Here is a 72,089-nt window from a genome sequence, read left to right as displayed (position 1 = left end):
TTGATGTTCATTATTGTCCAGAGATAAGTATAGGGGTGTTTGATCACTAGAAGTCAGACATTCGTCACGATTCATTTGTTTGGGTCGTGACATGGCTATTCTGAGGAATTGTGGGAAACTTGCCAGACGTGTGTTTAGGTGATTCACCATAGGCTATGATTCGACTATTTGATCATCTGTGACTTGAGTGGATATTTTGTGCCTGTCTGTTTATCTTGGTTGGTTTTGTACTTATATGCTTGAACTAATCTTAGTCCGCCTATGATGCTTAACAGTACGTGTGTGTACTGATACTACTTTGGTGAACATTTTCTGAGTGCAAATTGTGAGGCAAGACCTTCTTTAAGACCCCAGTTCTAACCTTAAAGCTATAACTTTTAGGATCCTGAGGATGAGTTAGCTTCCTACCATGCAGCCCTGGAGATTTCTTCTATTGTCTACTGTTATTCCTTTAGATAGTTTCCTTGTATTTTAGACTTATGTATTATTCTAGGCAGTGTTTGTTAGTGTTCATGTACGGTGACTTCATTTCTAGGATTGTATTTGGACTAGTATCTTCCACACTTATTATTTATATTATTGACTTAGACTTATTCGTATTTGAGCATATTATTTATGTCTTTCATAATTGAATACGTAGAAGGAATTAAAAGGATGGTTCGCCCATTAGGGGGGTTGGTGAGGATGCCATTACAATGGTATTTTAGGTCATGACAAGTTGGTATTAGGGCCCTAGGTTCATTGATCCCATCTGTACAAGAACATGTCTAGTAGAATCTTGCGGGTTGCTACGGAGACGTCTTTACTTATCTTCGAGAGGCTATAGGACACTAGGAAGATTCCAATTCTTTCTTTCCTTTCGTGCTACTTGATTCAAATTGGTGCGTAGTTGGTTGAAATTGGTATCCAATTTATACTTCTATTCTCTCGCAGATGGTGAGGACTCATGCTAGATCAGTAGTTGATGAGGCATTAGTGCCGGCTGCTAGGGCCACAACACATGGTAGGGGTCAGGCTAGTGGGCGTAGGCATGGCAGAGGCTGAAGGCAGCACCGACTAAGGGAAGGGCACCCGTGGCTGGTCAGGTCCGTGATAGATTAGTGTCTCTTGAGCCACTGACTGGTAATAATAAAGAGGAGGCAGAGTTAGGACCAGCACCAGCTCAGCCTAATATTATAGCTTTTCTAGTGTTGTCTGATGCTTTGGTTCATGTACTGAACCTGCTTGAGGGTTTTACTCAGGCAGGCTTGTTACCGGCTACACCAGATGGTCAGGGGAGGGGGAGATTAGCTGAGCAGATTCCTGAGAGGTTCTGTGCTCTAGGGGCACTACCTACTACGGTTGTGGATCCATATATGGATGAGATTTCGGGATCAGATATTATCCCTAGACCAATGGCAAGCCCTGTGATCACCGGTGAAGAGCATGATCTGTTTTGGAGGCTCACCAAGTTGCAGCCTCCCTTATTCTACGGCACCCCGCAGGAGGATGCCAATGAGTTTATCATCTACTTTCATGAGATGCTCCATAAGATGGGGGCAGCAAACAGCCATGGGTTTGAGTTTGTGACCTTTTCATTATTGGGTGATGCCAAGTTATGGGGGACAGTGTGTATTGAGTGTAGACAAACTGGGTTGCCTCCATTGACATGGACACAGTTTTATTAGATCTTTTTGGAAAAGTACGGTCCGCGTACTTTGAGATATAGAAGGTGTGATGAATTTAGTCACAGTGAGCCGAGAGGTTCATCCGTTGCCGAGAATGAGGTCCGTTTTCACTCCTTGTCAAAATGTGCTCTAAAGTTGCTACTTATAGAGGCAGAGAGAGTGGGGAGATTCGTCAAGGGGTTGAACACTCCCTTTGAAGTTGTCAGCTCTTCAGTTAGTCACTGCAGGGTCTTCGTTCCATAATGTTATGGATCATGTCACTACAGTTGAGTCAATCAGACAGGATATCTTTGGTAAGGGTGATGATAAGAGGGCCTACAAGGGCGACAACTTTAGTGGTTCATTCTCCAGAGGGCAGGGCCATTATGAACAGAGTTCCAAGATTTATTCTGATCGCCCGATTCAGTCGGCTATGCAGACATCTGTTGGAGGATCTTCAGGGCCCAGTCATTATTGTTCAGGGTAGCCAGTGGTTTCCTATTCCAGATTCTCTCTAATCATGGTGGGCACTCGAGTACTTCAGAATCTATCCAGCGGCCCGCGTTAGACCAGGGGTGTTTCGAGTGTAGAGAGCTCAGCCATTTCAAGAGGTACTGTCCCCGACTCAGACAGAATGGTCAAAGTACTCAGTGTCAGACTCTTGGGGCTCTAATTTCTTCTGCTAGAGGGTGTGGATCATATAGTAGAGGCAGTACACAGCCTGGGCAGGGTGGCAACACATCTGGTAGAGGTGGCACCCAACCTTTAGAGGAGGATCTCAGTATGGCACCGGTGGACATCAGTCCGGTACGGCGGAACTCAGTCGGGTCAGAGTGGTCATGGAAGATTGCAGGCTAGTGGCAGATGGGTTCATTGAGGCTGTGGCTCTAAGAATATGTCTACGGGCAGAGCCTGCTGCAACTGTGGCTCCACATATGGATGTGATTCTCGAACCAGATGCTTTCCCTAGACTAATGGCAAGGCCGATGAGGAGCATGATCTGTTTTGAAGGTTCACCGAGTTGAATCATCCTGTCTTCTATGGCACCCCGCAGAAGGATGCCTATTAGTTTATTATTGACTGTCATAAGAGGCTCCACTAGATGGGGGTGGTAAAGAGCCACGGGGTTGAGTTTGTGACCGGTCAGTTATTGGGTGATGCCAAGTTATGGTGAAGAAAGTATGTTGAGTGCAGACAAGCTGGGTTGCCTCCATTGACACAGACTCAGTTTTATCAGATCTTTTTGGCGAAGTACGTTCCGCGCACTTTGAGAGATATGAGGAGTGATGAGTTTAGTCACATTGAGCAGAGAGGTTCATCAGTTACCTAGTATAAGGCTCGTTTTCACTCTTAGTCAAGATATGCTCTAGAGTTGCTACCTACAGAGGTAGATAGAGTAAGGAGATTCGTCAAGGGTTTGAGTACTCTTTTGAAGTTGACAGCTCTTCACTTAGTCACTACAGGGTCTTTGTTCCAGTATGTTGTGGATCATGTTACTACAGTTGAGTCAGTGAGACAGTATAGCTTTGGTAAGGGTGATAATAAGAGGGCCCACAAGGGCGGAAGCTTTAGTGGTTCATTCTCCAGAGGGCAGGGTTAGTATGGGCAGAGTTCCCAGATTTATTTCGGTGCCCGATTTAGTCGGCTACGCAGACATCTGTTGGAGGGTCTTCAAGGCCCATAAATTGTTCTTCAGGGCAGCCAGTGGGTTCCTATTCCAGATTCTCTGATCGTGGAGGGTACTCGGGTTTTTCAACTTCTGTCCAGCGGCCCATACTGGACCAGGGATATTTTAAGTGTGGAAAGCCAGGGCATTTCAAGAGGTACTGTCCCCGACTCAGATAGAGTGGTAAAAGTACTCAGTATCAGACTCCCAGGGTTCCAGTTTCTTCTGCTAGAGGGGGTGGATCATATGGTAGAGGCAGTGCACAGCCTGGGCGGGGTGTCCACGCATCTTGTAGAGGTGGATCCCAGCCTAATAGATAAGGATCTCAATCAAGCAGGGGTGTACATCAGCCGGGTAGGGGCGAAGCTCATTCGGGGTAGCGTGGTAGTAGAGGTTCACAGGCTAGTGGCGGATGGGTTCATTGCTATGCTTTACTAGAAGACTAGAGGTGTTACACCTTGGAAATCCCTTGTATATGTACAGTGAATAGGCTAACAAAGGACATAGCGCAGACTATGTTTTGATGAGTAAGAAATAGTATTTGATGACTATCGATGAGATTCCAAAGACATGTAATGCAAGGAAAGATAGTTGCCAAGGAAAGTGAACCATATGTGGTGTATCAGATAAGAATTTCGAGCAACGAGCCTCTGATGGCACAATGATGTCTTGGAGACAAGTAATAGCGTCCCTTATATTGGTATTGAGATGTTAAACAAGTGCCAAGAAGGTTCCATAAGGATCGGAGATCAAACGAGACAACGAGAACGAAAACGGAACCCTACGGACCGTATAAATTGTACCAGCCGTATGTTGGACCGTATAATTGTCCAAGGATGCCACCAGCTACTGGACAAAATATACGTCCATACATACGGTCCGTATAAATAGTACGGACCGTATGTTGGTCCGTTTAAAGATGGTCGGCCAGATTTCTAATTTAAGTATAAGGGGCCTCTTTCATTTCATTTCCATTCTAATTTCACTCTACACTTCAAGAAACATCTAGAACCCTCTCTACTCTTTAACTACAAGAGAAATCAAAGGGGAACCAAGATCAACAATACATAATCTATGAATCAAAGTGTATGAAACCCAAGTAAAGTTCATCTTCCTTAAACAAAACCAAAAGAGAGGAGATAGGGTTTTGGTGCTAGAGGAGAAACAACACTCAAGGCTTGTTCAACCATCATCTAAGGTAGGTTTTATGACTAAAACATGTTGTTTAAGGTATTGAAAGGTTGAGATACTTGAATAGTAGCAAGGCATAGGAAATGGGTCATTAATGGGTGAATAGTGCCATATTTGGATGGTAGTTGAATTAAATCATAAATGTTGGGGAGTTGTGAGTATGAACACGTCATAAATGACATGTAGACCATGAAATACGTATTATATACGAGAAAATATGATAGTAAGCTAAAACCATGAATGTGGAGAAATGAAGAGAAATGGTGGATTATGGTCATTGTATATGAATGATGATTGTTGATTGCTATATTATGATTGTTGTTGTGAGTGTTGGGAGTTGATATAGAATATGGGAAAAGTAGTATAAACAGAGGAAGTGCTGTCCAATTTTCCCTAGCTTTAGAAAGCCCGTTCTTACAATTGATTAGCTAATGATGCTATAAATTCTCTTGAAGGTAGAACGTGTGCATTAAAGGAGAACACGCAAGCGATAGCTTAGCTAAACGTCAAAGGTATGTGAGGCTTATATTTTCTTTCAAAAGGCATGAATCCTTCAAGTCTTATATAATCCTTCTACAAAATGAAGCCTACGAGCCCTTCAATATATATATTGAATTACATATGAATATGATGGTGATGATAATGAGCTGGAGTATAGCGATTCAAGAAATTGTGGCATGATGTTCCTATAAGGATAATGATGTTATCTTTGTTAACACTCGTCTTATGCTATATTTTCTTCAAGGCGAGGCACGATACTCATAAACGTTCATAATATAATCGGGGGTTCACGACCCTACGTCACCCCGACATAGTGTGGTTTCCCTTAAAGCTTAATGTATGCTCTTAATGCTAATACATGTTATGTCTCTAAGATGATTAACAATGTTAGTTTCTAATACGATGATGACATTTATAAGATACCAAGAAATGATAAGATGATGCTATGTTATGATATGTGTAATAGTGATGTATTATGATTGATTTTGTGATGATGAGATTCCACCGTGCCTAGATGGCCGGGCATGTCACCGCTAAGGTGGGCTGCATATGGTTCCACCGTGCCTAGATGGCCGGGCATGTCACCACTAAGGTGGGCTGCGATGTTTACACCGAGCCTAGAGGGACGGGCATGATCACCACTAGTGGGCGGCATATGAAGGTTACCCGAACGCGGGATAACGATGAGATATGTTATGTGATGTGATGAGATATGTGATGTGAAGAGACATGTGATGTCACGAGATATGTGATGTGATGACTTACGTACCATGATTATGTAAAATGTAATATATGTACGAAATGTAATTACTTGTGACACTTATGCAGGTTATATCCTTCTCTCAAGGCTCACGTTCCTCCTAATATATTTATTTCATTCTTGCCTTACATACACAGTACAATGTTCGTACTGACATCTGTTTTCATTGGACGGTGTGTTCATGCCCACAGGTAGACAGGGAGAAGAGCTTGAGCTAGAGTCGTAGGAACTGTTAGCCGATTGAAAGCAGTCCTTTGTTCCGGAGGTGCTTGATTATCCTTTTGTGTACATTTGTATATGTTGGGCTCGACGGGGTTGTTATATCCCGTAATTTGCACATTCGGATAATTTGAGATAATTGTGAGTAGTAAGAGATAAGGAAATATTTTGATCTTACTTAATATATAAGTTGTTCATGAAAAATATTGATGCGGAAATATTGAGGAAGGTTAAGGGAAAAATTGGAATTTTGAAAAATAGTTTCATGAATTACAAAAATATTAGTTATAAGTAATTGGGCTTGGAAAAATCAAAAAAAAAAAAAAAAAAAAAAAAGGCCCAAAGAGTGGCCGGCCATAGGGGGGCTTAGGCCAAGGCCCATGTAGAATTAAATCCAAGTATTAAAAGAGAGAGGGCCACTATTATTCATTACATTTTAAGAACTTTCAAGAAAAAAGAAGAAGAGAGCAAAGAGGGACAAGGGTTCGGCCAAGGAGAAAAAAAGGAAAGAAAAAAATTGAAGCCATCAATCTTTGATCCAAAAATTAATTCTCCGAGTATTCTTACAAATTCAAGGGTCCTCTTCAATGTGGTATAATTATTAGAGCAAGAAAACTACTTTTGTGGCAAGTCCAAAAATTCTATTCAAGTGGAGAATTGAGGAAAAAGGTAAGAATTTCTCTTCTTTTATATGTTATAGAAGGTTTATGTATGTTGTAGTATGTAGAAATGAATTCAAAGCATGAAAATAGTGTGTTGTGGGTGTGGCCGTGTGGGTGTGTGTGAATGTGTGTGGCCGTGTGGTGTTGTATAGTGGAGGAAGGATGAATTAATTTTATTTAGCATGTTAGTTGTGTTGTTGTGGCCTTTATGATGCAAATGAAGGTTTAATGGTTCAAGTCGGCATTGAAATTTGTTGTGGGTTGTTGTAGGAAGTTAATGTGATTTTAATATGGTTTTATGTAATTTTGGAAATGGAGTTGCTAAAGTGTGCATTGTTGTGATAGTTATGAATTTGAAAGAAGAAAATGCGACGTTGTAGTTTTGTTGCATTTGTAGAGATTTCGGGTGGAGTATGGTGTGTTGGTGGAATTGTTTGAATATTGTATAGATTGATTGAAATGTTCTTGAATTGTTTTTGAATGATCTCGGATTAGTAATGAATATGTGAGCGTTGATATTGGCATGAATGTACGTAGTTGAATTGAATGTGATGAGCTACGTAAAGAAGAAGGTTACTAATGTTAGATTGCGTTTTAAATTGATTGTTGATGTTATTAGTATGGTTGTTGATAAATTTTGCCGAGTTAAATTCTCGGGGATGTTGAATTTACAGGGGAGATGCTGCCGAAATTTCTGTAGACAAGTACTAGTTAGAATTGAATTTCTAAGTACTTGTAGCTAACGTTTGGTAATTAATAACGTTATCGTAGATATTGGGGAGCCCGAGACTTGAGTCGGGATTTTTTTAGCGAGCGATCGAGGTATGAAAAGCCTAACTTTTCTTTCTTTTGGCATGGTCTTTATGAAATGAGCATTCAACGTATATGTATAATTTCACGAAAATCCTATTCTTAGAGCCACTAGGATGGCCAATGTCTTTGACTTCCATAAGCTATTCCACATGGTTTGATACGTAATTATGATGTTCCAAGATTCTAGTTGATATGACTAAAGTCGTGGATATATATTTTGATACGTACATATGGTCCTAAAGGCTCTATTTGATTTGATCCGTACGGATATTTGAAAGTTGTCCAATATGATTGTTACTTGAATTTCCAAAAATAGTTTCTGAAATGCTTTTAGAAGACTCTTTACTTAAAAAGTTCGTAACTTTTGTATACTAATTCCGATTGACCCGAAACTTGTTTCTGAGCCTTCGAATGTCGGTAAATATATTTGTTCATCGAGTCTTAGCATTTATTTATTTACTTATATGCATATGGTTTCTCACTACTCTACTCGTGCATTCTACTACGATATCGTTCGCCGAGTCCCGGGCCGTTTTGTCATCGTGCACACTATGTTATAATCGGCAGTATGATGTGTTACGGTTCCCGAGTCCCTCGCCATAGGGCCGGGTACCGCTTATATACGGCGTTATGATGTGATATGGCATATGATGTGTTCTGATGTTGTGATATGTTATGATGGTACGATATGTTCGGGGCTTGTATGGAGATTTGAATCCTTCTGGAGTATGATGTGTTGTGGCGCTAGCGTCGGAGTGGCGACCACATTCCTGAGCCCTATGCATGACTCTTATATTTGCATTTTTTTTGTGTCTTAAAAACGAGCTCTCGGTATATTGATTTTATTCTTAGTTTCCATACTCCATATTTTCGTTATGACTTTCGATAGTATATTTCATACTTTATATACTCAGTACCTATTTCGTACTGACCCCCTTTTTTCGGGGGCTGCGTTTCATGCCCGCAGGTGCAGACGTTCGTTCTGGTGATCCGCCAGTGTAGGATACATATTCTGCTACTTTGAGTGCTCCTTTGACTCGGAGCCCACACTTTTGGTACAGATCTTTCATTGTATATGTTTCTGTATATATGTATGACTATTTGGGCTACGGCGAGGCCCTGTCCCGTCATATGTTCTGTTGTTGTTTGTAGAGGTCTGTAGACATATATGTGGGTCATGGGTCATTATTGTCTAGTTCTGTCTGTGATCGGTGTCTTAAGCGGTCCCATTTACTGTGATGGCCGAAACGGCCCATATGTGTGTGTATGGATGTGTATATTTGGGCGATGTAGTTCCCGCCAGCCTTGCCGGCTTCGGTATGCTATTTGCTATATATGACCGCTTAAGGCGATATCTGACTTCAGTATCTGTACAACCTAATGTATGATAAATATGGATAAGTCCTAGATATATCGATTTGGTAAGTAAGTGTGTATGGGTGTCCAGCTCGGGCACCAGTCGCGGCCCACGGGGTTGGGTCGTGACAAAAGTGGTATCAGAGCGGTTTGTCCTCGGAATGTCTACAGGCCGTGTCTAGTATAGTCTTGTTTATCGGTGTGTTGTGCACCACATCTATAAACAGGAGGCTACAAGACATTTAGGGTGTTACCTTTCTTTCGATCTTAGATCGTGCGATAGAGCTGTACTGTTAGTATGATTTCCTTCTGACCGATTGTTATGTTTACAGTGATGCCTCTGAAGAAGGCGACGGCGGCCCAGAAGGGCAAGGCAGTGACAGGAGAGACCAATCAGATACAGAGAGTCACTCGGGCTCGGGCTCAGACTATACCCGATATTGCACCCCAGTCAGCGGGTTCTACTACACCGCCATCATTAGAGGAGCCTGGAGCAGCAGCCGCTACCTCCACGGATCAGGGGGCGGCTCCACCATTAGCTCCGGAGGCCCTAGCGCCTGAGCCTCCAGCTCCTCAGCCAGGGGCGGAGGACAGGGCGATGAGAGATGCGGTACAGTTATTGACGAGATTAGTAGCAGGACAGGCTCGCAGACGCGGGCTAGGGGGTGATGATGTGGACAGACGTGACAGTTTGAGGGTTCGTGATATCTTGACCTGTAATCCCCAGAGTTCTTCGGGTCTAAGCCCGAGGAGGACCCCAGGATTTCATTCGACAGATGCAGCGTACTCTGAGACTAGTCAGGGCTTCTGAGACTGAGTCTGTCGAGCTGGCTTCACATACACTGCGGGACGTAGCGATTAATTGGTACGAGTCTTGGGAGCTGTCCAGAGGTGAGGATGCTCCTCCCGTTGTGTGGGATGAGTTTACAGCAGCTTTTCTCAGCCACATTTTGCCTCCAGAGTTGCGACGAGTGAGAGTTGACAGATTTTTACAGCTGAGGCAGAGAGGCAGGAGCGTCCGAGAGTACAGCTTAGAGTTTGATTCTCTGGCCAGATATGCGCCCACCATTGTAGTTGATATGGCCGACAGGATGCACCGGTCCGTGATGGGTTTGGACCATTACTTGGTTGATAGCTGTATGGCGATGGCATCGCAGACCGGTATGGACATTGCCCGGTTACAGGAATATGCGCAAGGAATGGAGGACTGGCACTGTGGGCGTCAGCCCGATAGAGACCGTGACAGGAGGCAGCCCAAGAGGGCTAGGTCAGCTGGTTATTCTGGGAGTCTCGAGGCGGGCAGCCTCAGCAGCAGTATAGCAGATATCCTCCTCAGTCAGGCCGGAGTACACATCCACAGTCTACAGGTAGACGATTTGATGGTGCAGGGCACTCAAGAGCGGGCCAGAGCTCCAGGGCTTCAGGTTCGCAGGTGAGCAGAGGTTCCAGCCAGGCGAGGCCACCTATGCCCGGAGTGTGTTATCGAGCTACGGGTGCCTGTTATTCTTGTGGCCGCCAGGGCCATATTATGAGAGATTGTCTGTTGGCAGGTGGTTCCGGTAGTGCAGCTCAGCCCACGGGATTAGCTGCTGGTTCGTCCTCCACTTCTGTTGCTATACGCCCAATGGAGCGGGGTATGCCAGCACCAGCAGGCCGCGGTAGAGGTCGTGGCGGAGTTTCTGATTCTAGCGGTCCCTCGAACCGCATATATGCTTTGGCCAGCCGACAGGATCAGGAGGCGTCGCCAAATGTAGTTACAGGTACATTATTGGTCTTCTCTCGAGTTTTATATGCATTGATCGACCCAGGTTGTACCTTATCATATATTTCTCCCCTTGTCACTAGTAAAATTGGGATAACACCTGAACCGATAGAACCGTTCGAGGTAGCTAAACCGGTCGGGGATTTTATTATAGCGAGGTAGGTATATAAGGATTGTTCAATAATTATATGTGTCTGTTGTACCAAGGCCGATTTGGTAGAATTAGATATGACAGAGTTCGATGTTATTATGGGCATGGATTGGTTAGCCTCTTGTTATGCTAACGTTGACTGTCAGAAAAAGGTTGTCCGTTTCCAATTTCCGGGGGAACCAGGTATAGAACTGGCAGGAAATACAACATCGCCGAGGGGTAAGTTTATTTCATACCTCAAGGCCAGGAAGATGATTCAGAAAGGGTATATTTATCATCTGATTCGTGTGCATGATATTAAGGCGGAGACACCTACTCTCCAGTCAGTCCCGGTTGTTAATGAATTTCCAGATGTATTTCCGGACGAGCTTCCAGGTCTTCCACCTGAACGGGTGATAAAGTTCACGATAGATGTGCTTCCAGATACTCAGCCTATATCTATTCCTCCTTACAAAATAGTACCTGCACAATTGAAGGAATTAAAGGAGCAGCTGAAAGATTTATTAGAAAAAGGCCTCATCAGGCCCAATACGTCACCTTGGGGAGCACCGGTATTGTTTGTAAGGAAGAAAGACGAATCGCTGCGGATGTGTATTGATTACAGACAGCTGAATAAGGTGACTATAAAGAATAAATATCTCCTCCCCCGGATTGATGATTTATTTGACCATTTGCAGGGTGCTAAATATTTTTCGAAGATAGATTTGTGCTCGGGTTATCATCAGGTGCGGGTACGAGAGGCAGATATTCCAAAGACTGCTTTCAGGACCCGATAGGGGCATTATGAGTTCAAGGTGATGTCTTTCGGGTTGACCAACGCCCCAGCAGTGTTTATGGATTTGATGAATCGGGTATTCAGGTTGTTTCTATACATGTTTGTGATCGTGTTTATTGATGATATTCTGGTTTATTCACGATCAGCAGAGGAGCATTCAGACCATCTGAGGACAATACTTGGCACACTCCGGCAACAGAAATTATATGCTAAGTTCTCCAAATGTGAATTCTGGTTGACTTCAGTTGCATTCTTGGGGCATATCGTCGGAGCTGATGGTATTCGGGTTGATACACAGAAGATTGAAGCTGTAAAGAATTGGCCTAGGCCTACGACACCGACTGAGGTACGCAGTTTTCTGGGATTAGCAGGATATTACAGGAGATTTGTGGAGAATTTTTCTTCGATTGCAGCACCATTAACGAAGCTAACTCAGAAGGCAGCAAAGTTTCAGTGGACCGATGCTTGTGAACGCAGCTTCCAGTTGCTGAAGGAAAAGTTGATTACAGCTCCGGTTCTAACTCTTCCCGAGGGGCCAGATGGGTATGTTATCTATTGTGATGCTTCCGGTATTGGGATAGGTTGTGTATTGATGCAGCATGGTCTAGTTATAGCCTATGCCTCCCGACAGCTCAGACCGCACGAGAGAAATTATCCTACTCATGATCTGGAACTAGCCGCGGTAATTCATGCTTTGAAGATATGGAGGCATTACTTATATGGGGTTCATGTTGATATTTATACGGATCACAAAAGCCTCCAATATATTTTTAAGCAAAAGGAGCTGAATTTGCGGCAAAGGAGATGGCTCGAGTTGTTGAAAGATTATGATGTTGACATTTTGTATCATCCTAGAAAAGCCAACGTTGTAGCCGATGCACTTAGCCGCAAGTCCATTGGCAGTTTGACCGACGTGCAGCCAGAAAGGAAAGAATTAGTTCGTGAAATTCATCAGCTAGCCAGTCTTGGAGTCCGTTTGGCCGATTCTGGAAATATTGGGGTTTTTGTCCGAGAAGTTGCTGAATCGTCTATTATGGAAGAAGTAAAACGACGACAGTACGAGGATCCTTTTCTGGTACAGTACAGAGATGCGGCCCTTGATAAGGAGAAGACCCAGTTCGAGATTTCACCTGACGGAGTATTATTATATAGAGACAGGTTATGTGTACCTGACGTTGCAGGGCTACGGCGACAGATTATGGGAGAGGCACATTATGCTCGGTATTCTGTTCATCCGGGATCCACAAAAATGTACCATGATCTTAGATGTTTATATTGGTGGGATGGTATGAAAAGAGACATTGCATAGTTCGTTGCTCAGTGCCCAAATTGCCAACAAGTTAAGATCGAGAATGAAAATCCCGGTGGATTGCTACAGGAAATGGAAATTCCAGCTTGGAAATGGGAAATAATTAATATGGATTTCATTACAGGTTTACCGCGCACTCCACGAAGGTATGATTCTATATGGGTTATTGTTGACAGGTTGACAAAATCAGCCCATTTTCTTCCGGTCAGGACCACCTATTCGGCTGAGGATTATGCCCAGTTGTATATTAAAGAAATAGTAAGGCTTCACGGAGTTCCTACATCTATTATATCCGACAGAGGTGCATAGTTTACAGCTAACTTCTGGAGGTTGTTTCAGGAAGGATTAGGGACTCAGGTGAGTCTTAGCACAGCGTTCCATCCTCAGTCTGACGGACAGGCTGAGCGTACTATTCAAACACTAGAAGATATGCTACGGGCCAGTGTTATTGATTTCAGAGGTAGCTGGGATGATCATTTGCCGCTTATTGAATTTGCTTATGATAATAGCTATCATTCCAGCATTCAGATGGCGCCGTATAAAGCCCTATATGGTAGGAAATGCAGATCTCCGATTGGTTGGTTCGATGTGGGTGAAACTAAATTGATTGGTCCAGATATTATCCAGCAAGCAGTCGATAAGATGAAACTCAGTCGGGAGCGGTTATTAGCAGCCCAGAGTCGACAGAAATCATATGCAGATAGACGACGTCGACCTTTAGAATTCCATATTGGCGATTGGGTATTTCTGAAAGTGTCAACTATGAAAGGTGTAATGAGATTCGGCAGAAAAGGAAAGCTCAGTCCGAGATATATTGGGCCTTATCAGATTGTTTGAAAGATAGGAAAGGTCCCCTACGAGTTAGACTTACCATCCGATCTGGAAGCAGTACATCCGGTATTTCATGTATCAATGCTCCGCAAATGTATTGGTGATCCTTCCAGAATATTCCCTATAGAAGATATCCAAGTAACAGAGGAGCTGTCCTACGATGAATAGTCTGTAGCAATCTTGGATCATCAGGTGAGGAGACTGCGTACCAAAGATGTGCCTTCTGTTAAGGTCTTGTAGCGGAACAATAACCGAGAGGAAATGACCTGGGAAGCTGAAGAAGAAATAAAGAAGAAGTATCCTCACTTGTTTCCTATGCCTACAGGTAATCTAAATTCCTTAATTGGTTATACTGATTGGTGAATGAATTATATGTGCTGTCCATAAAAAGAAACTCCCCCGAAATGCTTGTAAGACCCTGTAAGACGAGTCTAACATTTGAGGACGAATGTTCTAAAGGGGGGGGGGGGAGGATGTTATATCCCGTATTTTGCACATTCGGATAATTTGAGATAATTGTGAGTAGTAACAGATAAGGCAATAGTTTGATCTTACTTAATATATAAGTTGTTCATGAAAAATATTGATGCGGAAATATTGAGGATGGCTAAGGGCAAAATTGGAATTTTGGAAAATAGTTTCATGAATTACAAAAATATTAGTTATAAGTAATTGGGCTTGGAAAAATAATAATAAAAAAAGGCCCAAAGAGTGGCCGGCCATAGGGGGGCTTGGGCCAAGGCCCATGTAGAATTAAATCCAAGTATTAAAAGGGAGAGGGCCACTATTATTCATCACATCGTAAGAACTTTCAAGAAAAAACAAGAAGAGAGCAAAGAGGGACAAGTGTTCGGCCAAGGAGAAAAAACGGAAAGAAAAAAATTAAAGCCATCAATCTTTGATCCAAAAATTAATTCTCCAAGTATTCTTACTAATTCAAGTGTCCTCTTCAACGTGGTATAATTATTAGAGCAAGAAAACTACTTTTGTGGCAAGTCCAAAAATTCTATTCAAGTGGAAAATTGAGGAAAAAGGTAAGAATTTCTCTTCTTTTATATGTTATAGAAGGTTTATGTACGTTGTAGTATGTAGAAATGAATTAAAAGCATGAAAATAGTGTGTTGTGGGTGTGGCCGTGTGGGTGTGTGTGAGTGTGTGTGTCCGTGTGGTGTTGTATAGTGGAGGAAGGATGAATTGATTTTATTTAGCATGTTAGTTGTGTTGTTCTGGCCTTTATGATGTAAATGAAGGTTTAATGGTTCAAGTCGGCATTGAAATTTGTTGTGGGTTGTTGTAGGAAATTAATGTGATTTTAATATGGTTTTATGTAATTGTGGAAAATGAGTTGCTAAAGTGTGCATTGTTGTGATAGTTCTGAATTTGAAAGAAGAAAATGTAACGTTGTAGTTTTGTTGCATTTGTAGAGATTTCGGGTGGAGTATGGTGTGTTGGTGGAATTGTTTGAATATTGTATAGATTGTTTGAACTGTTCTTGAATTGTGTCTGAATGATCTCAGATTAGTAATGAATATGTCAGCGTTGATATTGGCTTGAATGTATGTAGTTGAATTGAATGTGATGAGCTACGTAGAGAAGAAGGTTACTAATGTTAGAATGCGTTTTTAATTGATTGTTGATGTTATTAGTATGGTTGTTGGTATTGTTGGTATGGTTGTTGATAAATTTGGCCAAGTTAAATTCTCGGGGATGTTGAATTTACAGGGGAGATGCTACCGAAATTTCTGTAGACAAGTACTAGTTAGAATTGAATTTTTAAGTACTTGTAGCTAACGTTTGGTAATTAATAACGTTATTGTAGATATTGGGGAGCCCGAGACTTGCGTCGGGATTTGTTTAGTGAGCGATAGAGGTATGTAAAGCCTAACCTTTCTTTCTTTTGGCATGGTCTTTACGAAATACGCATTCGACGTATATGTATAATTTCACGAAAATCCTATTCTTAGAGCCACTAGGATGGCCAATGTCTTTGACTTCCATAAGCTATTCCACATGGTTTGATACGTAATTATGATGTTCCAAGATTCTAGTTGATTTGACTAAAGTCGTGGATATATATTTTGATACGTACATATGGTCCTAAAGGCTCTATTTGATTTGATCCGAACGGATATTTGAAAGTTGTCCCATATGATTGTTACTTGAATTTCCAAAAATAGTTTCTGAAACGCTTTTAGAAGACTCTGTACTTAAAAAGTTCGTAACTTTCGTATACTAATTTCGATTGACCCGAAACTTGTTTCTGAGCCTTCAAATGTTGGTAAATATTTTTGTTCATCGAGTCTTGGAATTTATTTATTTACTTATATGCATATGGTTTCTCACTACTCTACTCGTGCATACTACTACGATATCGTTCTCCGAGTCCCGGGCCGGTTTTGTCATCGTGCGCACTATCTTATATTCAGCAGTATGATGTGTTACGGTTCCCGAGTCCCTCGCCATAGGGTCGGGTACCGCTTATGTACGGCTTTATGATGTGATATGGCATATGATGTGTTCTGATGTTGTGATATGCTATGATGATACGATATGTTCGGGGATTGTACGGAGATTTTAAACCTTCTGGAGTATGATGTATTGCGGCGCCAGCGTCGGAGTGGCGACCACGTTCCTGAGCCCTATGCATGACTCTTATATTTGCATTTTTTTTTGTGTCTTAAAAACGAGCTCTCGGTATATTGATTTTATTCTTATTTTCCATACTCCATATTTCCGTTATGACTTTGGATAGTATATTTCATACTTTACATACTCAGTACCTATTTCGTACTGACCCCTTTTCTTTGGGGGCTGCGTTTCATGCCCGCAGGTGCAGACGTTCGTTCTGGTGATCCGCCAGTGTAGGATACATATTCCGCTACTTTGGAGTGCTCATTTTTCTCGGAGCCCACACTTTTGGTACAGATCTTTCATTGTATATGTTTCTGTATATATGTATGACTATTTGGGGTACGGCGGGGCCCTGTCCCGTCATATTTTCTGTTGTTGTTTGTAGAGGTCTGTAGACATATATGTGGGTCATGGGTCATTATTGTCCGGTTCTGTCTGTGATCGGTGTCTTAAGCGGTCCCGTTTACTGTGATGGCCGAAACGACCCATATGTGTGTGTATGGATGTGTATATTTGGGCGATGTAGTTCCCGCCAGCCTTGCCGGCTTCGGTATGATATTTGCTATATATGATCGCTTAAGGTGATATCTGACTTCAGTATCTGTACGACCTAATGTATGATAAATATGGATAAGTCCTAGATATATCGATTTGGTAAGTAAGTGTGTATGGGTGTCCAGCTCGGGCACCAGTCGCGGCCCACGGGGTTAGGTCGTGACAGGGGTCCTGTCCCGTCTATGCGTTTTGTACTTCCTTAGAGGCTCATAGATGCTCAATGTGGGTTATGCGGTCGGATAAAGTCACTATGGTATAATTGTATATACATTATTTTTGATAGCCTAAAGGGCTTATGTATATGAAACTATTTATGTTTATGAATGAAACATGACTTTCTTATGATTTGAGTATTAAAATCGATAAAATAGTAGTAGAATGAGCAGTGCCCGGTGGTTAGCCCCGAGTACCCATCGCGGCCCCTAGCTGGGTCATGAAAAAAGTGGTATCAGAGCAGTTCTATCCTAGAAAGTGCCTACGAGCCGTGTCTAGTAGAGTCTTGTTTATGGTGTGTTGCGCGCCACATCAATGAACAAGAGGTTACAGGGAATTTAGGAAAAATGACCATCTTTCTTTTCATGAGATCGTGCGATAGAGCCGTGTATAAGGTTTTATCCTCCCTAATAGTGTGTTATGATTTTAGAATGCCGCCAAAGGGAAAGGCTACAGCCGCCCAGAAGGGCAAGGCTACGACAAAGAGGCGGGTAGAAAGAGAGCCTCCAATGAATATAGAAGAAGGCGAATCACATAATCAGGCCTTGTCTAATACTTCATCTACCCCACCTAATGTGGAAGAACAAGGAGTAGCCCCAGCTCCAATTCCCCCACCGGTTGCTTCGGGTCAATAAATGACCGATGCTATCCAGTTATTGAAACAATTGGTTGCCGCTCAGGCACAACGACAAAATGTGGGTTCAAGCGATCTAGCAGCAAGTACCAAGGCTCGTGATTTCATGAGTCTAAATCCTCTAGAATTTTTCGGGTCAAAGCCGGATGATGATCCGCAAAGTTTCGTAGATGAGATGTTGAGGACGTTGAAGATTGTGCATGCCTCCGAAACTGAATCTGTGGAGTTGGCATCTTATAGACTCTGGGATGTGGCAGTTTTATGGTACAACAACTGGGTATTATCAAGAGAAGAAAATGCACCTCCACCGGTTTGGCAAGAATTCGTGGATGCATTTATTCGTCACTATTTGCCACCCGAGGTCCGCCGAGCTAGAGCGGATAGATTTCTACATTTAAGGCAAGGAAATATGAGTGCCCGGGGAGTATAACATGCAATTTAACTCCTTGGCGAGATATTCCCCAACAATGGTGGCCGACATGGGAGATCGTGTAAACCAATTTGTTAGTGGCTTGGGGCCACATTTGTTTAAGGACTGCTTGATGGCCTCTTTGCAAGAAGGGATGGATATTTCTCGAATACAAGCCCATGCCCAGAACTTAGAGGTACGACAACAATCTCAAAGAGGAGATCGCGACAGTGATAGAAGACAGAGTAAAAAGGCTAGATCTATGGGCACAGGCAGTGATTATACAGGGGGATCGAGATAGACCTATTCCCGACATTCAGGTCAGTCAGCGACTAGTGCGCCTCCACGATTCGCGGATAGGGGATTTGATCTCTCTTTTCCTTCAGGGCATGGTCAGAGTTGGAGAGCTTCGGGTTCTCAGTTTGGGGGTGATTACAGTTAGAGGAGACCACCAGTTCCACGATGTAGCCAGTGCCAGAAGTTACACTCAGGGCCATGTCGCCTGGACACCGATTCTTGTTATGTTTATGGACAGACTGGGCATTTGATGCGAGATTGTCCCTCCCGGTATGGTAGAGGTAGGGTTCTGCCCACAGGCTCAGCAGCTGGTTCTTCATCAGTACGCCCGACAGTACAGACTCCCCAGATGACAGCAGGCCGAGGCAGAGGTAGAAAGGCTGCATCTGCTTCAGGTGCCACTCCGCCACGTGTTTATGCTTTAGCGGGACGACAGGATCTCGAGTCTTCTCCGAATGTGGTTACAGGTATATTGTCTATATTCTCCCGTGATTTGTATGCATTGATAGATACGGGTTCTACATTCTCTTATATTACTCTATATGTTGCTGGTTGTATTGGGGTGAGACCTGAGCCAATCAAACCTTTTGAGGTATCTACTCCGGTTGGTGATCCCGTGATAGCAAAGCAAGTGTACAAAAATTATGTAGTTGTGATATGCGATCGCCAGACCACGACGGATTTGATTGAGTTAAAAATGTTAGATTTTGATGTAATTATGGGCATGGATTGGTTGGCCTCGTGCTATGCTAATGTTGATTGCCGATTGAAAGTAGTTCGATTTCAATTTCTGGGAGAGCCCGTGCTTGAATGGAAGGGTAATGCAGCATCACCAAAAGGTAGGTTTAATTCTTTTCTCAAGGCAAGGAAGATGATAGCCAAGGGTTATATTTATCACTTAGTTAGGGTTCATGACACCGAGGAAAAGTCGCCAACTTTCCAATCCGTTCTGGTAGTGAATGAATTCCCAGATGTATTTCCTGATGAGCTTCCAGGACTTCCTCCAGAAAGAGAGATTGACATCGCTATTGATGTGTTGTCGTACACCAAGCCTATTTCTATTCCTCCTTATCGAATGGCTCCAGCAGAGTTGAAAGAGTTAAAGGCACAGTTGAAAGATTTGCTTGAAAAGGGGTTTATTTGACCCAGTTCATCACCGTGGGGAGCACCGGTCTTGTTCGTGAGGAAGAAAGACAGTTCTCTACGAATGTGTATCGATTATAGGCAATTGAACAAAGTAATGGTAAAGAACAAATATCCTCTTCCAAGGATTAATGACTTATTCGATCAATTGCAAGGTGCCAAGTGGTTTTCAAAAATAGGCTTGAGGTCGGGTTATCATCAAGTAAGAGTTAGAGAAGAAGATATTCCCAAAACAGTCTTCAGAACGAGATATAGTCATTATGAATTTAGAGTGATGTCATTTGGGTTGACTAATGCTCCGGCCGTGTTTATGAATTTGATGAACAATGTATTCAGGCCTCTTTTGGATCTATTTGTGATAGTATTCATTGATGATATTCTGGTATATTCTCGCACGGAATCCGATCATGCAGATCATTTGCGAATTGTTCTTGGCATTCTTTGGGCCCGGGAGTTATATGCAAAATTTTCAAAGTGCGAGTTTTGGCTAAATTCTGTGACATTTCTGGGCCATGTTATTTCAGATGATGGCATTCGAGTCGACACTCAGAAGATTGAAGCATTGAGGACTTGTCCAAGGCCTACGATGCCTACAGAAGTTCATAGTTTTCTGGGTTTGGCAGGCTATTATAGAAGATTCGTAGAGGGCTTCTCATCTATTTCAGCCCCATTGACGAAGCTAACCCAGAAGTCAGCCAAATTTCAATGGAATGATGCTTGTGAACATAGCTTCCAGGAGCTGAAAGGCAAATTGACCTCAACCCTGGTCTTAACACTTCCAGAAGGGTCAGATGGCTACGTGGTATATTGTGATGCTTCGGGTGTCGGATTAGGATGCGTATTGATGCAGCATGGGAAGGTTATTGCATATGCTTCTAGACAATTATGGAAACATGAAAAGAATTACCCAACTCATGATCTCGAATTGGTTGCGGTTATTCATGCCTTAAAAATATGGAGGCATTATTTGTATAGCGTGCATGTTGATATTTATACAGATCACAAAAGTCTTCAGTATATCTTCAAGCAGAAGGAGTTGAACCTGCGGCAGAGGCGGTGGTTGGAACTATTAAAAGATTATGATGTGGACATCTTGTACCACCCCGGAAAAGCGAATGTAGTAGCCGATGCGCTTAGTCGCCGATCGAGGGGCAGTTTATGTGAAATCCCTCCGGAAAAGAAAGAGATGGTTCATGAGCTCCGCCAATTAGCTAGTCTTGGGGTACGTGTAATAGATTCGGGTAATGTGGGGATTAGTATCAATGATCCCACAACTTCGTCCTTGGACATGGAAGTGAGAGAACGACAATATAAAGATACTCAATTATGTCGTTATAGAGACACATCTTATGGGAAAGAGAAATCTTCATTTGAAGTTTCTATGGATGGGACTCTTAGATACCGAGGCAGGCTATGTGTGCCGAATAAGGCAGAATTGCACCGATGAATTTTACAAGAGGCACATTGTTCTCGATATTCTATTCATCCGGGCGCAACCAAAATGTATCATGATCTCAAGTTAATATATTGGTGGGATGGCATGAAGAGAGATATAGCAGAATTTGTAGCGCAGTGCCCAAATTGCCATCAAGTAAAAGTTGAACATCAGAAGCCAGGAGGCTTATTTCAAGCAATAGAAATTCCTACTTGGAAATGGGAAGTGATCAACATGGATTTCATCGTGGGGTTACCTCGTTCTCGAGGCAGGTATGATTCTATATGGGTGATCCTGGACAGATTAACAAAGGCAGCTCATTTTCTTCCAGTCAGAACTACCTACTCAGCAGAAGACTGTGCGAGGTTGTACCTAAAAGAAAATGTGTGACTCCATGGTATACCATTATCTATTATTACAGATAGAGGGGCACAGTTTACAGCCAAGTTTTGGAAGTATTTTCAAGAAGGTTTAGGCACTCAAGTAAAGCTTAGCACGACATTTCATCCGCAGACTGACGGACAAGCTGAGCGTACTATTCAAACCTTGGAAGATATGCTACGAGCATGTGTGCTGGATTTCGGTGGAAGTTGGGATGATCATTTACCGCTAATCGAATTTGTATATAATAATAACTATCATTCAAGCATTCAAATGGCTCCATATGAAGCTTTGTATGGAAGGAAGTGTAGATCCCCAATCAGATGGTTCGAAGTAGGGGAAACACAGCTAGTAGGCCCCGAATTGATTCAGCAAGCGGTAGAAAAAGTCAAGGTCCGAGATCGATTGTTGACAGCCCAAAGTCACCAAAAGTCTTAAGCAGACAACCGCCGACGAGACTTGGAATTCCAGGTTTATGATTGGGTATTTTTTAAAGTATCGCCAATGAAAGGGGTGATGAGATTTGGCAAAAGAGGGAAGCTAAGTCCTAGATATGTTGGACCCTATAGAATTATTTACACGGTGGGTCGTGTAGCCTATGAATTGGACCTACCCTCGGAGATTGAATCAGTCCATCCAGTTTTCCATGTTTCGATGCTCCACAAGTGTGTTGGAGATCCCACAAATATTATCCCGATAGATGATGTGCAAGTGACAGAAAGGCTAACCTATGAAGAGGTGCTTATTGCTATTTTAGACAGGCAAGAGCGAAGACTTCGAAATAAAGAGGTAGCTTTAGTCAAAGTCTTATGGCGAAACAATAATCGGGAAGAAATAACTTGGGAGGCAGAAGAGAAGATGAAGTCCGAGTACCCGCACTTATTTCAACCCCCAGAGGAGATCCAAGATGAAACGACAACAATGTAAGGTATGTATGATTTATCCTTATGCTTTTGGTTGTGTGTGGCCATAGATATGTTGATATTGTGATGTAGCCCTGCGAGGCGATGATATTTTGGGTTTTGTGACAGGTTGGTAAAGCCAAATTACAGGGGAAACTCTAGCGAAATTTCCATAGCATCCCGAGTGTTTAACATTCGAGGACGAATGTTCCAAAAAGGGGAAAGAATGTTACACCTTGGAAATCCCTTGTATATGCACAGTGAATAGGCTAACAAAGTACATAGCGTAAGCGATGTTTTGATGAGTAAGAAATAGTATTTGATGACCCTCGACGAGATTCCAAAGGCATGTAATGCAAGGAAAGAAAGTTGCCAAGGAAAGTGAACCATATATGGTGTATCCGATAAGAATTTCGAGCAACGAGCCTATGATGGCACAATGATGTCTTGGAGACAAGTAATAACGTCCCTTCGATTGGTATTGAGATGTTAAACAAGTGCCAAGAAGGTTCCATAAGGATCAGAGATCAAACGAGACAACAAGAACGAAAACGGAACCACTGGGCATTATACGGCCCAACCTACGGACCGTATAAATTGTACCAGCCATATGTTGGACCGTATAATTGGGGAAGGATGCCACCAGCTACTGGACCAAATATACGTCCATACATACGGTCCGTATAAATAGTACGGACCGTATGTTGGTCCGTTTAAAGATGGTCGGCCAGATTTCTAATTTAAGTATAAGGGGCCTCTTTCATTTCATTTCCATTCTACTTTCACTCTACACTTCAAGAAACATCTAGAACCCTCTCTACTATTTAACTACAAGAGAAATAAAAGGGGAACCAAGATCAACAATACATAATCCAGGAATCAAAGTGTATGAAACCCAAGTAAAGTTCATCTTCCTTAAAGAAAACCAAAAGAAAGGAGATAGGGTTTTGGTGCTAGAGGAGAAACTCCACTCAAGGCTTGTTCAACCATCATCTAAGGTAAGTTTCATGACTAAACCATGTTGTTTAAGGTATTGAAAGGGTGAGATACTTGAATAGTAGCAAGGCATAGGAAATGGATCATTAATGGGTGAATACTACCATGTTTGGATGGTAGATGGATTAAATCATAAATGTTGGGGAGTTGTGAGTATGAACACGTCATAAATGACATGTATACCATGAAATACGTATTATATACAAGAAAACGTGATAGTAAGCTAAAACCATGAATATGGAGAAATGAAGAGAAATGGTGGATTATGGTCATTGTATATGAATGATGATTGTTGATTGCTATATTATGATTGTTGTTGTGAGTGTTGGGAGTTGATATAGAATATGGGAAAAGTAGTATAAACAAAGGAAGTGTTGTCCCATTTTCCCTAGCTTTAGAAAGCCCGTTCTTACAATTGCTTAGCTAATGATGCTATAAATTCTTTTGAAGGTAGAACGTGTGCATTAAAAGAGAACACACAAGTGATATCTTAGCTAAACGTCAAAGGTATGTGAAGCTTATCTTTTATTTCAAAAGGCATGAATCCTTCAAGTCATATAATCCTTCTACAAAACGAAGCCTACGAGCCCCTCAATATATATATTGAATTACATATGAATATGATGGTGATGATAATGAGCTAGAGTATAGTGATTCAAGAAATTGTGGCATGATGTTCCTATAAGGCTAATGATGTTATCTTTGTTAACACTCGCCTTATTCTATATTTCCTTCAAGGCGAGGCACGATACTCATAAACGTTCATCATATAATCGGGTGTTCACGACCTTACGTCACCCTGACATAGTGTGGTTTCCCTCAAAACTTAATGTATGCTCTTAATGCTAACACATGTTATGTCTCTAAGATGATTAACAATGTTAGTTTCTAATACGATGATGACATGTATAAGATACCAAGAACTAATAAGATGATGCTATGTTATGATATGTGTAATAGTGATGTATTATGATTGATTTTGTGATGATGAGATTCCACCGTGCCTTGATGGCCGGACATGTCACCGCTAAGGCGGGCTGCATATGGTTCCAGCGTGCCTAGATGGCCTGGCATGTCACCGCTAAGGCGGTCTGTGATGTTTACACTGAGCCTAGAGGGCCAGACATGATCACCACTAGTGGGCGGCATATGAAGGTTACCCGAACGCGGGATAATGATGAGATATGTTATGTGATGTGATTAGATATGTGATGTGATGAGACATGTGATGTGACGAGATATGTGATGTGATGACTTACGTACCATGATTATGTAAAATGTAATATATGTACGAAATGTAATTACTTGTGACACTTTTGCAGGTTATATCCTTCTCTCATGGCTCACGATCCTCGTATTATATTTATTTCATTCTTGCCTTACATACTCAGTACAATGTTCATACTGACGTCTGTTTTCTTTGGATGTTGTGTTCATGCCCACAGGTAGACAGAGAGAAGAGCTTGAGCCAGAGTCGTAGGAGTTGTTAGCTGATTGAAAGCACTCCTTTGTTCCGGAGGTGCTTGATTATACTTTTGTGTACATTTGTATATGTTGTTCTCGATGGGGTCCTGTCCCGTCTATGCGTTTTGTACTTCCTTAGAGGCTCGTAGATGCTCAATATGGGTTATGTGGTCGGATAAAGTCACTATGGTATAATTGTATATACATTATTTTTGATAGCCTAAAGGGCTTATGTATATGAAACTATTTATGTTTACGAATTAAATATGACTCTTATGATTTGAGTAGAAAAATCGATAAAAGAGTAGTAGAACGAGCGGTGCCCGGTGGTTAGCCCCGAGTACCCATCGCGGCCCCTAGCTGGGTCGTGATAAGAGGATGGGGCATCCGATGCAGTTATGGAAAGTAATAAATTAGTCCTTCACCGGGGTAGCTTTACTGATATTCAACCCTGGTTCTACTTTCTCTTATGTGTCTACATATTTCTCTATGGGTTCGGATATGATTTGCGATCTACTTGACGTGCTATACATGTATCTACTCTGGTCGCAGATTTTGTTGGGCTAGATCGAGTCTATCAATCTTGTACGGTTACGTTCATGTGTTATTGCACGTAGGTAGACTTGGTGATTCTGGATATGGTTGATTTTGATGTTATATTGGGTATGAGTCGGTTGTCCCCTCATTATGCGATCTTGGGCTGTCATGCCAAGACAGTCACAGTAGCTACACCGGCTATTCCTAGACTTGAGTTGAAGGGTCCTCCTAGTTCCTCCCCGAAGAAGATTATTTCACTCCTTTGAGCCAGGAAGCTGGTGGATAGAGGATGTTTGGCCTACTTGGCCCATATTCGTGATACCAGCGCTGACACTCCGTCACTTGAGTCTGTTCCTATTGTGAGAGAGTTCATGGAGGTGTTTCCCATGGACTTTCCATGTATGCCACCCGATCGTGATATCGATTTCTATATTTTTTAGGAGCCAAGGAATCGTCCTATTTCTATTCTACCCTATTGGATGGAACCGACCGAGTTGAGAGAGTTGAATGAGCAGTTGTAGGATCTTCTTAGCAAGGGATTTATTACACCGATCATCTCCCCTTAGGGCACTCCGGTGCTTTTTTCTGAAGAAGAAAGATGGGTCGATAAGGATGTGTATTTATTACCGCCAGTTGAACAAGGTCACCATTCGAAATAAATATGCTTCCCTGCATTGATGATCTTTTGACTAGCTTCAGGGAGCTTTCGTGTTTTCCAAGATTTATTTGAGGTCGAGTTATCACCAGTTAAAGATCAAGGCCAAGGATATTCCCAAAACGGCCTTTAGGACTCGTTATGGTCATTACGGGTTCCTTGTTATGCCTTTCGGGCTTACGAATGCCCCAATAGCTTTTATGGACTTGATGAATTACATTAAGCCATACTTGGATTCCTTCGTCATAGTCTTTATTTATGACATTTTGATGTATTCGCGCAACAAGGAAAATCATGAGAAGCACTTGAGGATTATACATAGATTGTTGAAGGAAAAAGAGCTTTATGCTAAGTTTTCTTAGTGTGAGTTTTGGCTCGATTCAGTAGCATTCTTGGGACATTTTGTTTCTAAGAATGGGATTACGGTGGATCCCAAGAAGATTGAGGCAGTCCTAGATTGGGCTAGGCCCACTTTAGTGACCGAGATCCTAAGTTTTGTGGGTCTTGCCAGTTATTACCATCGGTTTGTGAAGGGTTTTTCTTCGATAGCATCTCATTTGACTCATCTTACTCAGAAGAATATGCCCTTTCAGTGGTCCGATGAGTGTAAAGACAGCTTCCAAAAGCTCAAGACCTTGTTGATTTCAGCTCATATTCTATCTCTACCAATTGAGGGGAAGGATTTCATCCTGTATTGTGGTCCTTCACGTATAGGCTTGGGTTGTGTTCTGATGCTGGATGGTAAGGTTATTGCCTATGCTTTAAGGGAATTGAAGGTTCATGAGAAGAACTACCCCACCTATGACTTGGAGTTGGCGGTTGTAGTTTTTGATTTCAAGATTTGGAGGCACTACTTGCATGGGGTCCATTGTGAGATTTTCACTGATCACCATAGTCTTCAGCATGTGTTCAATCAGAGGAATTTGAACTCCAGATAGAGCAGATTGATGGAGTTTTTTAAGGACTATGATTTAACCATTTTCTATCATTCGCGCAAGGACAATGTGGTGACGGATGCCTTGAGCCGAAAGGTGGTGAGTATGGGTAGTTTGGCCCAATCGGCATCTGAGGAGAGGCCTTTGGCTAGGGATATTTAGACTTTGGCTAATAGGTTGGTGAGATTTGATATTTCATATTTAGGTACAATTTTTGCTTGTGTTGAGGTGAGGTCGTCACTTTTGGATACGATTAAGGCAGAGCAGTTCGAGGATTCTAAGTTGTGCAAGATTTGTGATAAAGTGTTGAGTGGAGAGGCCAAGAAGGCAATTCTGGATAGCGATGGGGTTTTGAGGATTAAGGGTCATGTTTGTATTCCTCGAGTTGGTGGCTTGAACAAGTTGATTTTAGAGGAGGCTCACAATTCTAGATATTTTATTCATCTTGGTGCTACAAAAATGTATCATGATTTGAGACAACAGTATTAGTGGGGAAGGACGAAGCGTGATATTGGTGAGTTCGTATTTGAATTGCCAGCCGGTTAAGTGTGAGCACCAGAGACCGGGGCGTACGCTTCAGAGGATGCCCATTCCAGAGTGGAAATGGGAGAGGATAGCCATGGATTTTATTGTTGGTCTTCCGAAGACCTTGGGCAAGTTCGATTCCATTTGGGTTATTGTTGATAGGGTTACTAAGTCTACGCATTTCATGGGCAAGTTCGATTCCATTTGGGTTATTGTTGATAGGGTTACTAAGTCTACGCATTTCATTCCAGTTTAGATGACCTACAATGCAGAGAAATTAGCCAAGATCTATATCCGTGAGATTATTCGATTGCATGGAGTGCCCATTTCTATTATCTCTGACAGAGGCACTCAGTTCACATCCTATTTCTAGAGGACTTTGTAGGCCGAGACGGGGACTTGGTTGGATCTCAGTACAACCTTTCACCCTCAGACATATGGTCAATGTGAGTGGGCGATTCAAGTTTTAGAGGATAGGTTTTGAGCTTGTGTTATCGACTTTGGTGGTCATTGCGACCAATTCTTACCCTTGGCAGAGTTTGGCTACAACAACTTATATGATTCAAGTATCGACATGGCTCCATTGTAGACGTTGAGATTCCATCCAGAGCATGTGGGTACAGGTTGAGTTACTGGCTATTGCATTACATTGACATCCATCAAATTGCATTGCATATATCATCGTATCATTTTACGTCTATTGATCGGATTTGTTGGCTGTACTTTTGTGGTTGGATTCGTGTTCTAATGCATAATCCGTATTTGAATAGACTTTGTTCATTCGAGACTATGTGGAACGGCAACGGTCTTCGTGATTCAAAATTCGGCAACTCTAGGCATGTTGAGACCTTGAAGTGTTTCTAGAATGTGTGTGTTAGCTAAAATGAACCTAATAAGAGGGAATTGGGGTGAATTAAGGGGGTTCCAATACTCGTGAGGTGACGAGCACCAGTATCGGATGCCTGTCATCATGTTATAGTTATTTGTGCAATTTCAATTGTATAGTTGGGGTCCGATGCCCATACTTTATGTCTCTTATTGTTATTGCCTGTCTTGTCTGTTTGTATGCATATCACTTATATATCTTCGTTAAAGTAAAAGGGAAGTTAAAAGGTGAAGCCTTTATGATTTTGTAAACATGAGGATGGATTCCATGCTTATATACATGTTCTTGATTTGATATATGCCATATGCATACGTTATATGTATTCATGCATACGATTTGAGGATATGATTATGAGTTCGATGGGATCTTGTTCTGGACGAGTGATAATACTTTAGCACATTGACAAATGGGTCCGGTCGGCTAAGTGACGGGTACTTCCGAGAAATTATGGGAAACTTGGCAAACTTGTGTTTAGGTGCTTCACCATAAGCTATGATTCGACTATTTGATCATCTGTGATTTGAGTGGATATCTTTTGCCTATCTGTTTATCTTGATAGATTTTGTGCTTACAAGCGTGAACTAATCTTAGTCGGCCTATGATGCTTACAGTATGTGTGTGTACTGATACTACCAAGCGACACCATTTCTGAGTGCAGATTGTAAGGCAGGACATTCTTCCCAACCTGATTCTAGCCTTGAGGCTATTACTTTCAGGATCCCGAGGGGGAGCCACCTTCCTGCCATGCATCCCCGAAGATTCCTTCTATTGTCTACTGTTATTCCTTTATACATTTTCCTTGTATTTCAAACTTATGTATTATTCTGGACAATGTTGGTTAGTGTTTTTGTACGGTGACTTCATTTCTGGGGTTGTAATTTGACAAGTATCTTCCGCACATATTATTTCTAGTGTTTGTTATTTGAGCATGTTATTTGAGTTGTTCGTAATTGAATAAATTGATGGAATTAAGGGAATGGTTCGCCCATGTCCCGACCCAACTAGGGGCCATGACGGGTACCCGGAGCTGACTATCGAGCACTACTTATCCTGCTGACTATCATAATCAACCTGGGCATATAACATTCTCAACACAACTTATTATGAAATAATCCCCAAACATCTCCCAAAAAATATATAAGCATAGGCCCACAAGGATACAAAAATGATGTGCAAAGTCTACAATGAAGGGGTTACATAGCACCTACAACCCACACGTATGCATCTAAGAGCCTCTAACTGGAGTACTGAAATCAGAGTGACGGGACAGGACCCCGCCATGCCCCATATCTGTGCATAAAAGAATATACCAATAGGCTGCACCTCCGGAGTAGTGGGGTGCTCCTGTAATCTGCTGACTAAGCTCCTAAGCGTCTGTGCCATCTCCCTGTCTACCTGTGGGCATGAACATAGCATTCAAAAAAAGAAAGGACATCAGTACGAACAATGTGCTGAGTATGTTAAGCATATATGATAACATAATAAGGAAATATAGAAGGCATAGAAAGAAAAGATAACTGTAACTGCTTGTCTCTTGAGGGGGAATCATGCATCTCACTTTTACCTTTAAACACATCACACATACAAACATAAATTGTCTAAATCAATAATATCATTAGCCTGCATCCGGGGTAATCATCTCACGCTGCCCACTAGTGGTATCTACCCATGCCATATAGACATGGTGTAGTAAGCAGCCCGCCTTAGCAGTACTGCCCGACCATCTAGGCACAGTGTAATCATCATTATATACTTATCATGGCGCATGCACAAGAGCTCAATTAAAAGTTGTATTCTATCGGAGTGACGTAAGGTCGGTAACCTCCGATTACATTATGAAGTAATTATGAGCATCATATCTCACCTTGGAGAAATTAGTATTATAAGGTGAGACTAGCAACAATGAATAATGTCAAAGAATCTATACAACAAGATCATTATTCTCATAAGAATCATATCATAAGGTTTAAAATCTCTTGACATAGTATCATCATTATCATAATACACCTCTTATCTTCATCTCATGAGAAGCTTTTAGTAATCATAGACTTATAATTTTGTGAAGGTAAGAAAGTCATGGAAAGGTAGAGAAAATCATGCCATAGGAATCATGTCTTAGAAGAGAAAGGGCTAGCCTTACATACCTTTATGTCTTCTTAACGACAAAGCGTTCTCCTTCCAAGCTCACAAAAATACATTCAAGAGAAGTCGTACGAGATTAGATGATCGAAAACATACTTAAGCTTAAGCTAAAGTGGCTAAGAGGTAATGGGAAGGGGGCAGCACATCCTTCGTTTCGGCGACGTTGCCCGTATAATAACAACTCCCAAGACATCATAATCGATAAAATTCTTCAAGTTAAACATTATCCAATTCTTACATTGCTCCTCCACTGTCACCCATAACCATAACTATGACATAACGCCCTATTCATTCTCATACAATTCTCCTTTAACATCATTTGTATTACTCACCACAAGATTGTACTCATAACATGTCAAGAACTATAAATCCAGTCAAGTTATTATTCAAGAATATCACTATTTCCATATTTGCACTCCATACTATTCTTCCCTCCATAATCCAAGTCTTTCGACCTCTCAATATTCTTAATAACATGAATTGAACATAAAACTCACCTTTGATGATGTAGGAATGGACTTTGGATGAAAGTACTTCACTTGGAGAAAATCCCACTTCAATACAAAAGGACTTCTTGATCTCTACAAACCCTAGTGAGTATCCATACACTTGGTTTTTGCTAATTCTTGGTGTTTAATCCTTGATTTCCCTTGGGTATGTGATAATATGGTGTGAGGAATATTCTAGATCTTCCAAGACTTAGCAAGAAAGTGAAATCTAAAAATTATGGACCAGGGTCGTCTATTTATAACTGAAACCAGAAAATTCCAGAGAGGCGGGTCAACGACCTGTCGACGTATCGACGGTCCGTCGACTTGCTTCATCGACTTACGCCTAAAAATCCCTGATTGCAGGAACGTGTTGACGGTTGGGTCGACTGTCCGATCGACTTGTTGACGGTCTGTCGACTTGACCCGTCGAATTGTGGTTGCAGATCTCAGTCTGCAGTAACATGTTGACAGTGCATAGTGATGGTCCGTCGACATGTTGACGGCCCGTCAACAGTGACTGGTGTCTGCAGAATTTTCCTGATTCAGTTCAGATTTCGCCGATTTGATTCGTTCAACTTATAATCCTGCAATTTACCAGGAGCACTTGCTGGTAAATTTGTACACGGGGTAAGACACTCCCTACCTTAACTTTCTCCAACAAGCTTTCTTCTCTCTCCACAAATGTCTTTGGAATCTTAATTGCAATCATTAAGTATCCCTTATTACTTGTAGGGACACCATAAACACCTTAACTTGCATTAGTCCATTTACCGTGCAACAACCTGAAATTTTGAGGTGTAACATTCTTCCCCGCTTAAGAACATTCGTCCTCGAATGTTATGTTCTCGGGGGATTCTATAGAAATTTTGCCAGAGTTTCCCCTGTAATAAGGCACTACCATCCTATCACAACACCCCAAAATAACATCACCTCATAGGGCCACAATAATAATAGCAAGAAAACATGGCCACACGACCCAAAGCATTAAAAGAATATATTACATACCTTACGACGATGGCGTCTTGTCTCGAACCTCTTCTGGGGGTTGAAACAAATGTGAATATTTGGACTTCATATCTTCTTCTGCTTCCCAAGTCATTTCCTCTCGGTTATTGTTTCTCACAAGATCTTCACTAAGGCTACCTCTTTGTTTCTGAGCCTTCGCACTTGCCTATCTAGTATGGCAATGGGTACCTCTTCATAAGCCAACTTTTCAGTAACTTCAACATCATTCAGCGGCACAATCCTAGAAGGGTCTCCAACACATTTGCGGAGCAGTGACACATCAAAAACTGGGTGTACTAATTCGAACTCTGGAGGTAAATCTAGCTCATAAGCCACTTGGCCCACCTTGCGTACAATCTTATAAGGCCCAATATACCGGGGACTGAACTTTCCCTTCTTGCAGAATCTCATTCTGCCTTTCATCGGCGACATTTTTAAGAACACCCAGTCATTGATTTGGAATTCCAAGTCCCGTCGGCGGTTGTCCGCATAAGATTTTTGGCGACTTTGGGCTGTTAACAATAGGTCTTTGATAAGCTTAATATTTTCCATCGCTTGTTGTACAAATTCTGGACATATTAGTTGTGTCTCTCTGACTTCAAACCATCCAATTGCAGATCAACATTTCCTTCCATACAGAGCTTCATACGGAGCCATCTGGATGCTAGAATGATAACTGTTGTCGTAGGCAAATTCAATAAGTGGCAAATGATCATCCCAATTGCCTCTGAAATCCAATACACATGCCATCAAGATATCTTCCAACGTCTGAATAGTGTGTTCAGCTTGTCCATCAGTCTGTGGATGAAATGTTGTGCTAAGTCTCAGTTGAGTTCCCAAGCCTTCTTAAAAAGACTTCCAGAATTTAGCTGCAAATTGTGCTCCTCTATCTGTGATAATAGACACTGGGACACCATGAAGTCGCACTATTTCTTTAAGATATAGCCTTGCATAATCTTTTACTGAATATGTAGTTCTGACTAGAAGAAATGGGTCGATTTCTTAAGTCTATCCACGATCACCCATATGGAGTCATACTTGCGCCAGGAGCGAGGCAAACCTACAATGAAATCCATATTGATCACTTCCCATTTCCAGGTTGGAATTTCCATAGCTTGTAACAATTCTCCAGGTTTTTTATGCTCAATTTTCACTTGTTGGCAATTTGGACATTGAGCTACAAATTCTGCTATATCTTGTTTTACTCCATCCCACCAATACATTAACTTAAGATCATGGTACATCTTGGTTCTCCTGGGTGAGTAGAATAACTGGAGTAATGAGCTTCTTCCTAAATCTGACGACGTAGTCCTGCAATATCTGGAACACATAGCCTGCCTCAGTACCTGAGAATCCCATCTGCAAAAATCTCAAATGGTGACTTTTCCTTATGGGGAAGTGTATCTCTGTAGTGACTCAACTGGGGATCTTCATATTAGCATTTTTTCATTTCCATATCAAAGGATGAAACAGATGGGTTGTGAATGTCAACTCCCACCTTGCCTGAATCGGTTAAATGAACTCTGAGGCTAGCTAGCTAGTGAAGCTCACGAACTAATTCTTTCTTCTCCGACTGAACATCACATAGACTGCCCATGGATTTGCGTCTAAGAGCATCAACCACCACATTTGTTTTTCCTGGATGGTATAGTATACTCACATGATAGTCCTTCAATAGCTCTAACCACCGCCTCTGCTGTAAATTCAACTCCTTCCGCTTGAAAATATATTGAAGACTCTTGTGATCTGCATAGACATCAACATGAACACCATACAAATAATGTCTTCATATCTTTAGGGCATGAATAACCGCAGCTAATTCAAGATTGTGGGTTGGGTAGTTCTACTCATATTTTCGCAACTGCCTAGAAGCGTAGGCTATAACCTTCCCGTGCTGCATCAACACACAGCCCAGTAACATAACCTTCTGATCTTTCTGGAAGTGTCAGGACTAGGCCTGAAGTCAATCTGCCTTTCAATTCTTGGAAGCTATGCTCACAAGGATCGGTCCATTGAATTTTTTTTGATTTCTGAGTTAGCTTTGTTAATGGTGATGAAATAGAAGAACACCCATTCCACAAATCCCCTGTAATATCCTGCTAATCCTAAAAAGCAACGGACCTCTGTAGGTGTTATAGGCTTTGGCCAAGTCTTCACAACCTCAATCTTTTAAGTATCTACGCGAATACCATCAGCTAAGATAATATGGCCCAGAAAAGTTACAGAATTCAGCCAAAACTCAAATTTCAAAAATTTAGCATATAGCTCACGAGTCCGAAGAATTCCAAGGACAGTACGTAGGTAATCTGCATGCTCTGCTTCTGACCGTGAATATACTAGAATATCATCGATGAACACGATCACAAATAAATCTAGAAAAGGCCTGAATACATTGTTCATCAAATTCATAAACACTGTCGGAGCATTAGTCAAGCCAAACGACATAACCCGAAATTCATAATGGTCATATATGGTTCTGAAAGCCGTTTTCGGAATATCTTCTTCTCTAACTCTCACTTGATGATACCCCGATCTCAGATCAATCTTGGAAAACCACTTAGCACCCTGCAGTTGATCAAACAAATCGTCGATTCTCAGAAGAGGATATTTATTCTTTATCGTCACCTTATTCAACTGCCTATAGTCGATGCACATCCGCAAGGAGCCATCCTTATTTCTTAAGAATAGGACTAGTGCTCCCACTGGCGATTAGCTAGGTCTAACAAATCCATTCTCAAGAAACTCCTTCAGTTGTGCCTTTGGCTCTTTCGGTTCTGCAGGAGCCAACCTATAAGTAGGAATAGATATAGGTTTGGTGTCCGGCAACACATCAATAGTAAAGTCAACTTCTCATTCCGGTCGAATTCCTCGAAGTTCATCCGAAAATACATCTGGGAACTCATTTACTACCGGGACAGATTGAAGAGTTGGCAGCTTTGCTTTGGTGTCATGAACCCAGACTAGATGATAAATGTAGCCTTTAGCGATCATCTTCCTTGCCTTAAGATAGAAAATAAACCTACCTCTAGGAGTCACTGTGTTGCCCTTCCATTCAAGCACTTGTTCTCCTGGAAATTTGAATTGAACCATTTTTGTTGTGCAATCCACATTAGTGTAATAAGAGGCCATCCAGTCCATGCCCATAGCACATCAAAATCTAATATTTCAAGCTCAATCAAATCAGCTTTAGTTTGAGGATCACATACCACAATCACACAATTCCTATATACTTGACTAGCTATTACCGGGTCATCAATAGGATTGGATACCTCAAAAAGTTTTATTGGTTTGGGTTTCACCTCGATACGACCATCAACATAGGGAGTAACATATGAAAAGGTAGAACCTGGATCAATCAATGCATAGACATCATAAGAGAATATGGTCAATATAACTGTAACCACATCAGGGGAGGACTCAAGATCCTCGCGTCCGGTTAAAGCATAAATACGGGGCTGCTGAGGGCCACTCGAATTGGGAACTCCCCCTCGGCCCCTGCCATGGCATGTTGAAGCCTGGGGAGTCTGCCCGACAGGGTGCACGAACGAAGAAGAGTTGGCTACTGATCCTGCGGGCTGAACCCCACCTCTATCGCGCATCGAGAGGCACCCAGGCATCATATGCCCAACCTAACCATAGGCATAGCATGCATCTGAGCCCTGGCGACACGGAACCAAATGTAACCTTCGACACTGACTGGATCATGGGACCGGTGGTCTCCTCGGACTAGGATCTCCTCCAAACTACTAACTCGAAACTCTCGAGCTCTGAACCTGTCCTGAATAAATAGGGCAATCAAATCTCTTGCCCGCAAATTGAAGAGGTGCACTAGTCGCACACTTTCTTGAATATCTGGAATATGACTGCCTCTGACCCCCTCTATACTCGCTACTAGCACCAACAGATCTGGCCCTCTTACTCTGCCCTTTGTATACATCACGCTCACCTCGGTGCAGTTGCTGCTGCTCTTCTAAATTTTGGGCATGGAACTGGATACGGGAGATTTCTATCCCCTCCTGGAGTGAAGTTGTCAAACAATCTTTGAACAAATATGGCCCTAAGCCACTCACAAATCTATATACTCTATCTCCCATATCAACTACCTTAGTGGGAGCATATCTGGCCAATGAGTTAAAATGGAGACTATACTCCCGAGCACTCATATTTCCTTGCTTTAGATTCAGAAACCTATCAGCTCGGGCCCTTCAAACATCAGGTGGTAAATAGTGACGAAGGAAAGCATCTATGAATTCCTGCCAAACCGGGGGAGGTGCATTTTCCTTCCATGAAGCTATCCAATTATTAAACCACAGAACGGCGATATCCCGCAATCTGTAAGACGCTAACTCCACATACTCAGTATCGGAAGCATGTATAATCCCCAGCGTCCTCAACATCTTGTCTATGAAACCCTGCGGGTCTTCATCCGGCTTTGACCCAAAAAATTCCGACGGGTTCAAACACATAAAATCACGGTCTCTGGCACTAGTGGCTCTATCACCTGGACCCGTACTCTGCCGCTGGGCCTGAGCAACAACTAGCAGGGTCAATAGCCGAATAGCCTCGGTCATCTACTGACCGGAACCACCCTGTGGAGGAACTGGAGCTGGGACTTAGGCCCCTTCATGCTCCTCTAATATGGGTGGAGTGTGAGATGTATGATATGGAGCCTCATTATGGGACTCACCCTCCTCTATATGCACCGGTGGCTCCTATTCAACCCACTTTCCTGCCGCAGCCTTGCCCTTCTTGGTGGTTGTTGCTTTTCTCTTTACTGGTATCGCTGAAATCATAACACACAGTTAGGGGAAAGGAATTCTTATAACGTAGCTCTATCGCGCGATCTATGGAGTAGAAAGACGATCATTATTCCTAAATGCCCCGCAGCCTCTTGTTTATAAGTATGGCGCGCTTCACACCCCTAAACAAGACTCTACTGGACACGACGCATAGACACACCCTAGGACGGAACTACTCTGATACCACTTTTGTCACGACCCAACTAGGGGCCATGATGGGTACTCGGAGCTGACTATCGAGCACCACATATCCTGCTGACTATCATACTCAACCTGGGCATATAACATTTTCCACACAACTCATCATAAAATAATCCCTAAACATCTCCCAAAACATATATAAGCATAGGCCCATAAGGCTACAAAAATGATGTGCAAAGTCTACAAAGAAGGGGTCACATAGCACCTACAACCCACAAGTATGCATCGACGAGCCTCTAACTTGAGTACTGAAATCATAGTGACGGGACAGTACCCCGCCATGCCCCACATCTATACACAAAAGAATATACTAATAGGACGCACCTCTGAAGTAGTGGGGTCCTCCTGTGATCTGCAAACTAAGCTCCCAAGCATCTGTGTCGTCTTCCTGTCTACTTGTGGGCATGAAGACAGCGTCCAAAAAAAGAAAGGAGGTCAGTACGAACAATGTACGGAGTATGTAAGGCATCTATGATAACATAATAAGGAAATATAGAAGGCATAGAAAGAAAAGATCACTGTAACTACTTGCCTCTTGAGGCGGAATCATGCATCTCACTTTTACCTTTAAACACATCACACATATATACATACACTGTCTGAATCAATAATATCATTAGCCTGCGTCTGGGGTAATCATCTCACGCCGCCCACTTGTGGTGTCTGCCCATGCCATATAGACATGGTGTAGTAAGCCGCGCGCCTTAGCGGTGTTGCTCGGCCATCTAGGCACGGTGTAATCATCATTATATACTTATCATGGAGCATGCACAAGAGCTCAATTAAAATCTGTACTCTATCGGAATGACGTAAGGTCGGTAACCTCCAATTACATTATGGAGTAATCATAAGCATTATGTCTCACCTTGGAGGAACAAGCATTATAAAGTGAGACTAGCAACAATGAATAATATCAAAGAATCTATACGACAAGATCATTTTTCTCATAAGCATCATATCATAAGCTTTAAAATCTCTGGACATAGAATCATCATTATCATAATACACCTCTTATCTTCATCTCATGATAAGCTTTTAGTAATCCTAGACTTATAATTTCTTGAAGATAAGAAAGTCATGGAAAGTTAAAGAAAATCATGCCATAGGAATCATTCCTTAGAAGAGAACGGGCTGGCCTTACATACCTTTTTGTCTTCATAACGACTAAGCGTTCTCCTTCCAAGCTCACAACACTACATTCAAGAGAAGTCGTAGAAGATTAGATGATCGAAAACATACTTAAGCTTAAGCTAAAGTGGCGAAAGGGTAATGGGAAGTGGGCAGCATATCTTTCGGTTAAGCGACATTCCCCGCATAATAACAACTCCCAAGACATCATAATCAATAAACTTCTTCAAGTTAAACATTATCCAATTCTTACATTGCCCCTCCAATGTCACCCATAACCATAACTATATACAATACTCCTTTAACATCATTTGTATTACTCACCACAAGACTGTACTCATAACATGTCAAGAACTATAATTCAAGTCAAGTTGTTATTCAAGAATATCACTATTTCCATATTTGCGCTCCATACTATTCTTCCCTCCATAATCCAAGTTTTCAACCACTTAATGTTCTTAATAACATGAATTGAACATAAAACTCACCTTTGATGATGTAGGAATGAACTTTGGATGAAAGTACTTCACTTGGAGAAAATCCCACTTCAATACAAAAGGACTTCTTGATCTCTACAAACCCTAGTGAGTATCCATACACTTGATGTTTACTAATCCTTGTTGTTTATTCCTCATTTCCCTAGGGTATATGATAATGTGGTGTGAGGAATATTCTAGAGCTTCCAAGACTTAGAGAGAAAGTGAAATCTGAAAATTATAGACAAGGGTCGTCTATTTATAGCTGAAACCAGAAAACTACAAAGAAGCGGTTCGACGAGCGGGTCGACGACCCATCCACTTGCTTCGTCGACTTACGCCTGAAAATACATGATTGTAGAAACGTGTTAACGGTTGGGTCGACGGTCCCATCGACGTGTCGACGATATGTCAACTTGACCGATCAAATTAGGCCTGCAGATCTTAGTCTGCAGGAACATGTTGACGGTGCATAGTAACGGTCTGTTGACATGTCGACGGCCCATCAACAATGACTGGTGTCTGCAGAATTTTCCTGATTCAGTTCAGATTTCGCCGATTCGATCCGTTCAACATATAATCCTGCAATTTACCAGGAACACCTACTGGTACATTTATACGTGGGGTAAGAAACTCCCTACCTTAACTTTCTCCAACAAGCTTTCTTCTCTCTTGTCAAATTTCTTTGGAATCTTAATTAGAATCATTAAGTATCCCTTCTTACTTGTAGGGACACTATAAACACCTTAAGTTGCATTAGTCTATTTACCGCACAATAACCCGAAATTCCAAGGTGTAACAGGACACTTGGGGGGGGGGGGGGGGGTTATGAGTGCCATGGCGACGGTATTTTGGGTCGTGACAGGTATTCTAAAAGATTTGTCACTGTAATGAGGACGCATGACCAAATTCAGATTACAACTATGACTCGAATCGCAATTGAGTGGAATTATGATTATGACTGTCTAGTTTGGTGATATCCTTAGGATATGGAATGATGGTGCAAACAACTAGTCATGTTGTAATGATTAGTTGCTCGGAAGCTATCCCGACCAAACTCGTGGATCGTGAGGGCACCCACACTAACCACCCCCGTGGGCGAACCTTTCCCTTGAACTATCTAATCCACAAGTTCGTCGAGTCATTAAAACGGTCCTCAAAATAAGCAACAACTCAATATAGCAATGACTAAGAATCAATAGTAAATATGCCATGCGATGATGTGGAATGAAGTGTAATGATATGTAATGCAATGCAATGCCATGCCCCCCGAGCCTTCTCTCTGTACCGTACACACATACTAAGGACAATGTCACATAGCCATGACCCATGGGGGACCTGCAAAGTCCATGTACTATTCTCGCTCTGGAATATACCTCAGATCACGAGCACTATCTTCTGCTCCGGTAACAACCTCGGATCACGGGCATTCTCTCTCGCTCTGGAATCTAACCTCGGATCACGAGCACTCTCTCTCTATTACGCTCTTCGGTAAAGACCTCAGAGGCTCCACTCTCTCATTTATCATCATTTCAAGCAATCATGCCAAATCAATATAACATGAAATATGGAATGTATGCCATGCATAAATTGACTAATCACTATCACATATTATAAAATCGTCAATAATTTCCATGAATGCTAATCATAACCCAATTTATCAAAATTAGTCCTTCCTCATTCCATAAGATCAGTGAGATATCATGAACAGGGAGAACCACATCAAATATATAGAAATCACAAATATAGCAACAAGCCAACATAACAGCTGACAATACCAACCTAGTCGGGATAAAAATCCACACCATGCCCGAAGGCTTATCATGCTTTCTCTATCAATCACTTCTATAAATATACGATTCGCTAAATGAAGTCTAGACATAAGTAAACCGTAACCTACCTCGCAGCCGAACAAGTGCCACGAACTAGTCCGCTAATGCCTTTTCATTCTGAAGAGCTTCTAGATAATCAAAGTCTAATAATTAATTAATCTGTATTATATTACGAGGCTAACGACACCCATAATACAATATTACCAATAAAAAAAAAAGCTACCTTTAAAAGGGGACCCCGAGCCCAAAAGGGTAAAAGAGGGAATTTATAGGATAATTAGGCCACCTATGGTCTAGGGATTCCAAATACCCATTTTCATCACAAACTAGTCTCAATTTAGCATCAACTTCCTTATATTATCAAAAACCCCAATTTATAAGAAAACCCTCCAATTCTTAAATAAAAGAGCATGATTAAATGATTAGAATCTAGGAAATTTCTCAATAAAACTTTGATTTAGATAAAAGATGGTTGAAAATTCAATTTGGGGTTCATCACCCAAAACTCCAACTCAAAACATGGTTCTCTAACATGATTATCCCCAATTTAATGGTAACATAAACAAAATCAGAAGTTAGGGAACTTACCCAATGGAACATTCCTCAAAAGTTCAACAAAATCGCTCCTTAAAATCCTCTAAGTCTCCAATTTAGTGAATGGAAATAAATGGTTTCAAATTTGGGGATTTAAGGTTTCAGATTCCAGCAATCTAGCATCTACGAACCCTTTTCCCGAAGATGCGGCCTCGCATCTGTGGAGAAATATCCGCAGATGCAGCCTCACTTGAAAATTCACAATCTCATATTGCGGACCAAGTCCCGTATGGGCGGGCCCGCAAATGTGACCCAAGTCCCCATATGCGGCAAACTAGAAATCGAAAATTTTTGGTTTTTCACCAAGTTCTGCCCAAAACATGACACTCATCCGATACCTCTAGGATACAAATGCAACCCACTATAAAAATATGCTACCAACGCATCCACGCCCTCAGAATTCCCCAAAAACGTCTTCTTGACCCGGTCAACCCCCAAACTCCCAAAACCAAGTTTCAAACCCAAAGACCAAAACGCCCCCGAGTGCCTTGGAACCTAAACCAAACACACTACCAAGGTATAATCGACCTCCTGAACTAATTTATTACGACCCAATTTCACTAAGTCACACGGGCACCTACTTTTTTAACCTCGGTAAACGAACCCTTACCCAACAATTTTAAAAGTATGAATAAATAAGTACATGAGTGGAAGAAATAGAAATACGTAAGTCTGACATAATGATAGATAAATATACGGAGATACAAAAAAACCACCCAGGATCTAGTCTGGTCATACAAGAGCATCTAACTAGAATCTACAAGTTTGGAAGTAATAATAATACTCAATAGTATCAATATGTCTCAGAATATCAAGTAAGACATAAATAAATGAAAAATCTTCAAGATGGCGAATGTTCCCGTGCTTACTTTGTAAGTGTTACACCCCGTATATTCGAAGAGCACTTATCAAAATTGAAACATAAGTACGTTGAGTTAGGGTTAAGTAAAACCAATTTGGAATATAAGGAGCAAGCATTATTAAGTATATTTAATAATTGAAGGATGTATATAAGATATTCCGGAAGGTTTTATAAGGAAATGAGTGGAAGAAATGAAGTAGTACGACTTCGGAGAAAGGATGGGTAATGTTTTGTGTGAAAATTTTGGTCCAAATTGGGGGATGCATATCTCTTAGCATATGAAGTGTTTTTAGGTGTTTCAAAAGCCTAAAATGAAATTCGTCGAGTTTAGTTTCCAACGCAATAAACCGATCGTCAATAGGACATTGGAGTAGAGCATTATGGACGTTACAAGTTCGGCTGACAGAGCAGAAACGTGTGCTACAGCACTGCTACAGTAACCAATTTGCTACAGCACTGCTACAGTACCCCAACCCAGATTTGACCCGAATTTGACCCTTATAAAAATGGTAATAACCTTTTTTTCACCAGATTTAGCGCAGAAATTTCCAGATTTTTGAAGAGAGAGAGAGGGAAACAAAAAGTAAAATATTTTCAAGTGACAGAGTATTAATCGAACCTCGAATAAGCGCATAGATGTGATTCTATTATGGTTTTGCGGTGGGTTCAAGGTGGATATTAAAGATATCTCTGTTTTAACAAAAATATGGTATGAATCTTTCTCTTTTAGTATTATTTAAGGCTTATTTACGGAGATAAAGCAGTTAAATAATTGTGTAGTAAGTTGGTTAGTTATGGTAGTTGGAAAATAGTGTGTGGGCTGTTTTATGGTACATATTGGTGTTGGAAATGATGTTGTTGATGTTGGTATTGTTGTTGTGTTGTTGGTTGTTGGATTATGATTTCGGGCTAGGCATATAGATAGGGGAGATGCTGCCCGATTTTCGGCAGAATATAAAGTAGTTTAAATTGAAAGCTTAGTACACGTATGCAACGATGAGTCTAACGAGAGTTTGAATTCTCTCAAATGTATATTTACGAGTACGGACGGATAAGCCTAGAAATAGGAGGCTGAACAGGTATGTTAAGGCTCGTCCCTTTCTTTCAAAGGCATGATCCCTAGGTTATGATTTCACAAAAGTTAAAAGTCTAAGATTCCAAGGCATGATTCCCTTCCTGATAACTCGTAAATGTTTTCCAAAATGTCTGTATTTTCTCAAAACCAAGGTTTATGATTTTGTAAGCTTTTATGACTACAACGACGGACTTGTTTTTGTAATAACAACGATGATGTCAATGATGAGGATATGTCTATGATGATTATGATGAGAATGGTTTCATGTTTGAAATTCTCAAGTTGTGGATTTAATATGAATACGAGAATATTGAGTTATTTCTTGATCCTCAATTTTATTCCTTGATAATGACACTATTTTCCAAAGACTTCAAAATATATTAATTGACGCCTTATGAGATTTATGACCTTATTCTATGTTTTCTCTTGATGTTATTCTTCATTGATAGTCTCACCTTAAAATAATTGTTCCTTCAAGGTGAGATAGAGCGATGATGATTATTCCATAATATAATCGGAGGTTACCGACCTTACGTCACTTCGATAGAGTTATGGCTTTTCTAGGGCTCTCCTGCATGCTGCTTACATGATATATGTATATGATATATGTATATGATACATGAACATGATATATGTACATGATACATGAACATGATACATGTATATGTATATGGAAAAGAGGGCCAGAGCGTTATAGACGCGTAACCACCTGATCAGTTGGTATTATATAGACGTGTAACCACATGATCAGGTGGTATTATATGGGAAAGAGGGCCAGAGCGCTATAGACACGTAACCACCTGATCAGTTGGTATTATATGACATGCCACCATCCCGGACACGGGATGCCCGGAAGCGGGACATGTGTGGCTAAATGGATCGGAGCTGACGCCTCGGCAACAAGATATGTTCTATTTTATATATACATGAACAAGAAATGTTTTTCAAAGAAAACATTACTATGGATATATGTATATATATAGATCGAGCTGCACGTTCCGCAATACTAAGCATGCAGGGTACCCGCCTAAAAGGCACTCATATGTACAGGTTACTCTTTTATCTTACGATATGCTCAATATTTCCATTCTGTTATTATCCTTGCTTGTATCCCTTATTATATTATCGTTCATGCCTTACATACTCGGTACATTACTCGTACTGACGCCCCTTCTTGTGGATGCTGCGTTCATGGCCGCAGGATCAGGTAGCCAGTCAGACGATTCACAGCAGTAGGACCTCTCATCAGCGGCAGTTGGTACACTCCATTGATCCGGAGCTTCAGTCTGTTTGGTATGTCATCTTTTTACGTACATATATGGGTACGGCAGGGCCTTGTCCTGTCCTTTCTACAGTTTTTATTTTATAGAGGTCTGTAGACAGTGATATGTAGTCGTGATGTTATGTAGCCCCATCAGCACTTATTTTGTTGTATAGTATATATATGTGTGGCGGCCAAATCGGCTCACGCTGTTATTCTCAGTGTTTATACTTATATGCATACGTTGGCCGTGAGTTCCCGGTACGGTTTTTCTTATGTTGATTGTTCGGGAGACAGTCCAGCTCAGTTACAGATTCTGTATGGGCCCAGGATAGTCAATGAGAGGTAAATGCTGGCATATGAGTGTTTGACCAGCAATGGTCAGGCACTTGTTGCAGCCCATCGATTTGGGTTGGGACAAAAGTGGTATCACAGTAGTTCGTCCTTGGGATTGTCTACAGACCGTGTCTGGTAGAGTCCTGTTTATGGGTATGAAGCCGGCCACACTTATAAACAGGAAGTTGTAGGGCATTTAGGAATCATTGACCTTCCCTTCTATCTTAGATCGTGCGATAGAGCCAGAGTCTAGGAAGGATTTCTTCTGACCTCTTTTCCTGTAGGTAGGCGCAGACTGACGAGAAATGAAGAGATCAACTTCAGATAGTGGGGGTGCTAAGAAGGCCCCTAGAGTATCTCCAGGACCCCAGGCTCCAGGACAGAGCAGAAGGAGCCTCAGTTATTCTATTGAGACTGATCCCTCCGAGGACCCAACGACGATTCCTCCAGAGTTTTTGACTCTTAAGGAGGAGGACCCCACAGAGGACAGCTATGACACAGATCCGTCCGAGTATTCATCTGGGACACCGGAGGAGGAGATTCCCGAGGCCGTGCCAGCTGCTCCTGTGGCAGAGCACTACGTCAGACCAGCCTCCCTGGTGAGTGTTACAAATTACTTCAGCCCCCAATCCTGGCCGTCGGTAAACCAGGAGTTACCCGGTTATGTATATCCCTAGGATTCAGATGAGAGAGATGACGAAGGCCACATGAGTAGATGGTGGGTAGATGATGATAAAGAGCACACATCACCTTATAGTCCACTAGATCAGATTAGAGACCGATCGGCTACAGGTATATGATCTTTTATTGGAATTTTCTATATATGTGCACTTGCTGTAGGTTATTATTTAGTAGAGGCGAGCGGAAACCGAAAGAGGCCGATAACCGAGTATTTATAAGTAACGGCGACCAAGGTGTGTTCGCTACCATTGGGAATCTGGAAATCTAGGACGGAAAGTAGTCATACATACAGATGAAAGGTGAATATTGAGAATTAAAAAGGCCAAAATAGTAATTGTGTAGTCGGAAGAGTAAGAGACCCTTTCTAATTCGGAGGGAGATGCGTTACGAGAACGTTTTGGAATCTGTCAAGACTTTAACTTGCTTTAGATTATGTGGTGAAGGTCATGCGGTGAGGTGAATACGATTATACCAGCATTAACGCACCGGATTTCATCAGAGTTTCGAGGTTAAGCGTGCTGGGGTGAGAGAAATACTAGGATGGGTGACCCCCTGGGAAGTGTACAAAAAGTCCTATAAATTTAGATATAAGAGGCAAATGAGAAGCTAGAGCAGCCTAGGGAGATTGGAGTATGCGGAGTGGCTGGAGACCTTAAGAGGTCGCGTAGGACGAGGCGGACTAGACCGGTGACGAGAAAGAAGGTGCATCACAACTCTAGAACTAGGATGGGTTTAAGTAGCGTTTGGAAATATTTTGTAAGCGAGATGGTAGTAATTATATATATGTATATATATATATATATATATATATATATATATATATATCAGCGGGTATGCGTATCCCGGCAACCAACGTTGCGGTATATGGAAGGCATTAATCGAACAGGGTAACGAAGTTCAAGTGACAAAAAATATATGGTACAAATGTTACAAGGTAAGCTGATGCTATTTTCACTACAGGTTAGGCTTGAAGAGTTTTAATGTAATGACATCTGGAAAGGAAAGAAAGTGAGTAGATGGAAGGTACGGAGATCAAAATGTCGAAAAGAGTGATAAGTAAGAAACATGAGTGAGTGAAGCCTCCAGGAGGGACGACGAGCAAGCACGAGACTATTTGGAAAAAAAATTCGAAGGTAGGCATGTGAAAGGGATAAAGTTTGGTAGTATAGAACAAAAGAGGAATGGTGGGGTTCAAGAACCGAATTTGATAAGTGAGGCTAAAAGGATAGTGACCACGACAAGGAATGTGAAGAAAGAGAAAGAATGATTAAGCCTTGCAACAATGCTAAAAGATTTCCAACTCTCGAAAGATATATATATGTAAAGGGATAGATGTGTAGTCATATTGATATGGTTGCCTCGAATATAGAGAAACTTTCCTAAAAAGTGACTTAAGAATAGAACGGATTTGCACGTTTCAAGGAATATTTCACGAACTTCAGGGTCGATACTATAAATAACGAGAGAAGAAAGGCGCTCAAGGAGGAAGGAACCTAAGGAGGATTAAGGGTGAAAATAGGGAAGGTATACTAATGGGCTGACCGAAGGAAGAGGAGAGCATTTAGGAGTAAAGTAACTGCAAATCTTTAACCATGGGAGCAAGAAGGATACTTTAACGAGTTGGCGGTAGGAAACCGATTACTCATCGAGGAAAGAACAAGGATGATGAGTCGACACAATTGATTAGAAAATTAATGACATGGAATAAGAATTCATGTGAAGACCAAAAGATGCGATCATAGAGGAAATAAAATGAAATGTGAGGAACGTGCATGGAAGAGCACCCAGCCGTAGCATCAGAAAGATAGATAAAGGTTCGATGAACGAGGATAGAGAGAGTGTAAACTGTAAAAATTCTGTGCTAAGAGCAAAAGTAGCAGGATGCTCGAAAAAAAAACCTGGATGCACAGCTGCGACACAAACGCGTAGTTAAGAAGGATTATGAGTAAGTGAGCTAAGCGGGTGAAAGGACCAGTAGTGGATGGAAGGGTATGGAAATGTTGAACAAAAAAAATGATGTTATAGACATAAATGGAAGAAGAACTCAAGATAAGAAGAATTCTAGATATGTTATAAGCAAAGTCAGGAATAGAAAAACAAAGAGTAAGGTATAGTCGAAGACTTTATAAATGACGTGGTGAATCTCGATGCCCCCATTAACTTGCGTGTCCGAAAAACCGTTAGTCATAAAAGACAGAGGTGTGAAAAGATGGAAAAGAAGGCATTAGAATTGGATCTAATCCTTTTAAGTGTTCCGATTGGATACAAGAGTGTGATTTGTAAGAAGATAGACAAGTCAGACCACACGATAATAGAACCCCGGCCTTAAGAAGATCATGATGGGCGACAGATAATTGTCAAAGGTGATTGGTACTCAAAGGATATTGGTGTATAAAGACCTTCTTAATAACGGGGGAAAAACATACTAGACTTGAAAGGAGCTATGACGTTTCAAGCTCCAGAAAAGGAGATTTATTAGCTCAGGGCCAGAGTTCGAGGCGTATTGGCATAATGGGAAGGTAACGGAAAAAAGTAGGAACGAGTTGACAATAAGTGTACCATGAGGCAGATATAGGGAGAAAGTATGGAAGATAACTCAAGAGAGCACTTTACGCCAAGATGAACTATGATATTTTTAGACCATGATTTGAATCCCTCGTATCGGGCAAAAATTGCGCCGTACCTAAGTATGCAGTGACATGCCCAAAAAGGGTAATGAAAAGAGCAAGAAATGTCTCTAAGCAAATTTACAAAGGGTGTTATGGAGGATGACGAACCCAAAGGACACTTGGGATGACAATGACAATTGTAATAAAAGGAACAACGATTGGTAGTTTGGAAATTTTTGAAGGAAAGAAAGAACACTGCTCCTATGAATGGAAATAAAAGAGTTCACCGGATATTAGAAAATAGATCGTGGGCCACTAATTATACTGAACATAAGAGCATATGCTATGGAATTATATGAACCTTCAACGTGAAGCTATGCCCAACTAGAATTGTAAGAAGACCACACCGGAAAGCCAACAAGGAATAACGACTGAGGAGACGATCGCCGATACAAGGAAATCGAAGATAAGTATACTTACGTTGCAAGAGAGTCATAACAGAAGAATTGCCATAGTCCTATGCTTCTGGGATTGTATTGAAAATGTGAGGGAAGAAAGTAAAGAAAAAGTTGTAGCAGGAGCTCAAAAATGTTGCGAGCTATGAAATTAGTTGAACTCGGATTATAAGTTTGCCATAAGTGTAACTGGACTGCGAAGGATAAAAAATGGCGAAGAAGCATTACGTATATACGTATTTCGGATAATGATATAACTGGCATGAGAAAGGAACATAACCATTAGGTTCACTAGCGACACAGTTATGCCGGGTAAACATTTGGAATGGAAGGGTAAAAGAGGTGGTTACAAGGATGTAAGGATTAGAGAGCCTGACTAATGGACAACAAAAAAAAAATTGGTTCAGTGTATATCTAAGATTAACGGGTACAAAAAGGATAGCCCAAGATGTCACCGAAGGAGTAAACGCAAAGAGGGCACCGCAGAGAGAGAAAGGTAGCTGCCCACTAACAAGGAAACAAGAGTACTTACAGGACGAGAAATAGCTATGGCATGGCAAGTCAAGACTACCATAATAGAGAAAGGACAAGAGCGAGATGCTAGTTAATTTTCGATCATGTACATGAGGACACAGAAGTGAAAGGAGATGACTGAAGGCAATAAAAGAGTTAAGAAAGAATGAGAAGAGACTGACTCAAGTTATAGTTTAAGCAAATGGTAATCGGACCCTAAAGGAAAAATATTTGTTCTAACGAATCAAAGATGGTATCGTGGGTTGGCGATACAGCAACATTCGAGGACGAATGTTTCTAAGGGGGGAAGGATGTTACACCACGTATCTTCGAAGAGCACTTATCAAAATTGAAACATAAGTACGTTGAGTTAGGGTTAAGTAAAACCAATTTGGAATATAAGAAGCAAGCATTATTAAGTATATTTAATAATTGAAGGATGTATATAAGATATACCGGAAGGGTTTGTAAGGAAATGAGTGGAAGAAATGAAGTAGTACGACTTCGGAGAAAGGATGGGTAATGTTTTGTGTGAAAATTTTGGTCCAACTTGGGGGATGCATATCTCTTAGCATATGAAGAGTTTTTAGGTGTTTCAAAAGCCTAAAATAAAGTTCGTCGAGTCTAGTGTCCAACGCAATAAACCGCTCATCAATAGGCATTGGAGTAGAGAATTATAGACGTTACAGGTTTGGCTGACAGAGCAGAAACGCGAGCTACAGTAATGCTACAGTAACTGACTTGCTACAGTAAACCCGACCCGGATTTGACCCTTATAAAAAGGGTAATAACCCTTTTTTTTTCACCAGATTTAGCCCAGAAATTTCCAAATTTTTGAAGAGAGAGAGAGGGAAACAAAAAGTAAACAGTTTTCAAGTGACGGAGTATTAATCGAACCTCGGATAAACGCATAAATGTGATTCTATTATGGTTTTGTGGTGGGTTCAAGGTGGATAATAAAGATATCGCTGTTTTAACAAAAAAAAGGTATGAATATTTCTCTTTTGGTATTATTTAAGGCTTATTTACGGAGATAAAGCCGTTAAATAATTGTGTAGTAAGTTGGTTAGTTATGGTAGTTGGAAAATAGTGTGTGGGCTGTTTTATGGTACATATTGGTGTTGGAAATGATGTTGTTGATGTTGGTATTGTTGTTGTGTTGTTGGTTGTTGGATTATGATTTCGGGCTAGGCATATAAATAGGGGAGATGCTGCCCGATTTTCGGCAGAATATAAAGTAGTTTAAATTGAAAGCTTAGTACACGTATGCAACGATGAGTCTAACGACAATGTGAATTCTCTCAAATGTAGATTTACGAGTACGGACGGATAAGAGTAGAAAATAGGAGGCTGAACAGGTATGTTAAGGCTCGTCCCTTTCTTTCAAAGGCATGATCCCTAGGTTATGATTTCATAAATGTTTCAATATTTTCCTTGTTATCAAAAGCTAAAAGTCTAATATTCCAAGGCATGATTCCCTTCCTGATAACCTGCAAATGTTTTCCAAAATGTCGGTATTTTCCCAAAATCAAGGTTTATGATTTTGTAAGCTTTTATGACTACAACGACGGACATGTTTTTGTAATGACAACGATGAGGAATATGTCTGTGATGATTATGATGAGAATGGTTTCATGTTTAAAAGTATCAAGTTGTGGATTTAATATGAATACGAGAATATTGAGTTATTTCTTGATCCTCAATTTTATTCCTTGATAATGACACTATTTTCCAAAGACTTCAAAATATATGAATTGACGCCTTATGAGATTTATGACCTTATTCTATGTTTTCTCTTGATGTTATTCTTCATTGATAGTCTCACCTTAAAATAATTGTTCCTTCAAGGTGAGATAGAGCGATGATGATTGTTCCATAATATAATCGGAGGTTACCGACCTTACGTCACTCCGATAGAGTTATAGCTTTTCTTGGGCTCTCCTACATGCTGCTTACATGATATATGTATATGATATATGTATATGATACTTGAACATAATATATGTACATGATACATGAACATGATACATGTATATGTATATGGAAAAGAGGGCTAGAGCGCTATAGACGCGTAACCACCTAATCAGTTGATATTATATAGGCGCGTAACCACCTGATCAGGTGGTATTATATGGGAAAGAGGTCCAGAGCGCTATAGACGCGTAACCACCTGATCAGTTGGTATTATATGACATGACACCATCCCGGACACGGGATGCCCGGAAGGCGGGACATGTGTGGCTAAATGGATCAGAGCCGACGCCTCGGCAACATGATATGTTCTATTTTATGTATACATGAACAAGAACTATTTTTCAAAGAAGGAATTACTATGGATATATGTATATATGTATATATGTCGATCGAGCTGCACGTTCCGCAGCACTAGGCATGCGGGGTACCCACCTAAAAGGCACTCATTTGTACAGGTTACTCTTTTATCTTACGATATGCTCTATATTTCCATTCTGTTATTATCCTTGCTTGTATCCCTTATTATATTATCGTTCATGCCTGACATACTCGGTACATTACTCGTACTGACGTCCCTTCTTGTGGACGCTGCGTTCATGCCCGCAGGATTAGGTAGCTAGTCGGACGATTCACAACAGTAGGACCTCTCCTCAGCGGCAGTCGGTACGCTCCATTGATCCGGAGCTTCAGTCCGTTTGGTATGCCATCTTGTTACGTACATATATGGGTACGGCAGGGCCTTGTCCTGTCCTTTCTACAATTTGTGATGTTATGCAGCCCCGTCAGCACTTATTTTGTTGTACAATATATATGTGTGGCGGCCAAATCGGCTCACGCTGTTATTCTCAGTGTTTATACTTATATGCATACGTTAGCCGTGAGTTCCCGGTACGGTGCTTCTTATGTTGATTGTTCGGTAGACAGTCCAGCTCAGTTATAGATTGTGTATGGGCCCAGGATAGTCAATGAGAGGTAAATGCAGGCATAGGAGTGCTTGACCAGCAATGGTCGGGCACTTGTTGCGGCCCATCGATTTGGGTCGTGACAGTAAGACTCTAAATAGCAATCCTCGAAACTACTATCAGCCATGAGGAGTACAGGTCGAACCCACCATGAACTCTGTATTCATAAAAGAATTAGCAAGTGTAGGTCAGTACAAACAACAAGTACTGGTAGGTATCATAGGCCGACTAAGATTAACTAATATATGTCAAGGCAATAAAGTAAGATAAACAGGTAAATCAACAAGGTATAAGTCAAACACGAGCCAGCAACCAAGTACATGTCATCACCTATGTTATAGCATCTAACCAAAATGTGATAAAGTCTCAATATACTCATTCCGAATCTGTATATCAAAAGTACACCACAAGAATATCATAATAGAAAGCATAGTACAATGCAATGCAATGATTTATGAAGTGTGGATGCAATGCAAATGCACCATACACATGTACTCTAATAATGGAACATCACATCTCGGCAGCACAACTTATATGGGACCTGCGAAATCCTGGTACCTAACGATTCCGACAATAACCTCGACAGTCCCTACCTCACGATCCCGGTAATAACCTCGGCAATCGCTACCGGCACTCATCCTCAATTCCGGGATAAACATAGGACATCGGTCCTCATGTCACTCTCATCCAACTGAGCCCAATTCATAACAATGTTTCCTTAACTGTCATCAATTTATCAACAGTATATCATGAAATATGAGAATGCGTGCAAAGTATGTGTTCAATGTCAATAATCAAATCAATATCAAAAGTACCACTAATGGGAACACCAACAATATCATGAATAGGCTACACAATAAGCCATAATAGAATCGCTATCCTGGTCTCCAACGACAACAAGTAAGATACTACAATATCATAATCAAGATATATCAATAGTCTCCAATATCTACTATCTCCTCGTGGCATCGAGCCAACAACAATAGAACAAGATAAGTCACAACTTAATGGGGTGGCTAACCCCTAAATCAGACAACACACAACCTAAGACAACACACAACTTAATTCCATGCTTAATAAAGCTAACCAAACCAATAAATCAAGATTACAAGCCTAGAAAGACGAACTCATTAAAACTCTCTTCTAATCCTCATGTTCCTAAAGAAACTAGCATATTTTAAAGATTTCGTATGATTATTAAAGGAATATGGAATGGTAATGAAGATGGAAGAACTTACGACAATGATTCTCCACCAAGAAATGCCTTGAAAAGCTCCCAAAAGCTATTTTTTCGGAGTGGGTAATGAATGAAAGACTTAGGGCCTTTAAATAAGAAATCTGGTCCATCGGTCGTTTCCGCGGACAGGCCAGAGCGGGTCGGCCAGCGCTTTAGCTGTTCGTCTAGTGCTTTCGCATGCACTTTCGCGCTACCGCTTCAGCGTTCCGGCCATGCTTTTCCGCGCGCTTCCGCGCCAAAGCGATCACCACACACCATAATTTTCTGGTGTCTTCCCAAACTTGAAACTGACCCCCAGAACCATGCGGAAACCTCCGGGACACAAACAAAATATGTTGATATGCATAGAAACGTGTTAGGAACGCACTCACGGCCTCCGAATTTTCATCGAAGGTCTCATTGACTAAGTCAACACCCGATATCTCGAAACTAAATTTTCAACCCAAGTTCAAAAATGCACCCGAGTGCATTGGGAACCGAACTGAATATACACACAAGTTCTAAATGACCATCCGGACCTCACAGAATCGATGAATTTTCGATAAACGTCTGTTTACCCAAAAGTCAACTTTAACTCAACCATTTTTTGCTTTAAGCCTAAATTTCCCAAAAGGTCACCCAAAACATAGCAAACACCTTAGGAAGCGTGTCAACGGTCCTCTCAAGTCAAATATGAGCTAAAGAAGCTTGGGGAAGGGTCAAATGCAGCAAAAAAGCAGTTGCGACCAAACAAGTCGTTACATTATCGAACCGACAAAAATCCCAAAAAAAACTCATGTACCCTAAAGTCAGCTATTGGTCAACTCTTTTTCACTTATTCCACTTGAAGTCTTATAAATTCCTCAAATTCTATTAAGACTCTCCTGAATACCTCGAGAGTCGTGCCACCCATCTCCGCATGTCAAAATAACTCTAACAAAGCTAGGGGAAGGGTCAATGGGGGTAAAAGGGTCAAAAGGGCCAAAACGACCAGATGGGTCGTTACATCAGATACCAATTAAATAAACGTTTATCCTCAAATGGAAAGAGAGAGGAAGAAGCGAAGTAGCTAAATCAGTAAAAAGCTGAGGATATCTACTACGCATATCGGCCTCGGTCTGCCTTGTCGCAATTACACCTTAGAAAATTTCCCGTTAACGTACAATGAATAGGCTAGCAAAGGGCACGACGTATACGATGTTTTGATAAGTAAGAAATAGTATTTGATGATCCTAATCGAGATTCAAAGTCATTTGACGTAAAGGAAGAAGGTTGTCAAGGAAAGAAAGGGATATGTTGCGTGTCGGGTAAAAATTATGAGCGACAAGTTAATAATGGCTTAAAGATGTTTCGGGGAAGAGTGATAATTTCCCTTAGATTGTTATTGAGGTGTTAATAAAGTGTCAAGAAGGGTCCATAAGGATTGGAGATCAAACGAGTCAACGAGAATGAATTCGGATTAACTGGGCATTATACGGCCCAACATACTGGTCGTATAAATTATACTGGCCGTATGTCTGGCCATATAATTAGCCTATAATAGCACACCTCACTGGACTAGATCTACAGCCAGACACACGGTCAGTATAATTTATACGGACCATATGTTGGTCGTTATTACTAGGGTTTCATTGAAATTGTTGAGCTTAGGAGATGGATTTGAAGTTTGGTTCTTGGAGGTCTAGTCCCTTCAAGGAATTTATATGATTCTTACCTTTGTTTTGAGTTAACTACTAAGAGTTTTAGCGGTTTAAGGTGAAATAAACGATGTTGTGGAAGCATAAACTAGTTTGTTGATATGGTTTCCTTGTGGGCTATTTTGATTAGATTTTTGGAGGGATTTTTACTTGTTTATGTTGCCATATGTTGTTATTGTTGTTGTTGTTGATGATGTTGTGTATGTAGAGAGCTGTTTTGGAAGTTGTATTAGAGTGGGAATTTTAGGGGAAATGTTGTTGTTTATACATATGCACATTGACCCATGACCAGAAGGCGTTATACACTCGTATATTATATGTATATGGGGTGTGGGGAAAGGGATAAGTGTTATATATGTATTACCACCTGATCTGTTGGTGCACAATGATGACGATAATGATGATAATGGCCGCAGAGAGGCCAATGGGATATAATATATTGATCGGGCTGTACGTTCCTCAGCACTAACATATGATATATGGATCGGGCTGTACGTTCCTCAGCACTAACAGTTATACAATGACCTACGCATATCATACGCCCTCGGAGGCACTTTCAGTTATACAGAGTTATACTGACACTCCCAGACGTTTAGTCACTGATGTATTCAGATAGATGGATTGGCTTCCGTGTTTCAGATTTCTTTCATGATCCTCATGTACATATTATTATTATGCCTTACATACTCGGTACATTATCCGTACTGACTCCCCTATTGCTCGGGGGGCTGTATTCATGCCTGCAGGTTCAGGTAGACAGACAGGTGGTCCATCTCAGTAGGACTTCCACTCAGCTGTAGTCAGTGCACTCCATTTGGTTCGGAGCTGCAGTTCATTTTTGGTATGCTATTTTTGATATATATATATGGGTATGACAGGGCCCTGTCTCGTCCTTTCTACAGCTTTACATTCTATTAGAGGTCTGTAGACAGTGGTATGTAGTTGGGATGTTGTGTAGCCTTGTCGGCTCTTAATATTTTGTTTTACAGCATATGTAGCGGCCTAGTTGGCTTGCACTGTTATTATCAGTATATATGTAGCATTGTTCTTTCATGTATCAGTATAGTCCAATATAAGTCATGTATGGGCCACCCTGTTATTCAGTGAGATCCAAGTATGAGTATAGGAGTGTCTGGTCAGTAGAAGCCAAACATTCGTCATGACTCATCGGTTTGGGTAGTGACAGAAGTGGTATCAGAGCAGTTCCGACCTAGGGTTGTCTACAGACCGTGTCTAGTAGAGTCTTGTTTATAGGTGTGTTGTGCACCAAACTTATAGAAGGAAGGCTACAGGACATTCAGGATGTTGTCATTCTTTTCATCTTAGATCGTGTGATAAAGCCGTGTGGTAAAGGTTCCCCTTCTAATAATTTGTTCTGATTTCAGCGATGCCTCCAAAGAAATCTACAGCTGTCCAGAAGGGAAAGAGAGCGACTGGTGAGGCTACTAGCCGTAGTCAGCAGACTACCAGGGCTCGGGGCGAGTCTCAGAGTGAGACCCCATCTCATACTTTGAATACCCCATCTCCAGCACCTGCTTCTGTGCCTCCAATCTCCCATCCAAATGCATCGGGTTAGGATATGCGAGATGCTATATAGTTGTTGACTAGATTCGTAGCCGCTCAGGCTCAGCGTCAGGGAGTAGGTGTTGATCAGGCAGACCAAGCTATTAGTGCGAGGTTAAGAATTTTCTTTGCTTAGATCCCCAGAGTTCTCTATGTTGAGGTAGAATATGGACCCCCCAGGACTTTATTGATAGCATGCAAAGGACTCTGAGGGTCATGCATGCTAATGGGGTTGAGTCGGTGGAGTTGGCTTCTTATAGGCTCCATGTACTACAGTGGTACTAGACGTGGGAGCTATCTAGGGGAGAGGATGCCCCTCCAGTCGTTTGACAAGAGTTTTTAGATTCCTTTATTCATCATTATTTGCCGCCAGAGGTTCGGCAGGCCTGAGCAGATAGATTTTTACATATTCAGTAGTGTAGTATGAGTGTTCGAGAGTACAGTGTGCACTTTGATTCATTGGCTTGATATTCCCTAGCTGTGGTGGTTGAGATGGAGGATCGAGTTCACCATTTCATGGTTGGTCTAGGACCACATTATATTGATGAGTGTATGACAGCTGCATTACAGCCAGGTATGGATTCGCGTATACAGGCATATGCACAGGATCTGGAAGATCGTAAGCGTCAGCGGAGGACAGAGCGAGGGCATGACCTATGCCATTGTAAGAGAGCTAGATCTTTAGATGTTGCTGGCAAGTTTAGAGGAGGACAGAGATAGCATTATCCCCGGAATCCATCCCATTTAGCGGTGAGTGCACCTCTCCGATTTCCAGGTCAGAGATTTGATCGGCTTTTTTATTCCGGAGCGGGTCAAAGTTCTAGAGCTTCAAGTTCTCAATCTATATAGGAGTCTGGTCAGATGAGGCCACCCTTGTCGCGGTGTGCCAGTGCGGTAAGCTACACGCGAGACAGTGCGATTGTGATCAAACGCCTGTTATGCTTGTGGTCAACCCGGTCATATGATGCGGGAGTGTCCATTGAGAGATAGTGTGGGTATAGTTCAGCCCACAAGGTCCCTAGCTGGTTCTTCTTCATCTATATGCCCTTCAGGGCATGGTTCTCAGACAACAACAGGACGTGGTGGAGGAAGGGGTGGGGCATCTAGTTCGAGTAGTGCTCAGAATCGCATCTATTCATTAGCTGGTAGACAGGATCCTGAGTCATCTCCTGATGCTATTCCAGGTATATTATCAGTTTCCTCCTATGATGTATGCGCACTGATTGACCCAGGTTCCACTTTATCCTATGTTACTCCATTTGTTACTGGCAAGTTTGTAATAAAGCCTGAATCAATTAAACCTTTTGAGGTGTCTACGCTAGTTGGTGACCCCGTCATAGCTAGGCAAGTATATCGAGGCTGTGTAGTCATAGTTTGCAATCACCACACCATAGCAGATTTAATTGAGTTAGATATGATCGATTTTGATGTTATTATGGGTATGGATTGGTTGGCTTTTTGTTATGCTAATGTTGATTATAGAACGAAAGTAGTTCGGTTTCAGTTTCTAGATAAGCCAGTCCTAGAGTGGAAGGGTAATGCTGCTTCACCGAGGGTGTCACGACCCGAATAAGAGCCATGACGGGTACCCGGGGCTAACCATCGAGCACCGCTCATACCATTACCCATCGTACACATCAAGCGTCCATTCATTAATCTTCTACTGAAATCATAGGAAAACCATTTTTCACTTTGAAACATAATTACTTTTATATATATAAGTCCTTCGGCTATCAATATATATATATACACGTGGGAAAAATTGTGAGACCATACTACCCACACATGCGTATCTACGAGCCTCTACTAGAGTACTAGACATATGGACGGGATAGGACCCCGTCATGCCCAAAACATATATATACACAAAAGAGTAAATCAATGGCACCTCCGGAACAATGGAGTTCTCTCAAGTCTGCAAGCTCCTACGAGTCTGGACCACCTCCCTGTATACCTGTGGGCATGAACACAACGTCCAAAGAAAACGGATGTCAGTACGAACATTGTACTGAGTATGTAAGGCATGAATGAAATGAATATAATAGAGAAATCATAAAACATAAGATAAAGATATAACCTGCGTAACTTTTAAGGATGGATATATTTCATACATATATCATATATAATCATAGGACATGTATCATTATAGCGCATACCTCATCGTATCATATATATATATCATCATCAAATCCCGCGTGGTAACCATCATATGCCGCCCACTAGTGGTGTCATGCCCGGCCCTCTAGGCTAGGGTGTAAACATAGCAGCCCGTTTTAGCGGTGACATGCCCGACCATTTAGGCACGGTGGAATCGTATGCAGCCCGCCTTCGCAGTGACATGCCCGGCCAACTAGGCACGGTGGAATCGTATCGTCATATAGTCAACATAAACTTATAATTATTATACATCTCATAGGCATATCAAAAGCTTAGCCTCATTATACATTTATCATCAAACATACATTATAACTAGAAGGCATCTGTGGCTATGTCGGGGTGACATAAGGTCATGAACCCCCGATTATATTATGGAGTAATCATAATCATCATATCTCACCTTGAAGGGACTAACATTTTAAGATGAGTGCACACAATGAAAAGCATCAATGGAACCATACTTAGGATCATTAGCTTCATGGACATCTTATTTTACTCTAGGATTCTTTATACTTAAACTTATCATCGTCATTATCATGCTCATATCGTATCTTTTTTCCTGATCATATGCGTATCTAGCTCTTTATAGTCGTGGACTCGTAATTTCCGTTATTTAGGAAGATCATGGGAAAAATAGGAAGATTCATGTCATAGGAGTCATGCCTTAGAAGGAAATGATTAGCCTTACATACCTCTTTTGTTTAACAATTCTATCGCTTGATTGTTCTTCTTCAACGCTCACGTTTCTACCTTCAAGAGAATTCGCATCAACATTAGCCAATCGATTATATGAACGTGCCTACGAAAGCTAGAGAAGATTGGGAAGCATTTCCTTTGTTTGTACAACTTTCCTCATTTTACATATCAACTCCCAAACGTCCATAACAACATTCACAATATTATAAACAACAATCATCATTCATCTACATTATCCACATTTCACAATTTCACTTCAATTCCTCCATAATCGTGGTCATAGTTCGCTATTGCGTTTTCTCACATATAATGTTTATCCCATGTTCTAAATGTCATTCATAACATACTTACAATTACAACATATCAATATTCATGATTCACTCCAAACTACTACTCAAAATCTCATTATTCCTATCTTTGTGACCCATTTTCTATACTTCTACAATCCAAGTGTTTCAACTTCTCAATACCTTAAACGACATGAAAATATCATAAAACTTACCTTAGATAGTGTAGGAATAAGCCTTGAGTGAAAATACTTCTCTTGCACCACAACCCTAGTTCACTTCCATTAGAATTCCTTGGCTTGGATGAACTTTAATGTGTCTCATACACTTGATTTTGTTGGTTTGAAGAAGTTGATTCTTGTTTAGTCTTAGATTCTTGTAAAAGAAGTATGTGGAATATTCTAGAGGGTTAGAGAGAAGTGGAGAAGTGAGAGAAATGAAAATAATAACACGGGGTCTTATGTTTATATTTGGAAAATCTGACCCATCGGGAAATTATACGTACACTTATATGGTCCGTATACACTTATACGGTCCGTAGCCTAAGTATTCTAGTCCGACACCCAAATGCCCAATTTTTGGGCAAAATTTTAGCACTTCCTTTCCTTGAAATGTGAAGTATTTTGTATGAATAACTAAACTCTTTTGTTGCGGGAATATAAGTTAAAACATTTTTTTTTCTTTTTTCACTACAAACAATTCATATCTACAAAGGCATACTATTAGAACGCGTAGGTCAACCGTATTTTATGAATCTTTAATATCGGGGTGCCTAATACCTTCCCCAGGGGATCACCAGAACCCTTACCCATACTTTAGTTAGATTAGGTTTCTTTTAAAATTTAGCCGTTTTAAATGAACCCTTTTCGAATTGGTTTTTCCTAATTTCCTAAAAATTAGGTGGCGACTCTAAAAAAAATCTAGAGTACTGTCACGTAGAGGTATATTTTACCTTTTTCCCGATACGATTGACAACCGTACTTTTCCGGGACACATTCCTTTTAAATGAGGTAAGTGCCAATACGAATCGGAAAAATATCGACCCGCTACAGATGACGACTCCACTGGGGACAATTAAAGGTTCTAACCATAAGAGTTTCAATAATTTGTGTGTTTGTATGATATAAAATTGTTTAAGTGATATAAATTGTTTATGTGTTTAAATTTCTGCAAAATATAATTGTCATTCATGCATGCATACTCTGCCACTCATGGTATTTATTTTACATTTTTTCTAAGGGTGACGATGCGGGATGAGTTGCGGTCATTCCTTCACTAAAAAACCTTTTGCTATATTCTTTGGAGATCTCTAAGGTCGGTGGGCATGCAGTAATGCTACAGCCTTAGAGAGCCCACCCCCAGCTTGTCCGCTTGGGTAACCTGTGTCATTCGCTTGAAAAAATACTTTAGAATAATTAGCGTAGATGGAAGCCAAATCCTTACCGATATAGCACATACTGACCATAGACCGGTTTGGGTATCTCTGACCTACCTGAATCGGACAGGAAAGACACCTTACTGTGTTCGGATGGTGAAAAAACCTGAAGACACTGCATCCCACTATTTGCTATTTGGAAGCATTATTGTGCCATGTGTGAAATAAATTACTATTCCTGGGGGCGGGGAACTAACAGTGTTCTCTCTTGCAGATGTCTCCTGACGTACAGTTTGATATGGTTGTGAGTCCACCACCAGGTTTAGTGTGTGGTGGAAAGGTTTGACTAATGATCAGAAGATAGAGACAAAGGGTTGTATAGGGCATCGACCTTCTTTGACGGATATGACCGGGGATCCGGGTCTGCTAGAGATTATTACTGGTTATTGGGACAACGACAGAATGGTGTTTAGATTTGGAGAAATAGAGACGACTCCCACTTTAGAAGAGATTAGAGATGTCTTGAAAAGCGTAGGAAGTGCTAACAGATCCAAAAATAAGTTAGCTCACAAACCTAACCCTAAAGAAATCAAAGACATGTTTGCGGTCAACAAAGCCGATTGGGCACAGGGACCCACTATAGCCTTTAGAGAGTTATATGGGAGGTATTCATCCAAACAAGGGTACGAAAATCACATTCTTGAGTTTTCTTCACTCCAATCCTGGAAGGCTAACCAAACGCTAGCCTTTATCACCTGCCTATTGGGAACCATGGTATTTCCACTAAATGCATCCCTAGCAATTGATTCTCGGGCTGTCTTTGTTGCCCATGCTATTCTTAGGGGAGTTACGACGAATGGGCTTACCAAATATGTTGACATCATCCCTATTATCCTATCATATATGTACTGGGCTTTAGGAAAATACCGCAACCATTATTACTACTTCCAAGGTTGCAACATCTTAGTCCAATGGTGGATACTTAAGCATCTAGATAGGAGTGGTTTATCTGCCTGCCAAGATTCAGTCTTGAGAGAGGATGATTTGGGAGTCGCTGCTATGCCTTGCGGGTTTCAAGATAAAAGAGGACGGGCTCACATCTTTTCAAAACTGATAGAAGAATATATCAGGTGGAGGGTACCGAATTTTCATTCCAGGACTGTTTGTGGTAAGAGCCGTAGGCATCCATATTTACCTCTTATGGGCATTAGGGGAATCAGGCCCTACACACCATTGAGAGTACTTAGACAGTTTGGTATAAGACAGGTTATTCCAAATGTGGGTAATATGGGAGAGTTTGTACGAGATTACGAAAAAGTTCATATCGAAGGTATAAAAGATGCTCAGAAAGATTGGAAGAATGCGATAAGGGAAGCTAAGTTGGATGAAGATCCAAACAATCCAAGTCATGATGAGAACTACTACGAGTGGCTTAGGGCTGAGATAGATGGTACTGCCACTCCAGGACCGTTTCTGTAAAAAAATTCGGAGGATAGGGAAGCCGCGAATGCAGTTCAGGTTAGAAGAATGAAACGACGAATGGAAGGAAGAGAAATGGATCATCAGGCAAAAACAGAATATGACCAGGAGATAATTAAAAGTTTGACGTACGAGGCAGATGCCTCATTGAAGAGCTTGGAAGGGCTTGACACTTTTCTTAAGGAAGCCATAGATATGGGGACGTCATTGACTGATGACCAAAGAGGTCAGTGGATCGGAACAACATTGATGCTTGCCCATGTAGCCATTCAGACCGCCCTTCGAAGGGCCAAGAAGGCGCTAGACGATAGAGAGCAGATTTCTGTCCGTGGAGTGGACTTTTTCTGATTATTGCATTTATTTTGAAAGCCTTGTAATCATACTTGGAAATACTATTAATAAAAATCACCGGGATTTATATTTCTAGGAACAATACATTTGTTTTACATATGGCACAATTCTGCTTCATACGCTAGTAGCCTTGGAGCAACGAGGTATAGGAAAGCAAATTATGTATTATCTAAATTCTTATTTGATATAACTGCTTTGTGTGAAAATCATATATATATATTGTCGAAACTCTTGATTGGTCCATATTCTGGTTACTACCCAAAAGAAAAACCAAGAAAAACAACCCCTAAAACCAAATTTAGTTCCACTTTTAAAAGGTTGATTTGCTAATAGGAAATGGAGACTCCAGGTAGTATGAGTGCTACTTCTCCTTACGTCAACCTAGTCAGTGATAGTGAGGACATGGAAGGGACAAGTGAGAAAAACCGACAATGGGACGACAGTATGGCCCTACCTACTGCTAGACTGAAAGAAGCTGTCCAAACCACTAAGGCGGCCAATGAGAAAATGAAAGAAGCAGAAACCCTCCTAGCTCATGTTGAGAAACTAACTAAGCGACACCCTGCCAATCGGGTAAAACGGGGAAAGGCACCTGAAGCACCACTTGGGAGTTATGTCCCGCTTGGTTAACAAGATGGGCTTGATCCTATACCGTATGGAGAGGACGAATTACTATGAAGACCTGCGCGAATCGCAGCTAGAGGAACCTCCAGTTTCGTGCACAGTTGTTCTTAAAGGCACAAGATCACACAATTGGGGTACGCCAGTAGAAATGTCCAAACAAGAACTCTTGGAGACTTTGGGAAGTTTTGGAGTGTATGCGCAAAGCCTAAATTTGTTGCCTTCGTGTGCTCCTTCTATGATTTACAGAAAGTGCCTTTACCACTGAAGTCAGTCAGGCCATACAGCTAATGAGTGTGGAGCATTGGAAAGAAAGCTTATCCAATGGATTGACCAAAGGCGAATTAGCCAGCTATGGGGGCCTCACTGTTTCATGACCTATGACCAAGGAAGAAATTATCCAGAAAAGATATCAATGACTAGGTTCTGGAGGACCGACTTCTCAAAATTAGAGAAGTCATATGCCATAATTCACTCCCTACTGTGTAGCATGAAGAAGATAAGAGCATTGTCACAAACCTATCAAGGTCGCCCAGGATATCCAAAAGAAAGGGTTTTCATGTATCATCATGGCCGCCCTGGCCACGACATTGAGGAATGTGTGGATTTCAAGCTCGAACTGGAACGCCTCGTGAATGAAGGCCATGTTTGGATCGTCGCGGGAAGACAAGGATAGAAGATGAAGATGAAGAAGACAATAAAGGCCTGCTTAGTATGGTTGGGTATAAAAACATAAGTATCCCTTTACTACTTTTAATAAGATTGAATATCCCTTTCCCTTTTTATGAAAACGTAACCACACTGACTTGATGTTCCATTGGGGATACGTGGGAAGCCTAATTAAGGCCTGGTCAGGGTATAAAAACTATGTTTCGGGTAGCATAGGAAAAAACCTTTTCTGTGTATGCCTGAACTACGGATGGACCTGATTTCCCTTTGATGGGATACGTAGGCAGTCTATTTAAGACTCGGTCCTTTATAATAAAAATTAAAAATCCCAATTAGTACAGGATGGGTAGGAGCAAATCAACCATAAAGACCACTTACCAAAAATCAATATTCCCAAAAATACAAAAAGACCAAAATACCCTTGGAATGTGAATCAGTCAAGAGTTGAAATAAAATATATGAATCTATGTGCTGTAAACTGCAAGCAACGTGATATCTTGTGTTTCGTGCTTAAATCTAACGCTAACTTGGGAGCTTTTAAGTTATTTTCTCTTATAAACAGGGGTCGATTTGCTGGCACCAGTTACTCGATCAAAAGCTACCGCAGCGTTCTTAAACCCTCAAGAAGAAAACATGCCTGAACCTCCGCCACCGAATAGAACTGTTTTAGTTGAGGGTACCCCGATAGCTAACATAGCCAGAATGCCATTGGAAAAGGTTGTTAGCCTGCTGATGAGGCAATGGCTGAAGCTAGAGAAGAAGCAGCCCGCCTGAGGGCCAAAAAGGAAAATGCTACTAATGCTGAGGCTAGAAGACCTCCACCTATTTTTCTAAATCGGGACCTACAGATTCCTGACCATTTCCCAAAAACCCAGATCGGGGCTACTTTTCAAAATCCACTGCGCCGAAATACCACCCATGTGGGGAGCTCCTCCCACCAAACACCAGTTTTTCAAACACCCGCTCACGCTACAAACACAAATGCTTATCAAGCCCCTCGAGCAACAAGAGTTCCTATGATCCATCCCGTACAACCAAATGCCACTTTTCCAGACCATGTCACCCATATTGACTCTTTTCTAGAACTAGAGAACAAGGAAATGTTCATTGAGGCAAGAATAGACAAGATCGAGAAAGAGATGAGGAAGAAAATTGCTGAACTAGAACATGGCTCGAAAAGGAAAGAGGGGCTAAGATACTCTGATTTGTGCATACATCCAGACCTGGGTCTACCAGAAGGCTTTAAAATTCCCAAATTTGACCATTTCAATGGGTCAGGCAATCCCAGAGCTCACCTAAGAGCTTATTGTGACCAGTTGGTCGAAAAGGGCGGAAATGAAGCTTTGCACATGAGATTATTCAGTCAAAGTCTATCAGGAACAGCTATGGATTGGTTTATCTCTCAGGACATCAGTCAATGGAAAACATGGGACGAGATGGCAAGTTCATGCATGGAAAGATTCCGCTTCAATGTGGAAAATGTACCTAATCGCTTCTCACTGGAGAAAATTCATCAGAAATCGACCAAAACCTATAAAGAATATGCCAGTCGCTGGAGAGACAAGACGGCGCGTGTGCAACCACCAATGACTAAAGCTGAGCCGGTAGCTGCATTTATACGATACCAAGAAGCTGACTGTTTTGACAAAATGATAACTATGAATGTGAGCTCCTTTGCAGATTTAGTCGTTGTTGGAGAAGACATCGAAGATGGCCTCAAGACTGGAAGGATCGTCAGTGTATTAAACAGATCAGGCGCGTCAGGTGCCATGAGTGGAAAAAAGAAGAGAGAAGATGTAACTTATGGTTCTATAACTACTAGCCCAAAAATAAGAGGAAAAGAGATGACCCACAAAAATCAAAATAACTACCAATCACTTCCACCAACTAGCTATATAAACACTTCACCCCACTATAGCCGAATGTTTGTGTGCTACGCATAACCTGGCTACCAAACTTGATAACGTCCAAATACACTCCTCAAAGAGAAAGTGTACACGGTCGTATGCAATATATTTACCCAACTATGAGTCGGGGTCGATCCCACAGGGAACAATATGCTAGGCGATTAAGAAAGTAAGGAACTTTCACCAACTACGCTAAAGCCAAACGATGGATAATATTTTGGGTTTTTGAGAAAATTATGACTAATACGGAAATGTAAAATTACCTAGAAAGTGAGTAAAATGATCAATGGCCACAAGCATGGATGATAGGAGATTACACTCAAGTAACGATCTAATGTATTTCACGATTTTACAACTAAGAACGGGTTTATGTCAATAGACAATGATTTCTAAAATCTCATTGAAAGTCTTCCAACCAAATCAATGAATTTCACTCTAAGCTTTTCCAAGCCTTAGAGTGTGATATTAGGCACAATCAATTTAACCTCAAGTAACTATCCTCTTCCGAGCTCAAGTTATTAGATGAGTTTAATGACCCAAATTCTTGTTAATTAATCTTTCCCAACCTAGATTTCCTTTTCCAAGCTCAATCTAAGTAAATGGGTGAGTCCTAGAGTTAGCTAATCTCTTTGGAAACATTCAAGAACGAGATTAATTAAATCAACAAAGACCCACTTCAATAGCAATAAGAATCATTCAATACATAAGCAAAACAAGAGTTTCAATCCAAACTTTAATCAAAAATATTTTCATAAACAAGATTCAAGTCTAGAAATGAAATACTACACACTAAAATATTCAATACAAAACAAGGAATTGAAGAAAGGTTTAAGAATTATCTCATTAAAGTGCTCCAATCTTCTCCTCCAATGGTGTAGGTGAAAACCCTAGCCTCCAAAACTTGCAAAATGACCAAAGATGACAATGTTTTGCCTCTTATGTTCTTTTTATAGTCCCACAATTTCCCTAATCAAAATTAGAACAAAATAGCCACTGATTTTCGGAATTGCAAATCTGTCCCGTTTTTGCAAAACTGTCCCATTTGGCCTCTTTTTGACTTTATTTTCACTTGGTTTCTTTTGATCACTTCTAAATCATATAAAATCAACTTATCAGACTCGCAGGTCACACTTCTTCTATATTCGTATGTTTTCCTCTATTTTGCTCCATTTTGATCCATTTTAGTCCATTTTGCTCTGTTATGCTCTCCGGGCATCTTTTCCTACAAAACAATATAAAACACACAAAAAGTAATAACAAAAGTGCTTAAAGAGTCACAAAAACTTAAGGAATTAGCATCGAATATCGCGTAATTTCACGACTCATCAACTACCCCCAACTTAAAGTCTTTGCTTGTCCTCAAGCAAATCAAAACAAAAATCTCAATGAGGAACCACTTTAAGCACAAAAACATGACTTTGGTTGGTACCAACAATTAGGCTACAAGCATGTGAATCTTCAACCAAATAACTCCCTCATTTCAAAATACAATTTCAAGAATGCAATAGAGATTTAAAACTATCAAGCAACAACACTCAAATTTGAATAAGTGACTCAAAACTACTAGCTTACTAGATATGCTCAGTTGACTCAACTTTGGATTTTTCAACATCACCAATCTATCGTAATCCATATGCCCTCACAAGAAAGAAATTCCCAAAATCACTGTATTCACAACAACAACACAAGGGACAAATACACAAAGTCACTCACACTCAACAAAGAATTTCTAGTGCTAACAAATATCACACCATAAGCTTGCCCTTATTTTCAATCATCACTAACTCAAGAACATTCAGTTGGAGATCACATAGGGACTTTTTAAGCTTGTAATGTAGGCTTAGGGAAGGGTAGGATAAGTATTTGGGATACAAGTGACTACGCCCTCCTTGAACACTACACAAAACCTTTCGTCCCCTTTCCTCTTCATTTCAAAACAACACTCCTTCCTTTGCATACTAGTTTCCCCAAATATTTTTTTTTTACAAAGATACATTTTTTTGCACAAAAAGTTTGCAACCTTTTTTTGTATTTTTCAAATTTTCTTCCTTTCTTTTGACTTTTTCACAACACCAACCTTTACCACTCTCAAACAACACTAACACCCCCAACTTAGGCTTTTGGCCTCAAATTCACAATTTCATGTTCAAGGAGGGAAAGGTTAAAAAAAAGAGATTTTTCATCAAAAAAGGGTAAAGGCTTGTAATGTGGCAATCAAAGAAAAGGTCATGCGCTCAATTGGGGTTACTAGCGATATTGTTTATGCAATGGTAGGCTAGAAAGGCTAAAGAGGTTTTTTCACAAAGATAGCCCAAGGTCATCTCTCCAACCAACATAATCAAAATTAGCATTGAACGACTAACCGGGCAAGTTCTAGATGATAAAAGTAAACACAAGATTTATTCAACAAACACTCACACACATGGCATATGAACTAGTCAAGATGGATCAATTTCACTTCCCAAGCAAGAACAACTAGTGCAATTTCTCATAATCCAAAGTCAACACACTAGTAGGTAAAGAGTCACAAAATGAGCCAAAAAGTTGTCACAAAGATCATTCTTTCCTATGCACCTTGCTTTTTAACTTTCACAACAATTTGGAGAGGTATTCACATTTCAATTTCACATGCAAGAGACTAACTCTATTAGTACCAAACAAGCCAAGAGTTTTCACATTTTTCCTCAAAGGACAACCTACACCTAAACTTACAAGACTAATGAAAGAAAATAAAATAATAAGAGTGACTAATCCACAACATGTCAAAAGAACAAAATTTCTAGAAATTTTGAACAAGTTTCAAAATATAATGCGCTACCACGTGCCACCCCCAACTGTAAACATTGCAGCGTCCTCGCTGCACATAATCTAAACAAAACATTAAAAAAAATTTTTTTTTTTTACTGGCATGACATGCGACCCCACATGCGATTCGCATGTATGACATACGAGTCGCATGTGATGTCACCAGAAAAAAGTTTTTTTTTTTTTTTTTTTTTTTTGCTTTCTGTCAGCATGTGCGACACTACATGCGATTCACATGTCATACATGCGAATCACATGTTATGACACCAGAAAACATTTTTTTGCAGCTTTTACTGGTTTTGGGGGTTGTCCGGATATCTGATATGCTCAAAATAACTCCAAAAATTCTGAAACTTTGCAGATTAGTCAAAAACCATAAACTAAACTATTCTAAAAAATAAAATTTCAAAAACGATTTAAAACTTTTAAAGCGATGAGTTACCTCCCACCAAGCGCTTGATTTAACGTCGCGGCACGACGGTTACCTTTACCACTTTTCCTTCCATTTGGAAGATATGAATTTGCGCCCCAACTTTGAATCAAGATCATGATGACGCTCATGGGGCGGTGGTAGAAAAACAAAGAGGCCAACTCTCGGGTGTCGCATTTTGCATTTCTTGGCCCTTAAGTGAGGCATGCCATTTTGTCTTCTTGGCATAGCAAACTTCAAAATGAAAACGTTTTCTTCTTCATCTCCAAAATTCTCCATAGGCTCGGTTAGTTCACCTTCCATATCATCAACCAAGCACAATGTTGAAAAATGGCTAGAATGAGGTCCAACGCGCTCAAATTCTAAATTTGCATGAATTTTGACATCCTCACCCAAAAATGAACTAGAGTCTTCAAAAACCATTTCATGAACTTTTTTATGCTACTCTAGTATCATTTCTTCAATATTGGCATCTTGCATTATTTTTGGATTGGTCGGTTGACAATTCATCATTAGCTCTTGAAAATCAATGTTGACCACTTTTTCATTGGAAACTAACTGAAAACTACTATCCATGACTATTTGATGTTGAGTATTGCATACCTCAACTTTTGCATTCAATTCGGTATTCAAGTCACGGATAGCAATTTCAAGTTCCTTCAACTCTTGACTTTGCTCAACATGGATTTTAAAAAAGAATCCATCATCCTTGAAATGCCTTCACGATGATCTCCATAGGCTCCAAGTTGTTAAGCTTGAGTCATAAGCCAATCTTGGCTCACAACTTCCACTTTGTCAAGACTTTCTTCAAGTTGAGGGTCATTCAAAGCTTGTAAAAATCCACCCTTTGAGAAATTCATGTTTTGGCCACTTTCTTGTCTACTTTCAACATCCTCAAGTTGTTGAGCATTATGAATCTGAGCCAATAATTTCATTTGATCCTCCAAGGTGTGAATAGCTTTGTCATTGCAATTAATTGCTTGCCTCAAGTCATCAAGTGGTTGCCTCAAGTCCTTAACCGCTAAGTCCTGTTTTTCAACATTTTCAAGGATGGTCTCTAACATGAGCATTATCCTCTCATTTTGAGCATTTGAGGCTTCTTCCATTTCCATATCCCTACTACATCAAAATCAAAACTAGAATAGTCATAGTGGGGGTTCGGGGAAGGGAAGGACAAATAATCACAATTATCCCCATGACCATTTTGACCACCACACCTATCACATATACTCCACTCATAGGTTTGGGATTGTGCGCATAATCCGCCCCCGGGAGAATTCAAACAATTTTGCCATGAGTGTGGTCCTCTACAATAAAGACAAGGGTCATCAAAGTATGCATAACTACCATCCGACCAATTTTCATTATATGATGCCATTGTTTTTTTTTTTTTTTTTTTTAAACAAAAACTGGACAGTTTTGCAAAATCTGGACAGTTTTGCAAAATCTGGACAGTTTTGCAGAAGCAAAAACTGGATAGTTCTGCAAAAACTGGACAGTTCTGCAGAAACTGTGCAGTTTAGCACAAACTGGTTTTTTTTTTTTTTTTTTTTATAAAGCAAAGAAAGTTTGGACCAAAGCAAGTTAGCTTAAATCCCAAACTAACCCAAATACGCCAAATTGTTCCCCGGTAACGGCGCCATTTTTGATAACGTCCAAATACACTCCTCAAAGAGAAAGTGTACACGGTCGTATGCAATATATTTACCCAACTATGAGTCGGGGTCGATCCCACAGGGAACAATATGCTAGGCGATTAAGAAAGTAAGGAACTTTCACCAACTATGCTAAAGCCAAACGATGGATAATATTTTGGGTTTTTGAGAAAATTATGACTAATACGGAAATGTAAAATTACCTAGAAAGTGAGTAAAATGATCAATGGCCACAAGCATGGATAATAGGAGATTACACTCAAGTAACGATCTAATGTATTTCACGATTTTACAACTAAGAACGGGTTTATGTCAATAGACAATGATTTCTAAAATCTCATTGAAAGTCTTCCAACCAAATCAATGAATTTCACTCTAAGCTTTTCCAAGCCTTAGAGTGTGATATTAGGCACAATCAATTTAACCTCAAGTAACTATCCTCTTCCGAGCTCAAGTTATTAGATGAGTTTAATGACCCAAATTCTTGTTAATTAATCTTTCCCAACCTAGATTTCCTTTTCCAAGCTCAATCTAAGTAAATGGGTGAGTCCTAGGGTTAGCTAATCTCTTTGGAAACATTCAAGAACGAGATTAATTAAATCAACAAAGACCCACTTCAATAGCAATAAGAATCATTCAATACATAAGCAAAACAAGAGTTTCAATCCAAACTTTAATCAAGAATATTTTCATAAACAAGATTCAAGTCTAGAAATGAAATACTACACACTAAAATATTCAATACAAAACAAGGAATTGAAGAAAGGTTTAAGAATTATCTCATTAAAGTGCTCCAATCTTCTCCTCCAATGGTGTAGGTGAAAACCCTAGCCTCCAAAACTTGCAAAATGACCAAAGATGACAATGTTTTGCCTCTTATGTTCCTTTTATAGTCCCACAATTTCCCTAATCAAAATTAGAACAAAATAGCCACTGATTTTCGGAATTGCAAATCTGTCCCGGTTTTGCAAAACTGTCCACTTTTGACAGTTTTGCAAAACTGTCCCATTTGGCCTCTTTTTGACTTTATTTTCACTTGGTTTCTTTTGATCACTTCTAAATCATATAAAATCAACTTATCAGACTCGCAGGTCACACTTCTTCTATATTCGTATGTTTTGCTCTATTTTGCTCCATTTTGATCCATTTTAGTCCATTTTGCTCTGTTATGCTCTCCGGGCATCTTTTCCTACAAAACAACATAAAACACACAAAAAGTAACAACAAAAGTGCTTAAAGAGTCACAAAAACTTAAGGAATTAGCATCGAATATCGCGTAATTTCACGACTCATCAAAGCTCCACAACCAAATTATTAAATACCGGCACCTAGCAACCGAACTCCACGACCAAATTATCAAATGCCCCCACCCAATAACCAAACTCCACAAAACTAGACTTTTCAAAACCAGCCTCCCCCAGCAAACTATGAGGCATTGATACGCTCAATTTTACACTTTTAATAGCGTAAAGCGGACGATGTCAAATATAGTAACCCAACAAGGTTGGGGTAGAATCCCACAAAGAATATGGTGTGAAAAGTTTA

The sequence above is a fragment of the Lycium barbarum genome, chromosome 3, assembly GCF_019175385.1.
Source record: "Lycium barbarum isolate Lr01 chromosome 3, ASM1917538v2, whole genome shotgun sequence".
Lineage (NCBI taxonomy): Eukaryota > Viridiplantae > Streptophyta > Magnoliopsida > Solanales > Solanaceae > Lycium > Lycium barbarum.
The sequence above is the reverse complement of the archived record's forward strand: the minus strand, read 5'-3'. Positions refer to the sequence as shown.